Source organism: Arachis hypogaea, chromosome 8, assembly GCF_003086295.3.
Source record: "Arachis hypogaea cultivar Tifrunner chromosome 8, arahy.Tifrunner.gnm2.J5K5, whole genome shotgun sequence".
NCBI classification, from domain to species: Eukaryota; Viridiplantae; Streptophyta; class Magnoliopsida; order Fabales; family Fabaceae; genus Arachis; species Arachis hypogaea.
Window position 1 is genome coordinate 36,710,999 of NC_092043.1, and position 72,089 is coordinate 36,783,087.

The window sequence follows — 72,089 nt, forward strand, 5'->3', positions numbered from 1 at the left end:
TAAAAAAATAGTTGTAATTGCACGACTGTGTAAAACGTTCTATATATATAGTCAGTGTATGAAAATTAAACTCATGTAATAATGTGATAAATTTATGAGCAACACATGGCATGCTAACGTGATTGATAATACTATGTATTAAACTTGTTGAAGAAAGGGAGAAAGAAGACTTATGGTGAAAAACCAAGAAGTGAGAAAACAGAGGCGGAACAGAAAAAGAGTAAGATGAAAAGAATTTTGTTATTAAGAGAATCTCTTTTTTTCTCTATTTTCATATACTTAAACCTTGCTATTTTATAGCCAAAGATAGCTAACTCTATCTAATATATCTCACATCCCCCCTCCCCCCCCCCAAACTTAGGGAGGCTTGTGTGCCAACCGAAGTTTGCTCTTGAACTTGCTGAATAGCAATGGAGATAGAGACTTAGTCATAATGTCTGCTACTTGTTCTAAACCTGGAATATGAGTAATAGCAAGCTATCCTTGAATCACCTTATCCCGTACAAAATACAGATTCAATTCAAAATGTTTTGTTCACTCATGTAAGATGGGATTATAAGCTAATAATACAGTGGACATGTTATCACAAAAGACTGTGGGAGATGAAGTACAAGGATGCTTTAGTTCACTAAGTAGGAATCCATATTAACTCAGAGAAAGTAGTTGCCAATGCCCTAAATTCAGCCTCGGTGGAGCTTCTGTTGACAGTGGGTTGCTTTGAACATTTCCAAAAAATCAAGTTTGCTCCAAAGTACACACAGTATCCAGACACAGATCTTCTATCATTAACATCAGCAGCCCAATCCGAATCTGAAAAGACAGTTAAACGAAGATCATTAGTCTTATAAAATTGAAGAGCAAGATCAATTGTACCTACTAAATATCTTGGCTCGGCTTTGACATGAATTGGCTGAGTTTGTTTACTGCAGGTCTTGTGACAGTGGCATATTGAAGTCCCCCACAATTGATCTAACCAATGTGGGATCTTCAAAAGGAGTACCTGTATTTGCCGATAATTTTTAAGAGCTAATCATAGGAGTGCTAATCGGTTTAGCATCTTGCATACCAGCCCTGCATAATAATTTTTTTATGTATTTACTTTGATTGAGAGAAATTAAATTAGGTGAGTGAGTGACAACTTTGATGCCAAGAAAGAAGTTTAAGTCCCTCAAATCTTTTAGAAGAAAAGTTGAATGAAGCTGCTTTAAGACAGAAGTGATTTCAATGTCATTGTTCCCTGTCACTAACATATCATCAACGCATATGAGTATATAGATAATAGAATTAGAAGAAAATTTCATAAAAAGTGAAGGATCAGACTTAGTACAAGTAAACCCAAATTATTTAAATGCAACAATAATGGTGAGGGACCAAGCCCTAGGGGCTTGTTTTAAGCCATAAATGGCTTTATGCAATTTACATACAAGATGAGGATTTGAGTGTGTAAAACCTGAAAGCTGAGACATATAAATGGTTTCATTGAGGATACCATTTAAAAAGGCATTGTAGAAGTCATATTGTTTAACTCTCCAACCCTTTGATAATGCAAGAGTGAGTATGATTCTTATAGTGACAGGCTTGATTACAAGTGAGAATACTTGATCGAAATCAACCCCAGCAGTTTGAGTATAACCTCTTGCCACAAGATGGGATTTATGTCTCACAACCTGCCCCTGAGCATTTTTCTTCAAGGCAAATATCTATTTGCAACTAACTACCTTTTTATTTGGTGGAAGTTCTACTAAACTCCGAGTCTTGTGATGAACTAATACTCTATATTCTGCTAGCATAGCTTCCTTCCAGTGAGTGGATTGAAGAGCAGCTGTGACCGATTTTGGAAGATATGGTATCGCAGAATTATCATGAGTATCAATGCTGGCATGTAGCACTCTTGGTTTTGTACTTGATGTCTTGGATCTAGTCTGCATTGGATGAATATTATTAGGAACAATGTGATTGAGGGGTAAGGTAGTGTTATCAAAGGGCAAAGCATCCTCAATTGTTGAGATAGGGATTGGGTTAGTGAAAAATGAAGAAGGAATAAGAGAATTTTTATCGAGTACTGTATTAATGTCTTGATGACTCATTGAAGCACTTGGAGAAATAGAAGTAGAAGTAGATGAGCCTGCTATGAGGTCTGATTGGGTTGTTATAGAGATAGAAAAAGGATTCAATTGAGAGGGAGGAAGAGTGACAATAATTGGAAGCATCTCAGGAGTAGTGCCTGTAGTAGTAGTACTATCACAACTAGAATTGTTAGCAATAAAGAAACTATGGGAAGGAAATTTTTTCTCATGAAACACAACATCCCTGGATATAATAATTTTGCCAGTGGAGGTCATACATTTGTATCCTTTTTAGGTACTAGAATATCCAACAAAAATACACGGTTGTGATCGTAGTTCCAATTTATGTTGATTATAAGGTCTCAAGTTAGGAAAATAAAAGCAACCAAATACTCGAAGAAAACTATAGTCTGAAACATGATAAAAAAGAATTTCAAATGGAGATTTATATGAGGTGACATAAGAAGGCATTCTGTTTATTAAATACACAGCAGTAGAGAAAGCTTCACTCCAAAGATGCAACGATAAAGAAGTAGTAGCTAAGAGAGTTAGGCCAGTTTCCACAATGTGTCTATGCTTTTGCTCAACGAGACTATTTTGTTGTGGGGTATATGGACATAATAATCTGTGTTCGATACCTTCCTCTCTTAGATACTATGAAAATGCATTGGATAAATATTCCTTACTATTGTCAGTTTGAAGAGCTTTTAAAGAATAACCAAGTTGCTTTTTCATAAAAGACTTATATTGTTTAAAAACTGAAAACACTTGGGCTTTATTTGTTAAGAGATGAATGTTGGTATGTCTAGAAAAAATATCTACAAATGAAACATAGTACCTAAAATCATGCAAAGATGAAATGGGAGCTGGACCACAAACATCCGAAACAACTAGAGATAGTGGCAAATTATAAATGCGATTAGACAAAGAATAAGGTAAAGAATGAGTCTTAGCCATACAACATAATTCACAATTAAGCTTGCAATCTAAATTTTTATTCTCATGAGCAACAAGTAAATCACATTTAGTAACTATATTCTTTATAATTTGAAGAGTAGGATGGCCAAATCTCCTATGATAGGTATCTAAAGAAGCATGTTTAGCTAAAAAAATAGAACGTGATATCATAGTCTTTGGAATTTCAATTTTCTCAAACTTATACATTCCATTTTCAGCCTTGCCTCGGAGAAGAACCTCCTTGGTAGCTTGCGATTTTACCAAACAAAATCAGGCCAGAAAGAGAAGTATACATGATTATCCTTAGCAAATCTAGATACATTGATCAGATTCTGAGTTATGGATGGAACTAGCAATAAATCATATAATTTATAACATTTTCTTGTTGCACAACATTGGAAAAAGAACTGTCCATCTTTAGAGATATGCATACCTGATTCGTTGCTAACATATACCAGCTCTTGAAGTTGATAGTCTTGAGAATAAAGACGACGATGACTACGACGACAGAGACTACAACCCCAATAGCTCCAAGCAAATCTTTGAGAGGCGACGATGGGAAGGAGAAGCAACGTCTGCAACAACGACGAGATATGGTGCGGAGCAAAGAGACAGCAACGGCAAGACTGATGGGAAGCAGAGAAGAGGTGACAGCCAGAAACGATGAGGAGCAGCGCGAGGAGTGGAGAAGCACCGTCGACCGACGCTAAGGAGTGGATAGCGGTGATAGTGGCTGGGTGGCGGCTACTCTTCGTTGGAGTTGGAGGAAGATTGGAAGAGGAAATTAGGGTAAAGTGTGGTGAGGTGAGGGACTAAACAAAAGGGGCCGGGGTAGGGTTCAGACGTTTAGTAATGGGTTTCATTTTTCTTTTTTTTTCTACGCGTCAAAACGACGCCATTTCAGCCCAAAAGTAAAAAATCGGTGCCATTAAAAACCCGGTCAGTTCGGCTGATTTACCGGTTCAACTTGTTCAACCAGTTTTTTTACTGATTTTTTGTAGCACGGTTTTGAAGGTCAACCGGATCGATTAAGTGACCGGTTTTCGGTTAACTCGGTTGAATTGGCCGATCCGGTCCAATTTTTAGAACCTTGATAATATCTATATGTATATTAAATTTTAATAATTTTATTATATATTTAATTAAAACGGTTTAACCCCAGTTCAACTCCAATGGAACCATTAAACTATTAAACCGGTTACTTGACTAATTCAATGACCGATTCGGTTCTCACAACTTTGATTTAGATGTTAGATAATCATTAGCGTACTAATGTAGCAGTAAATAAGTACACTAACATATGTAAAACTCTTTCAATACTATGTTTAGGGTTTAGGGTTTAGTGCCACACATGTGGTAATATTTCAGTATATTAGGTGCATTAAATTGGTCACTAACTTTGTATTAAATAACTCATTTTAGTTACTGAATTAAATGTCGTGAGCGTAATCAATTTTTATGCCAGATTGTTTTCTTATTTTATTTTATAAATTTAAAATTCTCAATATCTTTAAATATATTAATTTCTCTTCTATTTTTTTACAATGTTACTTAAATACCTTTTATAAATATGTTTAAATTTGTTATTTTAATCTTATAATTTTTTTAAATAATTTAATTATATTAATAAATTTTGTTATATATTGATGAGTTTGGAAAACTCTAAATTAATATTTGTGATGACTAAATATTATTAAAAATAATTAATTACAAAAATTATTAATCTGATTTTCATTTAACATATATTGATTAAATAATTTTGTTGCATGTTTTAATATTGGGCCGAAAAACAAATTTTTGGTGCAAGCCCAATTACATTCAGCCTTTGGTTTTGATAATATATGATGAATATGGCTGAATTGATTCTTTATGTTACTTGGGCCAAATTTAATCTATTAAGGTTACAAGTCCAAGTTGAAAATGCTTTCCTATTTGCTTTATGCATGTTCCAAAAAAATTTATAAGGAAAGCAAATGTTACTATTGGGCCAGAATTAAATGATTGAAACAACTAAGCCCAATCTAATTCCTCATGCATGATCCGAAACAAGTGGAAGAAAGAAAGCAAAATTGCTTTAAACGGATCCAAAAATTCAAACTTGTGTTGGATTTTAAATTACATTCAACTATCATTTATTGCATGAGAACTATGAGAGAGAAATTGACAAATTGATTTGATTGCAAGCACCAAGGCTACACGCTTGTCAACAAAGAGAAAGGGAAATTGTTTCACTTTTATTCTCTATCTTTTGTTTCATTAACCACTATTCATAATTTCTCTTTCCTCTCTCTCATCCATCTCTTTCTCTTCTTCGGTCATTAACCAGGAAACCATGAAAGCAAAATGGAGCTACCGAGGTGGAGGAAGAACACTCTACAAGACCATCACAATGATGTCAAAAATTAATACTAAAATAAAAATGAGCTGTGGCTGAGATTTTCACCAAATATGGTTAGATTTGGTGAGATAATCTTGAGCCCTTCATGCTCAAAAAGGAAGAAGAAGATTCAGCCAGCAAGGTGAGATTCTTGGAGGCATGGCTTGTCTCTGATTCTGCTCAACCACCACAGGAAGTAGCTAGAGTGGCGAAGTGATGGAAGAGGCAGAGATTGGAGCAGATGAAGCCATCATCATCATGAAGCATCAAGGGCCAGAAATCCATCTTGGAGAGCAAGCCAAGGATGGAGCGCTCGGATTGATGTAGGATGATGACCAAGGAAAAACTAGAGGTAATTGCATGTTGGGTTTTATATGGGTTATCTCTTCTCTCTCTGGCCGAACCGGTTTTTGTTCTTGGAGAAGAAGAAGTTGGCTTGGTTTTTTTGGGCTTCAACTGTGGAGGCTTCCCTCTTCTATAAAAAGGGAGAACAACCATGGGTTGAAGTAAGGAGAAAATTTGAGAGTGCAAGGCACAGAGTTCTCAGAGCTACCTGAGCTAACAGTTTTCTCTTCTCCTTCAATGTATTCTGTTTTGTAATTTTTCTGTTTAATTTTGCCATGTCTTGAGTCTCATGGAAAAAGGCAAACAGTGAGGTTTGTATAAAAAAGCCATAGAGCGGAAAAAGGCAGAGAGTGCAAAATTAAAAGAAAAAGCCATAGATGTCTTAGAGTTCCTTTGTTCATCTATGTTGTGTTTCATGATTTTGTGGGAATCCCCTTGTAAGTTGGGTTAGCACTTTACAATTTGTAATCTGGAAGATTATAGTGAAATTCCATCATGTTTGTGATGGAGACTGGATGTAGGCTGCACTGCACTTAGCAGCTGAACTAGGATATATCTGGGTGTACTTTTTTTTCTCTCCTACTCCATTTCTGTTTCTACTGCACAGAAGCAAAAAATAAAAAATGTCTCGTGCCAAGTGACGAGACAAAATGAAAAAGTCTCGTGGCTAGGGACGAGCTAAAAACAGAAAAGTCTCCTCTGAGTTCAGAAAGTGTTAGCAAGCAAAAAAAAGGGGCTAAGATTCAACCCCCCTTCTCTTAGCCACTGAAACCATCATATATAATTATATATGTTATTTTAATAAAAAAATTACTATGATTAATTTAAAAACATGTATTTTCTAATGATAATGTCTCACAATAACATAATAGAAATTAGAACCTGAAAAGCGAAAGAAAGGCTAACCGCAATACCAACCTATCCTTACCAACTATCACAAACCTTTAATAACTACCTGTACTCTTAACAGTAATTACAGTTAAATGGATTTTTTCATATAAGATAAGTTGTTTGAAAATTGAGTTTAAATAATATAAGAATTAATAAATGATTCAATAAGTATATATATTGACCATTATTATACAACATATCTAACCGATGAGCTCTTGAATTTTGATTTGTTTATAGTTTGAGCAACAAAGGGTTCATGTTGCGTCCGCAGTTGAATGTTGAATGTTGCATGAAGCAATATGACATTTTACAAGAAGAGGTCTGCAAACTCGTTCATAAGGAAATTGAACACTTTTGGAAGCATATAAACGAAGTATGCCTCATGACAAAGAATATTCCAAATCCTGTGCTTGATTCTATTCTTAGTTTGGCATGCATAATTGAGTTTATATATGCAAATTTTGAGGATCAATACACACGGAGAATTATTGAAAGATTAATTGCACTTACTTGTATTCTAGTTGTATGTGTAAAAGTTGATTGTAACGTGTTGTTAATCCTGCATTAATTATGCATCGTTACTTTTTCGTTTAGTGGTATGACTTTTAGATAACTATTTTTGATATGCATAGTTTTAGAAAACTATGATTATGATGACTAAAATAGTTATAAAAGACTTTGATAATACTAAAACAATATAACTAAAATTAAGATCATATTTTTTTACTATTTGATATTACTTTTAATTTGAAGAAATAAAAAATGAAGAATTTGATCAAATTAAAAAGTATTGTCAAATAGTAATTTTAAATTGGGCTCCACCCACTCATGAGAGCAAACGCTAGTACTTCTTTGTGCTGTTGCTAGAAAATAGTGAGAATAGAATAACTTGTTTTTGTTGTTCATTAGTAAAAAAATATTCAATTCCAATTCTTTATGTTTTGTGTTATTGGGTCGATTCCAAAAACTATTTATTTAAGTTTTAGCCGCATTATTCTTATCAACTAAGAGGAAAAAGCCTCATTAATTCTAAAATGTCCATTTGATGTAGAATTGATGCTTGGTGAGTTGCTACCACTTACATTAATTAAATTACTCTTCACCAAACAGTGTCCACAACTTTTCAAAAAGTCAATTTTCTCAAAGAGATGTAGGTTATGCCACTAGTCACCATATCACCATATTATATTGTATGGTTTCTTTCAGATTGTAACCAAAATTGGATAAGCTATGGAGATTCGCAGAACATTCTTTTAGAAGAGCCAATAAAGTTGAAAGTTGGAGGCAACCAAACCAAGACTATGACAAAGACGCAACGAAAGCCCCACGGGCTTCTTTATCCACTTAACATTAGCTGGTAGGCAAAAAGCCCCAAACCGCTAAATGTCTCGACAATAAAAAATAAAAATAGTTGCATGACCAAAAAACATAAAATAAAAATAAAAATAAAAACAATCTATATTTGGTTGACTGAAAATATTAAAAACTAAATGTAGGGTTACCGTGGCATTTACTTTTTAAATAAATACAAGAGTTACCTATTAAATAAGTATTCGAAAAATTCAGGCGTTCATAATTTTTTTTTTGAATGTTAATGATAAAAGTGACTAAATGTTAATATATCTTTTAAGTTTGGTTTGATTTACTTTTCAAAAGTAATTTATAAAAATTAATTTAATAAAATAATTTTTAAATTTTAAAAATATTATAATAGATATTAATATAAGAATAAAATTTTGATATCAATTAATATATAAGATTATATTTTACTTTATAATTTTAATAAGTACGAACTATCTTTAAAAAGTTTCACTTCAAGTGCTTTTAAAAATGTTCTCATCTTTTAAAAATTGCAAGCACAAACAAATAGTTTTTCTTTTAATTTATCAAATGTAAAATGAAAAATTTATCCTTTTAAAAAATACAAGCACCTCATTAAAAAATTTTATCAAATTAAGCTTCAGTGTCCTTTTTAATTATTAGCACATAAATTTTCTGGATAGCGATTTAGCAATTAATTCTAAATATAATAGTGTAATAATTACTAATAAATATAAATGAAAGAATATTTATATTTTTACCGCAAATTATGCATTTTGTTTATAATAAAAACGATATAAATATACGCATACGTATTTTGTTTACGATACAAGTCTCATGAAAGGAAAAAGAGAAAGTTTAGGAATCCAACTATATACGTAACCAAGCAGTCAACTTTAAAAAATCTTTTATTTTAAAATTTTAAAATTTAGTTTTACGCTAAAAAAACATGCGTCCTCCCATCTCTTCATGTCTCTTTTTCTCTCTCCGCGACTCTTCTTCTTATTCTTTCCCTATGTGTTTCTCCCTCATGTCACCTCCCATGTCACCTCCTCCTCCGTGCATCTCTCTTAGTGCTGCCTCTCGCATCTCTCTTAGTGTTGCCTCTCTCTCCCTCTGTGTTACAACTTCTTCTTTTTCTCTATGTCTCTCCCTCTACGTCTCTCCCTCCGCATCTTTCCCTTCCTCCATCTCTTTCTCCATGGTAGAGGTGCACATGCGGCCGGGTAAAACCGGGTTCGTCGTGACCCGAACTCGACCCTAAATAATGACTGGGTTTATTTATGAGACCCTTATCTGTCCCTAAATTCGATGAAATCGTGTTACTTTTGGGCCACACTAAAGACGGGTCTAGACCGAGTGAAACCTGAATTTTGATCAACTTTATCACGACATCACCAAAAAATTGGATTCTACATCTTTTGAACCTTTAAATTTTGGAAAATAATTATTTCATAACATTGCAACATTCACATAATAATAATAATTTAGAGTCTAATAATAACAATTTAAAATTTCATAATAATAATTATGTTAATTACACACTAAACATTCAAAATTCAAAAGACAATTAAAGCAAAGTTAACAACCAACACAAGATTAACACAACAACAATAATAATAATAATAATAATAATAATAATAATAATAATTTATAGTGTCATACTAATCAAATAACAACAAAATATTAAGTAGCAAACAACTACAGAACAAAATTCATTTGATTTGTAGCTTGCTCTCAAGGTTATGAATTTGATTTTTGTTGTGTGAATGTGTTAATAACATCTGCAAAACATAAAAATTAGTCTCTCAAGATTATTATATGAATTAAATTAAATAATAAAAAAAGAACAAAGACATCATAAAATAAATATACCATTTACAATCTTGTCACTACTGTCAAATTGATCAAACTCAAATTCTTCTAAAAAACTAAACATACTTAAATAACTGAACATAAATACAATATATCTAAATAAAACTGAGCATACTTAAACAAGTATTCAGTCTCATCATACGTATATTAGTCTTATTCTTATTCTTGTAAGACTTAAGTAAAGTGAAGCATAGATAATAATTGAAGGTTGAAATGCACGTGAAGACAGAGGCAACAGCAGCTAGCATTACTCAATACTCACTAAAGCATTACTCACAATAACATAAAGTGCACAAATCAAGAAATTCGATTTTTAAATAACAATCAAATTTGAAGTGGAAAGAATCAATTATAATTATTGACAGTAAAAATTATAAAAATAAAATTATTGTTCTAATTACAATAATTTGCTAAGACAGCCAATAATTATAATTGCAAATTATTATTCCTATTCCCAATTTCCCTTAATTGTTATTTTTTATCTCTAATCAACAACTTCTTTCTACTTTCGTCTAGCCCGTAACTATTATCATTGAAGTATTCAAAATACAAATAAAAAAATTAAACACAAAAAAATTAATTTTGTTATCTTTTTAATTAAACCAATTATGGCACGAAAAATATCAACAATTTCATTAGTTCTCTCCCAAAAAGTAACAAAACAAATAAAATAGGTGAAATATTTAACACTCAATTGGTGAGTAGTTGCAAGAAAAAAATAAAAATCAATGGTTTTTAGCAAAAATAAATTACATACTTTGTGTCTTGCGATGAACACTGCGTTGGTGAGAACTCTAAGTTTCTGAGAGGTGATTGAAGGCTAGTTACTGGTGCACGCGGTAGTTGATGGTGAGCTGTTATGGTGGTTGATCAGCCTTGGTGGAGAAAGAGAAAAAGGGACAATGAAAAAACTAAAGAAATTTGGTGGTGAAGGAGAGAGTGAGGTAAGATTAAGAAACACAAATGGCATGGAGGTGCGAAGGAGGAGCTCTCCGCTGACCGTTTGGACTGCGACGATGCGCCTTAGGGAAACGAGTTTGAGTGTGAGAGAGTGTGTGTTGTGCCCTAGCCCTTGAATATTATGGGCTGTGAAGTGTGAAGCCTAAAGAGTGAAATTGTGAACATTGAACACAAAGACAAAAAACATAATGCATATTTTTTTTTACTGCACACCTACACGGGTCCAACGGGCCGAAGCCGAATGACCCGAGACTTGGACCGAACCCGATTTAATAAATAACATGGGCCATCAATTGAAACTTCGGGTGTGACTGGGTCATAACAAAGTTGGACCAAATTAGCCTTGAAGTCACCGGACCTGGTCCAGGTCTTCGAGCCGAATCGGGTTTTGTGCACCTCTACTCCACGGTTCTTCTTCCGCCTCTCTCCTCTGCACGGCTCTTCACCTTTAGAAGTTCTTGTAAAATAATTTTAGATGTTTTTTTTTGTTATATTTCGTATATTTCTTTTCCTTAGGTTTTGAATATTTATTTTACAATGATTTTTTATGTTTCTTTTTATTTAGTTTTTTATGTTTCTGTTATTATAGGGTAAAGTACTAAATTGGTCTATTACGTTTGGGTGTAATCCTGTTTTGGTCCTTAAGGTGTAAAGTGCCTATTTAAATCTAAAAAAGTTTCATTTAGTTTTAATATAGTCCCGCCGTGAGATCAAAGTTAAATAATTAATGGAATGTCCTACATGATAGCAATACAAGAACACAGTCGATAATCTGGAGAACAAGTACAAGCTCCAGAGGTACAAAATCAACTATGGATGCATCAATATTTATTTATCATTCTCCTTAGTTCTATAGAAAATATTTCATTTAAATTGTAATAAAAATGATAAATAAATGTATTGATATATCTACGGTTGATTTTGTGCCTCTAGAGCTTGTACTTGTTCTCCAGATTATCGACCTTGTTCTTATACTGCTGTCATGTAGGACATTCCGTTAATTATTTAATTTTAACCTCACAGTGGGACTACATTGAAACTAAATGAAACTTTTTTGGATTCAAATAGGACATTTTAAATATTAAGAACCAAAATAGGATTATGCCCATTTAGTACTTTATCCTTTATTATATTTTGGATGTTTCTTTTTTCCAAATCAAGAAACATCCAAAATATCAAAACATAACAATCATCAAAATCTAAAAGTTTTGAAAAAACATCCAAAATCTCCAAAAAAACAAAATTTTGTCACCGATAATTATGTTGAAGGAAGATGCGCACGGCAGAGAGGCTGACTATATCGAAGAGAGACGGAGAGAAGCAAGGGAGCGGTGGAAAGAAGCATCCATACAGAGGAAGGAAGCACATGCACGGCGAAAGAAAGTATTGCAGAAGGAGTGTTCTTTTTAAAAAAAAAAAAAAAAGATGTGGGAGAAAGAAGTGAATTGATTAAGATTTTAGATGCTTTTTGTCTTTTGCTGTGGTAGCAAAATTAAAAATTTTGAGTGAATTATATTGTTTTTGGTATTCTTTAGACTTTTTGTGACCTAAATAATAATTAATTGTAGTTAGTTGGTTCTCTAATAATATGGAAAAAAAAGATAAATAAAATTACATGAATTGAAATTGAATAAGAAAGATACATTAAAATTGAAATATAAAATAAAAGGAATAGATTGGAATTGAATATAAAGAGAATCATTCTACTTTTTATCCAATTTCTTAATGCAACAAGAAAGAGACTCGTCATCAACGTAACCTAATATGTTCATACCATAATTTGAGAATTGAATCGAAAGGACTTCTCAACCTTCTACCTAATTTTCCGTGCAACAAGTGAGATACTCACTCAACTTCACTTATGCACACCTTGATTTTATCATGAAACCAAAAAAAGATATTTTGGCGCCTCTAATCACTGAATACTACGACTACAATAGTTTATGAGATTTTTATAACTTTTTTATTAGGTTAATTAAAACAAAAAAATCCTAAGTCCATAAATACAAAGTCCAATCTAATAATTAAATAAATAAAATTAAAATACATCAAATTAAAGGAGTATTCTAAAAATATGAATTAATAACTTCTAAATAATATTTAAATTCTTGATATCATAAATATTTAAAGTAAGTATCACCTAATTAATTATCTAACAAGATTAAGAAAAAAAATATTCCCAAAAAAAGTCCTAAAACCGTAACGGAAAAATGTTGGTGTTAGTGAAACCCATGTAGGATTGTGCTTTGAATTAGTCTCTGTATTAGGAGTAATAGACAGATAATTACGAATCCATGAATCTTTTCTTATTCTGATATCTGAACTATTGCCCACCCTCTATAGAATACCTTTTTTCCCGAACTTTTCTGTCCTCTACTACACTCCTCCATCCTTAAGATGGGTTTTTGCCAACTTTTGCGTTGAGAAAATTGGAGTCTTTGAAATATTTACTTCGGTACACCCTAAAGATTATAGAATTTGTTCTTGTAAGCAGTCTCCAATCTTGCTTGGCTAGCATTGCAAGGTTGAAAGCTTTAAGATCTTTGAAATTGAGACCCCCTTGACTCTTGGGCCTACAAGTAATCCGTCACCCAATCAATTGCATTCTCCTTTTCGATCTTTTTTGGACCCACCAAAACTGCAAGATGGCTCTTTTTATATCTTCTATTAGTATTTCCGGGAGTTTAAAGCAACTGAGAGTGTAAAAAGGCACTGATGTGACCACCGCCTTAATAAGAACCTCCCTTCCACTCTATGATAGTAGAATCCGTTTCTAAGAATGTTGCAGTTTCTGTAGTACTTTATCCTTGATGTAATTAAAGGTGAATTTTTTTACCTCTGCACTATAGCCAACAAGCTCAAGTATTTATTATGGTTACCCACGTGTGGAACATGTAGTAATTCAGATAATATATCTCGGATTTAGGTGGGTGTGTTCCTGCTAAAAAAGATTGAAGACTTGTCCAAGTTAACTGTTTGTCCACTAACCTCTTCATAGTTATGTAAGACCCGGAGTAAACTCTGACAATCCTGAACCGTAATCTTACTGAACAAAATTGAGTCATCTGCAAAAAATAAGTGGCTGACTTTAGGACATCTGCAATTAAGTCTCAACTTAGAAAACTCTAGGCTCTGTTCTCTTCTATAGAGTAGATGGGATAGAACCTCTGCACAGAATAAAAAGAGATAGGGGAAAGAGGATCGCCTTGTCGCAATCCTCTACATGGTCTAAAATAACCATGAGGTGCACCGTCCACAGTAACAGAGTAGGAAACTGTAGTCACCAGTTTCTTAATCCAATCCACCCACTTTTTACAAAATTCCAGTTTCTCCATCATGGCTCAGACAAAATTCTATTCAACTTGGTCATACGCTTTGCTCATATCAAGTTTCAAAGAAAATTCATAATCTTCATATCCTTTTTTTTTCAGAGAGTGCAGAAATTTTTGGGCTATCAAAACATTGTCACTAATAAGTCTTCCTTTTGTAAAGGTACTTTGTGAGTCGCTAATAACCCTGTGCATAACTGGTTGCAATCTGTGTACAATTATCTTTAAAATAATTTTATAAGCTATAGTGCTAAGGCTTATAGGTCTAGTCTGTTTCAAAGAATTAGTATCATACACCTTAAGAATTAAGCATATATTGGTATGATTAAAAGCTTTTAGTACTTTACCTCCACCAAAAAAACCTTTAACTACACAGACCACATTTCCTTCGATAGTCTCCCAAAAGTATTGAAAGAATTTAGCTGTGAAATCATCTTCACCCAGGGCTGAAAAAGGATTAATTGAAAACACAGCTGATTGACTTTTTTTTTTAAAATAGGCCTCACCAGAGTTTGGTTTATTGCTGCTGTTATTTTTCTAGGCATTCCTTGTAACTCTTCATAGGATCTTTAGGAAAGCTGGTTGAGAAAAGTTTTTCAAAATACCTTCAAGCGATTTCAACAATGCTCATCGCATTCGATGCCGTCTCCCCATCCTCTTCTCTAAGCTCTTTAATTTTGTTCCTTCTATTCTTAGTTTGAAACTTGGAGTGGAAGAATTTCGTATTTTTATCCTCCCATTTCAACCATTGTACTCTGGATTTTTCTCTCCAGTATCTTTCTTCTTGCTCAAAAGCTTCTTCAAGTTCAACTTCCAAGATACGAATTGTTGCTCCATTTGCGAGCTGCCCCTTGTTTGTTTCATCTGATATCTTCTCCTTAAGGCTCATGATTTTTAAACTTGAATTGAAATTAGAGGTTCTTTGCCACTCCACTAGCTTGTGCCTATAGAATTTTAACTTCCTAACCAATTTAAACATTGTTGACCCCACTACCTCGTGCCTTCAAGCTTGCTTGATTAAATTGACAACCTCTTCATTCTTACACCATCGCTCTTGAAATCGAAATCTTCTTTTATGTCTCCTTTCTTCCTTATGTGAGCATAATAGCAATGCCTTATGGTCCGAGCCTAAGTCATCTAGGTGTTTGACAAAGGCATCAGAAAATTCAGACCTCTGTGCCATTGAAACAAAAGCTCTGTCTAGTCTTTCCTGTATAAAATTACCTCCAAACTACCTATTATTTCAAGTATATTTTTCTCCTTCAAACCCTATGTCCACCAATCCTCCCGCATTAATGAAATCATTGAACTTTTGGATGGAGATATTTGATTTAGCTTTACCACCCTCTTTCTCGTGATGTGCTCTGATAGAGTTGAAATCCCCGATTACTACTACTCAATCTTCCCCATGCGCCATAATTTGCAGTAGCTTTGTGTATTGCTAATCTCTTCCAACCTCATCTGTGTGTAAGTAAACACCAATAACTTCCCATTTCCTACCCTCCTGTTGGCTTTCCATGATAAAGTGAATGAAGAACTTATCATGGATCAAAATTTGCATCTTAACTCCCTCCTTCCATGTCACGACCAAACCTCCCGCCATTCCAATTGGGTTCACTACAAAGCAAGACTGAAAACCTATCCTCCATAGCGCTCCTTCTACAGTCGAGATATTATTTTTTATTTCGGATAAAAATAACACCTCGGAAGAATGGGATTTATTAATCCCTATGATGTTGTGAACTATCAAGGATTTTTCCAAACCTCGACAATTCCACATCACCATCTTCATACCTCATTGGGTGTCAATTGCTGGGTGGCACCCACTCCCTATTTTGATTTAGTCGTTTTCTTCGAGGACTGCTTCTTATAGCTAGCTATATCGCTGCTCCCTTCCGTCCTCCTTTTACTCCCTGAGATTCCACTATACAAATTTTTCCTTTTAGCTATCTGTTTAATTTTTAATTTCTTCGGATTCTCCTTTTCTCCCTTCGCCTCCGCCACCCCAATGAAAAAAGTTATCTCCTCCATTTTGTTTTGATTTACAATTATACTTTTTTCTTCTCCCCCACCCCTTATAACCTTCTCTCCTTTTACTATTTCAATCTCTCTTCCTTCATTTTTCTTACCAGTTAGGACCCAGCAAGAGCTCTGAACCTCATTCTCCTCTTTCCTTTTTTGTGAACTTCTATCTTGGACAGAGATATTTGCGAATTCCAACATTAAATTAACAGGTACTGGCTTCTGTTCTCTGCCTTTTTCAGGTCTGTTGTTGTTATTGCTGTTTGGATTTCAATTTTCTTTTTCATCTTTCACTCATCTATCAAATTAGTCTGCACAGAGCCATCCTCCCCATTTCTTCGCTATTTTCCTTTCAGTCACCATATTCTCCAAGTGTTGTTGACAATTCTCGATTTCATGTCCAATACTCTCACAACAATAACAAAAATTACCAATGCGTTCATATTTGAGTTGAAATTCAGTAATTATGTTAGTTATTGCTACAAGAGATTTTTAGCACTCTTCTCAATGGCTTTGTAATATCGAGCTTGACCTTAATTTTTAGCAGTCTTCCCTCCTTATTCTTTATAGAGAAAATACCAACATCTATCACCTTTTCTAAGGTCTCTCCTATTCTCTTTCCCAGACCTTTTGTTTTGCACTGTTCTGAAAGGCCCCAAATCTGAATCCAGATGGGTACAGTGGTAAATTCTGCATCACTAATCAGAAAATTCTCCCTCCTTTGTTTCAGATTAAGAATATAATTCTTGAACAGCCACGGAGCTCCCTTTTCTATTCGTAGAGCATCAATCTCTTTTTCAAAAAAGAATTAATAAAGGTTACCTCCATACTCTAGAATTTTGAAACCCTCTGGTTGAGACCAAATAATATAGAGGGCCGCCTTTAATGTTTCTCTGTTGAATTGTTTGTCAGCAAGGAGTCTTCCAACTAAATTTTTAGAGTATTTTTCAATTCTTTCTTGAATATTTTTATCAGCGTATAAAATCACTTGATTCTTCTCTGCATCACTCACTTTTTCTTGTGTATTTAGAGAAACAGTATTGGCTGTCATTATAAAATTTAAGACACTTGATGTGAATTGACTAACAATTTTAATATTATTCTAAAATCCTAGCAGAGAGAAGAAGAAAAAATATTCACTTTTAATGGGATAAAAATTGCCCTAATTTTTCTTTTGCATATAAAATTACATTTATGAAACCTTTATCGTTGATGCTCCAATTTCGTCTTTCTGGCGTCGACATTTTTTCTAAGGAAGATTAGTAGTAACAATAAAAGTAATAATTAAAACGATGAAGTTATACCGTGGACAAATATTTTTGTAATTAAATTTAATTAAATTGGCAAAAATCGCATAAAAAGAAATATGCATATGTGTCATACATTTTTTTTACATATTTTTGGCACATAAATTTTTGTATATATCACATAATTTATTGATATAGTACAGAATTTTTTGTATATAACATATAAATTTTTATGTGAATGTATTTTGTTAATTGGATAAGTTAATATTTTAGATATGTTTTTTCAAAAATTTTACACTGTGCACTAAAATTTATGTATTATATATTAAAATTTTTGCATATGTTGTGCATATTTTGTTGGTTAGGTATTAATATTTTGGAGATGTATTTTTTTAAAATTTTGTATTATATACTAAATTTTTTGTTATGTACCAAAATTTATGAATTGTGTGTTTTTATTGGTGGAGTTTTAATATTCTGGTTATATATATGGTGATTTAAAATTTTTATGCTAAATAATTTTGCATAAAATTATTTTTAAAAAAAGATGAAAAAATAAAAGAAAAAAAGAGGAGAAGAAAAAGAAGAAAAAAAAAGATGACATTAAAAAAATGACAAGGATAATGATAAAATCATGAAACAATAGCAAGAGAAAAGATGAAGAAATTTTATTGATTGTTGATCGACTGAATTGTCGATTTAATTATGAAAGTAAAACTAAATATATATAGTGCATTGCCTATGAAAGATAAAAATAAAAATAAAGGTAAGATAAGATAAGATAATAAAGACTAAAATTGTAATTGAATTTATGTATTCTATTGGGTTGAATTTGTGGGTCACAAGACTTCTTTATTGTTATCATGAGCTAAGGTGAAAGAGTAGTTTAATACGCCCCCCGTAAGTTGGTGGATAAAAGATGTTAATAATCCACAGTTTGAATAAATTCCGATGAAATTGTTGAGGAAGACGCGTCTGACGTGGTGACGCAGAGGGATATGCGTGCGGCGGAGATAGAGCTGCCGACGACAAAAATATAAAAAGAGATGCTGTACTTGAAGGAGAGAGAGCAAGCAGCGATTTTAAAAAAAGCGCGTAGAGCGCGATAAGATTGATCTTCAGAGGGCACATAGAGCCAATAATATAAAAAAAAGAGGGCGCGTAGAGCGCAATAAGAGTGCAGATGGAATTGTTGAACTGCTGAAATAGAATGCAGACAGAATTGTTGGAAGAAGGCGCAGACAGGCCATAATGACTATTCAACGAATGATTGTTTTTTCCTGTTATAACAATGGTAACCAAGATTGATATTGGATTTTTACTTGGATGAATGTAATAGAGATTGACTGAATTCTGGGCTAAATTGGATGATTGGTTATTTATTGTAGGAGGAGGTTGAAAAAAAAAAAGAAGTCGGGTAATTTCTCACAGGAAAGATGATAGCTTATGTATCCTCTTCAAGGAGGATACCAAGACTCTGGTACCATGATAAAATCGTGAAAGAATAGGAAAAGAAAAAATGAAAAAATTTTATTGATTGTTGATTGACTGGATTGTCGATTTAATTATGAAAGTAAAACTAAATATATATAGTGCATTGCCCATAAAAGATAAAAGTAAAAATTAGATAAGATAAGAAGATAACATAAAGATAAGATAAGATAAGATAATAAAGATTAAAATTGTAATTGAATTTATGTATTCTGTTAGACTAAATTTGTGTGTCACGAGACTTTTTTATTGTTGTCATGAGATAAAATGAAAGAGTAGTTTAATAGATAATAACCAAAAATATGTACAACATATAAAATTTAATTACATATGGTTGAAAAATCATTTGTCTCTCTAATTTTATTAATTAAAAAGAGACGTTGTAAAGAAATAATAACAATAATAATAATAATAATAATAATAATAATAATATAAAATACAGCATTACTTAGTTACTTTATTAAAAGTCAAAGGTGATCCATATATAGGTGGATTTGGTTTAGTTTTTTTTTTTTTTACAAATTATTTTTAATTTTTATTTTAAATAATTAGGCTGAAATGAATATGATTGTATATTTTATTACCAAATAATCTACCAATCAACTTTCTTTAATTCTTGTGGCTCACTGCCAAGCTATAGACATATTAGGAATGATGATGTAGGCTCATGGGATAAATCCAATGGATAGTGAAGTAGTTTTCTTTCTGGATTGTACGAGGATGATAATGAGGCGATTGTTTATTGTGCTTAAAATTGGAGGTTTAATTTGTCCCAAAAAAAGTTTAAAAAATAATATTTAATTTATAAAATATAAAAATAAGGTTATTTTTATATTATTTGATATTTATTTTAAAAAGTAAGTTCAGCATCAAATTAAAGAAAAAACTAAAATATTAGTTAGACAATTATTATTATATATAAATAAAATTTTATTATTCTAATTCCATTTTTTGATGTCACCAAAAAAAAATTCCATTTTTTGATGGCTATGTCAAAGAAAAAAGATGGTATGACTCCTTCAGGAGTCTCAATAGCTATGCTGGAAAAGTTTTGATTGCGGATGATTTAAAAAAAAATCTTTAATTCTTTATATATTTATGTATAAGGTGTGAATTTTACTCATCTAATAAAATGAACATCCATATATATCTAAATGTATATTAAAGATTTTTCATCATTTGGTCTTTTAATTATTTTTTTTACTAATTCTAAAATTATCATTTTTTATTTTTCAACTTTCTAAACAAATTCTACAATTTATTAATTTTGATTTCAAAATGAAAAATAACTATATAAATCTTAAAAAAAAACGACATTTCTATTTTATATTTAGTTTTTACTATTTAATATCTTCTATTTTAAAATACTTAAAATACATATAAACAAGCACGTTGTTTTACTACTAGTGTTAAAAAAGTGAAAAAAAAAGGAATTAAATTGTCATTAATTACATTATTTAGTGAAATTTAGTACGTATTAGAATCTATTGATATAAAATGAGAAAATGAAAAGAGTGGTATATAATAGAATAAATTCTAAATCCAAATAAAAGCAATTTATTATGATGACCATGGGATAATATAAAAATATTTGGTAATTAAAAATATTTAACTAAAATTAATAAAAACTTACAGTAATTAATAAATATTAAATAAAATATTTTTTTTTCTAATATTACCCGAATAATATAATGGTCCTTCTATGGCCAAAGTTGAAAGAAAATTGAAGTAACGGTCCCCATATATAGCAGCTGTACCTGTTGCCTCACGCATGAACACCGCATAAATTCAATTTTGTAGGGCCGATTCATCTCTGATCTTCATCATATATATCATGGCCGTTAAATGTGCGTTTTGTAATTACGAGAAAATAAAATCGCCGTTTACTCCAAACTATTATATTTTTATGTGCATGAAAGATCCAAGTGTAATTTTTTAATTATATTTGTGTATTCTATATTAAATTTCCTATCCAGTTTGCTTTAACTCTCGAAACTGAAAGCTGTAAACTACAAAATTCATCGCTTGATGCTTGCATCCTTATCTCCACGTTTAAGTGGAGATTGTTTTAGTGTTTTTATTTAATTATTAAAATTAATTTGTTAATAAATAAAATCTCTGTTGCTGATGTAAATACTAATAAAATTGGCAACATGGTTGGACAAACGCCGAGACATAATCTAAAAGTAGGAAAACAAATTAAGATTATCTGTAGTTTATTATTATGTAATTTAGTTATAGGTTTTTTATTGTTTTTATTTGAGATTAGGAGTACCAAAGATTTTTTTTTTGGTTTTAGCTTTATGTCTTTTGAATAGTTTGTGGTAGTTTTCTTTGCAAAACCATTTTAGTTCGTTTCTCACTTTTAAAGATCAAGCATAATAATGTTAATTGTTAAACCAAAATGATACCACACGTAGTTTAATTATTAGAAAAAAAAAAGAGTAAACCACAAACGTGACAAAAATGTTCTAATTTAATTTGAAGCAAGTCTGCATCCATGTATTTACTTCATATTAAAATATTTTTATTATTATTTTTTTAATTTTCATGAATACTTTGTCGTTTCCATTTTTAAGGACACTTTCTCAATAATTTTTTCGAAAAAAAAATTGTGATCTACACTTAAAAAAAAATTGTCGCTACTAAAATTTCAACGGATTTTTAGCTGAATTAAGTTAAGTATATTGTCTAATTTCATTAAATAAAATGAATGTATTAATTACAAAAAAAAATATAAAATAAAATAAAGAATGCATCATAATCAGTTATCTTTATTCTCTACGCAAGTAATTGACTAATTAAATCTCCCTAATTTCTGGTCCAGGGTATAGCTTTCTGTTATATCTTATATCTCACATGGTTAAATTTTGACAAAATGAGTTTATTTCATTAATAATTCCATCTATTTCACGTGGACACAATCAGATTGATTACGTCCCCAATGATTCGGTAACTCTTGTTAGTTATGATAGTTTAATTTTTATGGAATGATGAGATCATACAACTTTCTTTACCTAACTCCTTTTCGCGTCGGGTTTACTTTAGTTTGGTTTAGTTTTATTTATTGGTGTGAAATATTATATGTATATTAGATATTACAAAATAAAAAAAGAAATTATTATCAATTTTAAAAATAGTTTTAATACATTAATAATGTAAAAAAATTATATAATTGTATAATCAAATTTATGTATTTAGATAATGTTCGGTGGTTAGGATACCGGACGGGTCGGAGGAGTCCTAAGATGGACAGGTGTGGTGTAGCCTGAATTGAGTCGCGAAAGTGAAGTTGGGGGAAGCCGACTTCCCGAGCTCTTGGTGCGGAGAGAGGTCACCTGCAAAGACACTACGACGCCCAAGACAGTAGAGTGTGCAGGCGAGAAAGGGGTAGAGTGGTATGTGGCGTACCTTGGGGGAGGGGCAGGACCCTCCCCATATATACTGTGTCAGAAGTGGGTCCCACAAGGGCATAACCCACCTTCCTCGAAACTTTCTTATACAGTTGTAGCGGCTAGCTGTCTTGAACGCGTGTCCGGGTCGACAAATGAACGCCTCACACCCGACCGTTCGGGTCGGGTGGTTAATGGGTCGGGTCGGCCCACGTTTCTTTTGGGCCAGGTCGTAACAGTGTTCCCAACGCGCCAGGAATAGTCGTGTGGGCTGTTGGTGGCGTGTTATCTCTTCTCTCACGCGTTGTCGCCAGGTCAGCCGTCCGTGGAGGGGACGTGCCTCTTGCGCGCGTGTCTGTTCGTTGCTGGGTCGATCCTTCGTCGCCTCGTTTCTCGTGCAGAGCATTAAGTGCTCATAATGGGTTAAAAAACCCGCGCGCAAAGACCATTTTGGCCCTAGTCTTTTCGCGCTTCTTTGAGTGGCAGTTTTAGAACAGTTTTGCATTCATCTCCATATCTTCGCTCTAGCTACATCTATCCTCCTCTTCTCCAAAAATTTCCAGAACGTCGTTATTGCCTTCTTGTGCACTCGCCTTTCTTCATTCTTCTTCAAATCTTCACAACCAATCCAGGTAAGCATTCATTTCTTTATTTTCTGCTTCGTGTTCATTTTGCCTTTGCCTTTGTTCCTTCTTCATGCATGCTGTTTGCTTGATCTTGTATGTTGAATGGTCTTTAGCGTCAAGTAAGTGTGTTGGGGGGGGTTACCATTCCAGGGTAGGCTTTTGTTTGTGTTTAGCTTTAGCCATGCTTGATTCTAGTTACAGAATAGGTTAAGTGTAGTTTCTGGGTTTTTTCGAGCTCCCGACCTCATAGACTAATTGAGTGGTATCCCCACTGTAGGTATGCCTCGCGTTGTCTCCCGAGCTTCTACCTCCGCCGCGGTTACGACCCGTACGCTTGGGTGGCTTCCGACTTGAGGGACTCCCTGAACCAGATGGGTGAGGAGGAGCTTACCGAGTTCCGTCAGGCCGAGTACTTGTGCGGGGGTACTGACGAGGAGGCCAACTACGACATTTTTTGCCCCTGCCCCTCATGAGCAGTTGTACGAGCTCAATTTCCACGCCCCCCGGGTTGCCGACTGGATTTGGTTTTACAAAGCCATGTTCACCCAAGTGGGGGGTTCGCATCCCCTTCTCTGCTTTCCAAATGGGGCTCCTTAGTCGGATTTCCGTGGCGCCGTCACAACTGCATCAGAACAGTTGGGCTTCAATCCGCTGTTTCGAGATGGTATGTGAATATTTGGAGCTGCCGGTGTTTGTCGACGTTTTCCTTTACTTCTTTAGTCTCACGAACCCTTCCAAGGAGGAGAAAGCGAGGAAGGGGTACATGTCATTCCGATCTGCCCAACGACGGAGAATTTTTGGCTTGTTCGAGGACTCTTACCATGGGTTCAAGGATAAGTATTTTAAGGTGCGTTCGGTCAAGGGTCGCCACCCTTTTGGTTGTCGTTGGAAGGAGAACGCCTCATCCCGACGTATTGGAGTTTCGGGGCGAGGTTCAATGCTTTTATTAAAGTGACTTACAAGGGGATGTCGGTTGTGGACCGGAAAATTGCCGACGTACTGTGGGCCGTTTTCGGGAGAAACCATGTGAACCCCCACCTCCTTATGGGTAGCCGGGAGGTCATCAGGGATTATATTTGTGAGTTGTTTTTGTCGTGTCATTTTCTGCATGGTGGCTTCTTTGGTTTGTTATGCTGATTAAAGACTAACTTGTTCTTTTCTGTTGCAGTGGGAATGTCTGCCGAAGTGACAGGACTTGAAAGTTTGTTCAAAACTTTCCTAGCGGAAAGTGACGGGCAGAAGGCCGACGAGCAACCGGCAGCCCCTCCCGGGGACAAGGGGGATCAGGCTGTGCCCTCACCTCACGACGTCGTTATGTTGGATAAACTTGTTGATGCGGCGCGCGTTTCTCCTGTTCTCGAGGAGGCGGCTGGTACCGGTCATTCATCCTCTGCTCAACAGGTCGAGGATGACGACTTGGGGGTCATTCCTACCCCTAAGAGGCAGAGGTCACACTCCAGCCCCAAAGGGGCCCTTACCGTGATGGAGAGGAACTTCGATGTTGGGTCGTTCATAGACTCCCAATTGCTTCCTGGCACGGAGGAGCATTTTCACAGTACCGACCTTGCAGGGCAGGCGCGATGGATGTATCGCACCCTCCTCTGTGGTGCGGCCATAGCTTGGAAGGCAGAGTTCGAGTTGTCGGGTATGCAATCACTACGTCAGAAGCTTGAATCTGCCACCACAGCCAACAATAAATACAAAGCTCAAGTTAGAACACTCCAGGGGCAGTTGTCCGAGGCAAAGGAGAAGCTTAAGACTGTCGAGGAGAAGGCTGCATCTGCCGAGGAAAAGTTGAAGACTGCTGATGCTTCCGTATCCCGTCTGACCGAGCGGGAAATGACTTTGGAAAGCCAGCTTAGCGCCGCGCAAGGTCGGGTGGTTATCTTGGAAAAGAAACGAGACGCGGCCGTCTCGGTTGCTAAGACTGCCCAGGATGAGGTCGAGGGACTCAGGAAGAAACATAAGGAGGTTAGAGAGCAAGGAAAGAGTGCGATCTTTATGATCGAGGAGGCTCTTAAGGCTCAGGTGAAGATCGTGGCTCCCGACTTCGATACCTCGGCAATCGGGGTTTTCAAGACGATCAAAGACGGCAAGATTGTTGATATGCCCAAAAAGTGAACTCTTGTACCTTGTGTTTTTGTGGTTTTGTTGTAGAATTTTTGAAACTGTTTTGTCATACTTTATTAGCCACTTGGTCGGCTTGTGGTTATCATATTTTTCTGCTTATCTGGTAGTGTTTACGGTTTGTTTGGTTCCCGTTTTGTCGCTGTTGCTCGTCATTCGTTTATCGTTACGTTGGTATTTTTGGCGAGGCCATGTCGTGGCTTTATTATTATCGTGGCCATTTTTTATGGCTTTTTAACTTGGTTGGCTCCCGAGGTGATCAGTCCCAGGACGTCGTGTTGTCACACCGTTTACCGTTCGTTATGAGGAACGTATTGTCGCGGGATACATAGTTGAGGAAAAATAGAAAGAGAAATTTGTTAAGTAAACATTAATCGGCAGTTAAACAGGTCTACAGCCATGGTAAGTGTTTTAACAATAGTAAATCACTGAACTCGTCGAACCGCCTATCCAGCGTGCTCGAGTTAGGAATAAAATCTTTTCAAGTTACCTACATTCCATGTTCTCGGGATTTCCTTGCCGTCGACCTTCTCCAATTTGTAAGCGCCTTTGCCGAGCACCTCTTTGACCCTGAGGGGCCTTCCCAATTTGCCGCCATTTTTCCTTCTCCTTGGGTCGGTATCTCTATGTCGTTGTGTCGTAAGACGATGTCATTTTTTTCAAACTCCCTCTTGAGCACCTTGGCGTTGTAGCGCAGGGCCATTCTTTGTTTTAGTGCTACTTCTGTCAAATGGGCCATCTCTTTGGCCTCATCCACCAGGTCTTTCTCCACTGCTTCTTCTACTCCCTTCAAAAGTAGCCACGGGCTTGGCTTGCCGATTTCCATGGGTATCATCACGTCCACCCCGTATGTCAGGAGGAAGGGGGTTTCTCCCGTGGAGGACTGCTCGGTTGTACGGTAAGACCAAAGGACTGAGGCGAGTTTGTTGGTCCATGAACCTTTTTTGTTACCCAGCCGCTTCTTGAGGCCTTGTAAGATGACCTTATTTGCGGACTCGACTTGTCCATTCGTCTGGGGGTGCTCCATTGAGGAGAACTTCTACTTTATATCCAGGCCGTTGAGGAATTCTATGAACTTTTTGTCAGTGAATTGCGTCCTGTTGTCTGAGATGGTGACCTCCGGGATGCCGAATCGAGTTATCACTGCCTCCACATGAACTTTCTACAATTAGATGAGGATATGCTAGCCAATGGTTCGTCCTCTATCCATTTGGTGTAGTAGTCGATGGTAACTATGAGGTATTTGACTTGCCCTGTGCCAACCGGGAAGGGTCCCAAGAGGTCGACTCCCCACTGTGTGAAAGGTCGGGAGGACGTCAGTAGGCTTAGCTCGGAAGCGGGTGTTCTGTGGAAGTTGGCGTTCTCCTGACACTTGACGCATTTCTTCACAAATTCTTTGGAGTCTTCCATTATTGACGGCCAGTAGTATCCAGCTCGGATTAGCTTTCTTGTTGGGGCTTTGCCCCCGATATGGTGGCCGCAGCATCCTTCATGGACTTCTCTGAGTACATAATCCGTCTGCTCGGGGTGTAGGCACTTCAACAGGGGTTGGCTGAGTCTCTTTTTAAACAGTTGTCCCTATATGGTCGTATACTTGGCTACCTCCCTTCTCAACGCTTTAGCTACCTTCTCGTCGTCAGGGAGTTTGCCGCTTTCCAAGAAATTGACGATAGGGTCCAACCAGGAGGGGCATATCTTTGTAAAGTGGAGGGCAACTACTGGTTCCTTGAGCATGCCTTGGATGAGGGATTGGTTGCCCACTCCCGGTTTTGTGCTTGCTAGCTTAGATAGGAGGTCCGCCCGTGTGTTCCTTTCCCTTGGGACCTGTTGGATCGTGACCTCCTCGAACTGGTTGCTCAATTCTCTAACATTTTCCAAGTACTTTTGCAACAGCGAGTCTCTGGTTTGGTAGCTCCCGTTTACTTGAGAGGTGACGACATGTGAGTCGCTACACACCTCCAACCTCGTCGCCCCAACTTCACAAGCTAGGGTCAGGCCTCCCAAGAGGGCTTCGTATTCCGCTTGGTTGTTTGACACCGGGAACTCAAACTTGATCAATTGCTCGTATATGACCCCGGCAGGACTTTCCAAGATGATCCTGGCACCTCTAGACTTTTGGTTGGAGGCCCCGTCTACGTGGAGCCTCCACCGTATGCCCGTTTCCTCGGTTGGGTCCCTCGTTACTTCTACCAAGAAGTCGGCCATTGCTTGTGCCTTAATAGCATGTCGGGGTTCATACCGCAGGTCGTACTGGGAGAGTTCAATGGCTCAAGTCATCATTCTTCCCGCTAAATCAGGTTTTTGGAGTACTTGACGGATTCCATGGTCCGTCCTCACGATGATCTGGTGGCCTTGGAAGTACTGCCTTAGTCTGCGGGAAGAGGTCAAGAGTGTCAGTGCCAGCTTCTCCAGTTTGCTATATCGCGGTTCTGCTCCTTTTAGCGCTCTATTCACAAAGTAAATTGGCTGCTGAGCCTTTCCTTCTTCTCGCACCAAGGCTGCCACAAGCGCCTCCTCCATTATGGCCAGGTACAGGTAGAGTGGTTCTCCGACCTTGGGCTTCCCGAGTACGGGGGGTGCCGCTAGAATCTCTTTGAAGTGATTGAACGCCTCCTCGCATGCAGGGGTCCACTCGAACGATATCCCTTTTCTCATCAGATTGAAAAAAGGTAGAGCTTTTGCTGCCGACGCTCTAAGGAAGCGGGACAGTGCGGTGAGCCTTCTTGCTAGTCTCTGGACGTCTTTGATACAGCCTGGGCTTTTCATTTGGAGTATCGCCTGGCACTTTTCAGGGTTGGCTTCCACCCCCCTTTGGGTGATCATAAATTCTAGGAATTTTCCGGCCTCCATGGCAAAGGCGCACTTAAGAAGGTTGAGCCTCATGCCGTGTTGTCGGAGGGACGCGAACACGTTCCTCAAGTCACTCAGGAGATCATCAGGTCGGACGGTCTTCGCGAGGATGTCGTCTACAGAGACTTCCACCGTCTTGCCTATGAGATCGCTGAATATCTTGTTCATCAATCTCTAGTATGTGGCCCCCGCGTTTTTCAAGCCAAAGGGCATCACCCTGTAGCAATAGATTCCTTTAGGTATTATGAATGCTGTTTTATCCTCGTCAGGCTGGTGCATCGGTATCTAATTGTAGCCGGAGTAGGCGTCCATAAAGCTCATATACCGGTACCTTGCCGCCGCGTCGACAAGCGCATCAATGTTGGGAAGGGGGTAGCAGTCCTTGGGGCATTCTTTGTTAAGATCGGAGTAATCTACACACATCCTCCACCTCCCGTTGTGATTTTTTACCAGAACTACATTCGACAACCAGGTCGAGTAGTTTAGTTCTCGGATAAAACCTGCTTCTAGGAGGCTGGCCGTTTGCTTGGCCACCACCTCTGCTCTCTCTTGTGACATCTTCCTTCTCCTCTGAGCCACTGGTCGGGCTTCAGGCTTGACGGCCAGGTGGTGTGACATGAGATGAGGGTCTATCCCCAGCATGTCGGCTGGCGTCCAGGCAAACAGATCGCCATTGGCCCTGATCATTTCTACCAAAGGCTCTTTCAATTCATGCAGGAGGTTTCTATTTACGAACGTGAACTTTTTCTCCGTGTCCCCGACCCTAAACTTCTCCAGGTCCCCCTCTGGCTCGGGTCTGGGCTTGTCGTCGACCCTAGCGTCCAGGTCGGCGAGGAACACTCCTGATGCTTCCTTGGATTTTTTCCTCAAGGATAGGCTGGCATTGTCGCAAGCGACTGCCGTTTCCAATTCTCCTTTTATGGATCCCACAAATTCGTCTTCCTTGACAAACTTCATCACTAGCAGCTTTGTACTGATCACTGCCCCAACATCGTTAATCGTCTTCTTCCCTAGGATGATGTTGTAGGCCGTGGAATCCCTCAGAACTACGAACTCAGCCATTATCGATCTTCGCCCCTGTCCTTGTCCCACGGAGACCGGCAAGGAGATTATCCCGTCTGGCTTGATGAAGTAATCGCCTAACCCTACAACACCGTGCTGGTGAGTCGTTAGATCGGCATTCCGTAGTCCTAATGCATCGAACACGTTGCGGAACATAATGTTCGAGTCTGCTCTTGTGTCTATAAGGATCCGTTTGACGAGACCGATTCCTACCCTATCCGTGATGACCATGGGGGGCTCTCTAGAACCTCGTCAAACCATTGGTCTTCCGGGTCGAAAGAGATGGATGTGGCCCTTTTGGAGCTTCGCGAAGACGAGGAGGAGACCGCCAGGACTTTGTCACCTTTTTTGTGAGCCGATTTCGACCTTGGAGCCGTATTTGTCACGGTTACTACATTCACTACGGTAAGTCCGTGGTCGTCATCCCTTGGCTCTTGTCGTCGCTTCACCGTTCGAGTCTTGTCTTCCCCATCGTGGTCGTGATTTCATCTCCTCGGCTCCCTGATGAGATGGGAGAATTCGGCTAATTTTCTGTCCCTGATCGCTTGTTCCAGTGCGTCTTTCAGGTCAAAATAGTCCTGTGTTTTGTGTCCATAGCCCTTATGGTAATCACAGTAGAGGCTTTTGTTCCCCCCAGTTCGATCCTTCAGAGGACGGGGCTTTGACAAGATTCTCTTCTCAGCTATCTGTTGGTAAACTTCTATGATGAGGAGGGTGAGGTGAGTGTAATTGGTGAATTTTCCGATACGAGGAAAGAGTCTGGTGCCTTGCTCGGGCCGCCATCTCTGGCGTGCTCCTTCCGTCTTTCTCCATTGCCGTGCTGCCTGGGTTGAGTGTAGGTGGGCTGCCGCTTGTTGGCAGCCACAACTTGACTGACTTTCTCATCGTTAATGTATTCGCGGGCTACAGTTTTGATTTCTTGCATCGTCCAAACTGGTTTTGGGGTGAGGTATTTTCTGAAGTCCTCGTTAAGGAGCCCGTTCGTGAGGCAGAGACTGGCCACCGAATCGGTTAACCCCTCAATCTCCAAGCATTCGTCGTTGAAACGATCTAGGTACTTTCTGGTCGTCTTGCCAGTTTTTTGAGTGACGCCGAGCAGATTGATCGGGTGTTTTGCCTTCGCGATTCTGGTGGTGAATTGTGCTAAGAAGGTGCGACTGATATCCGAGAAGCCAGCCACGGAGCCTTGCGGGAGGCTATTGAACCACCGTATCGCAGGGCCTGCTAAGGTGACCGGAAAGGCGCGGCACCTTACTTTGTCTCCCACTCCCTCCAGGTTCATTCTGGCCTCAAAGGCCATGAGGTGCTCCTGCGGGTATTGGGTTCCGTCATACCTCATGTTCGTTGGTTTGTCAAAGTGCTTTGCCAACCGGACTTCGAGGATGGAACAATGGAATGGGGTAGCGCCCATGATCACGGGTCGCCGTGTTCCCCTATATCTCTCTTCTCCGCTTTCGCGGTCTCGCCTCATGGTGCACGCCCGCTTACATTGGGCGTAGATGATTGTGTCATTTCGCCTCCTAGGGTGTTCCCGGTCCTCCCGGCTACTTCCCGATTCCAATCTTGAGACGGGAGTACGTCGGAAACGACTACTTCGGTGGGAGGTTCTTCCCTGACTCTCGGGAGATTGGGAGTAGTCGGGGTCGGAAGGATGCTGATGATGCTCCTGATCTGCTAATTGGCGCTCCAGGTTTTGCACCCTATGGCGCAGTTACTGCATTATTCTCGCGCTGTCGCTACCAGTTCCCCCAAAGGGGCGTCTTTCTTGGGCTCTCGAGTGCGACTCGGTTCGTCGCGAAGTGGACCTCAGCCGCTCGCAGGGAGAGGCAACGGAGGCTGCCCCCTCGAGGCCCGCTGCGTGGCCATGGTCCCCTGGACCTTGCACGATCTCCATTTAGGCGTTTGTCCCCACAGACGGTGCCAATGTTCGGTGGTTCGGGTACCGGACGGGTCGGAGGAGTCCTCGGATGGACATGTGGGGTGTAGCTTGAATTGAGTCGCGAATGTGAAGTTGGGGGTAGCCGACTTCCCGAGCTCTTGGTGCGGAGAGAGGGGGTGTCACCTGCAAAGACACTCCGACGCCCAAGTCAGTAGAGTGTGCAGGCGAGAAAGGGATAGAGTGGTATGTAGCGTACCTTGGGGGAGGGGTAGGACCCTCCCCGTATATACTGTGTCAGAAGTGGGTCCCACAAGGACAGAACCCACCTTCCTCGAAATTTCCTTATACAGCTGTAGCGGTTAGCTGTCCTGAACGCGTGTCCGGGTCGGCAAATGAACGCCTCACACCCGACCGTTCGAGTCGGGTGGTTAATTGGTCGGGTCGGACCACGTTTTCTTTGGGCCATGCCATAACAAATAACTTTTAAAATAATAGGTTAAAAATTGATAAGTTTTAGTAATGTGATGATATATATATACAATTAATTGTTTATATAAAGAGTTACTCACATAAAAATGTCTTCGAATAAAAACGATAAAAAAATCGTTAAAATTTAATATATTTGATTAAATTATTATATAATTATTATTATTTTCATGTAATAATCACTCTCTATTAAAATTCTTACATGGACAAAACTTTAAAAATACACAAACCCTAGTGTATGAAGGAACCAGTAGCCGCACCATGTTATGTATATTTGTGATTGAACTTGTGTATTTCATATACTCCAAAATTAACGTAGTACCTCTTCTGATGTCTTTGCCAATAATGATTTTATTTTTTAAATTGTTTTAAATTATACTACAAAATATAGCCTTATATTGACGGTAGAAATAAGATCATTATAAATTTATTTTATTTATACCGTCAATAAAATATGTTTTAATAAAAATATGTATAAAATTTTTTAGTATTTATCATATTAATAGTGTAAATAAAATAAATTTATAATTATGTCATTTGTTTGCCAACAAAATAAGTAATAATAAAAAAACTAATTTTTTGGGAGTGTAATTATATTATATTATAGGTTTAATTATTTTACAGTTTATATAGTTTTACTAAATTTTTAATTAGGTCCTTATACATTTTTTTTAATTAGGTCCCTATACGTTAAAATTTTTTTCAATTAAGTCCCTGTTAACGTTAAACATAAAAAAATGTTAGTAAATTGTGAAATTACTTGTATAATCTTAGGGACCCAATTGAAAAGAAAAAAAAGTATAGGGACCTAATTAAAAATTCGATGAAACTATAAATATTCAATAAAAGATATTCCTATAATCCCTATTCAATGATTCTACAATATAAAAAATATTCATGTAATCTCTTTTATTTTGTCACTATCATTCTTTTACTTATTTAGTTATTTATATACAAATTGTACCAGAAATACTTTTTTTTTGCTTTCAAAATACCTTATCTTAAGAACATATGGAAAAAAAGAATTAATAACATAAAACAAAAATAGTAGTCATAAGTATATATCAAATTCAGTTTTTATCATTTAAGTATTCATTATGATCATATAACATTTTACATTTGTATGGATTCATGGAATAATTTGTGCCTTTATCATATCATAGTACACCATAAAAAATCACAAGATTATGTAATTTGTGAAATCTAAAAACAAAAACTATAGTAAACATAATTTCAGTGTAATACAGATAATTTACAAATCAGTTCTTGTGTTGCAGCCTTCCACTCTCTAAACCAGCATAAGGATTGATCAATAATAACATTGATAACGACCGGTTTCCGCCGAAAAAGATTCTAAAAGAGTAGAATTGAGTTCATCAGGTGTCTCAACAAGATAGTCCTTTTCACCAAAAGTTTTAATCAAAGCATGATAGTCTACTTTTGGAACAAAGAAAATCGGAACAAGATCATCTTTGTGAGGTCCATTATTGTAACCATAATAATTAGAAAAAAGAAATGTATGCAAGAGCAATTTATTCCATATAAAAGAACTTTCATATGGTATATGGCAACAAGAATCATTGATAGAATAATAACTAAAATTATTTACAAAAACTGACAGTAAAAACTATATATATATAATTTTGGCACAGACACCTTCAGACTGCAAGAGCATGGTGGCCTGTTGTGTACAATTTACTACTAAATAGACTAAGTTTCATCTCACCTGAACAGTATTGAAGCATTACCTTTTAATTTTTACATCTTATATTCAATTAGGATTTATATCCAAATAAAATTGTAACCATACATATTTTACATGTAAATTCTCAAATTACAGAAAATTCTAAAATTCGGTTACATCCAAATAGTCACTACTATTATTGCTACTACTACAATAACAAAAAAGTCTTATCTCACTTAATAAAATCAACTAAATAGACCAAATGACAATAAAATGTCTTTCATAGATCATAACTATGTTAAACCTGTCTATATTTAAATAGTTAAATCTCTTTGAATAGAACAACAATACATATTCTAAACAATCAATAACTTATTGAATGTTACATGCAATTACAGACATCCTAATAATTAGAACATTTACACTATTGTTCATCCATTTCCATTCTTATAAAAAAAAGTCATGATTAATTTAAAAATTAATAAATTAAAAGGGAAAGAACATAAAAGTACCTCAAAGAGTTTATTTATGTTGTTCGTTGTCTTTGCAAATATCTCTATAAAGAACATTCTGTTCTTCTCTGCATAGTCAATGACATCCTTCACAGAAACAATGAAGTATATTCTATGAGAAAACAAGAGACTCGAGTCTCTAATGAAAAATAGAAATATATTGAGGAGTATTGCAAAATCTGAACAGCCACCTCTTGCTTCTCATGAAGATAAGCTTTATTATCAATCAATGCTAGAACTATTTCAGGACTTCTGTGCTTTTATAGCTCTTACAAAATTAACAATACTTCAGATCCTGAAACAAATTGACAGAAAATGTAAAAATTCAAGCTAGTTTAATATCATAACCCTAATAAGCAAAACTAATTCATATGTCAATTCACCGTATATATTTATATATTTTTTGTTTCTTAAATAAAATTTTTCAAAACTAAATGTGGAATGGCATACAAAAAAGTAACTTAAGATTAGTGAACAAATAAACTAAATTAAAGGAGTTGTCAATTTTTTAGAATTGGACAACTGTAATAAAATTTTTGTGTATTGATCTGTATTTGAGAATAGCGATAAAGCTTATCTTTGGCAAACTTTAAAATTATCCATTGAATATGACAGTTTGTAATTCATTTCTCTCTAATAGTAAAATAAAATTGTTGTTGTGTGTGCGTTTGTGGTAAAAAATATATGGTTCATGATGAAGGGCACAAAGCGTACAACCTTAATATATGGTACAACTAGAAACTAACTCACCTATTCTGGCAGATCGAGTGTACAGACAGCAAGGCGAGGTGAGACGCAGTGCGGCGCGGCAACGTGAAGCGAGCCGCAACGAGTGACGGACAAGGCTTCGACGGATCAATCAGTACAGATCTTCAGAGACTGACGGAAGCTTTGGAGGAAGACGACGCACCGACAACGGCTATAGACGAAAACGATGGGTCGACGAAAGAGAAACGCACTTTACATGATTTTCAAAGAGAAAATTAGGAGTTGGGTAGGTTTTTTTTCCTTTGTGCCAAAATGTTAAGAGTTTTTTAGGTATTTAAAAAAATAGAGATATGTCCAATAAGAATATCTAATCTAAACAGGAGAATATTTGTTTTTTAAATAGAATATTTTGTTATCTTAAATGTTATTCTTACGACAATGATTTAATTCAAAAAAAATTACATATAGAAACTCAGTTGAAAATTAAAAAAAAAGTGTAGAGATTTAATTAAAAATTCGATAAAACTATAAGGATCCGCAAAATAATTAAATCTATATTATATTATATTATATTATATTTGAATAAAAAATCCCTTTCCCTCCTTGTACCATTTATTTGGAGTTCGACAAGCCACATGCGAGTCCCGTCCTTATCCAAGTTACAAAATAATAATAGCAAGAGCTGAAAAATTCAAAGCCGAGAGATAGCACACTTGTTATAGAAATATAATGTGGATGTAGATTTTACATCCACTTTATATAGATAATATGATTTATGAAGATGGATACTATATATTTTATAATAAGTTTTTAGTTTTAAATTATTTAATCAATTAAATTTAATTAAGTTGTTATAATTTAATTCAACTTTATGCGTTATTATTTCTTATAACCTTTTAACTTAATGTACGACTATATATAACTGCTTTTTTTATGCAGATTTTATTTTTTTTTAGAGTTTTTTACATTTTTTGTGTTCTCTTTTTTTTTTTACATTTTCTTCTTTTTTTATGTTCTCTTCGTTCACGATCAATGTTCTTTGAGTTATTATTTTCAAATGAATCAAATAGCTGAGATTTGGCTCGAATTTCGTTAATATACTTCATTAGTAATTGATGTTGGTGTAGTTACTTTGTCTACAAGTTGAATATTTTTGTTTTTCTTTGTAAAAATTAGTGTTCATAGTTGAAAATTTGAATTTAAATGGAATATTGAAAATTTGAATTATTTTTTTTATTAATCTATTTATGTTACGTTTAATAGTAGTTTTAATGCATTTTGAAGCACAATTTAGTGTAATATAGAATTATTTTTGATGCCGTACTTATAAGTTTTCGGTGTATTTTGTATTCATTTGTCTCAAAAGTTGCACTGAAGTTCAAATTCAAAATGATGACGACACACAAACTCAATTCAAAATAAGCACAAACTAAAAGTTCACCTTATTTAAATCTAAAATGCACCAAAATTATTTAATGATAACTCAAAATTCCTCCTCTTCCTCCGCCTTCTTCATCATCATCATCTTCTTGTTTTCTTGTTCATTTTTTTTTTATTTTACCATCTCATTTACTCTATTAATAAGAATACAAATAAGAAAAAATCAAATAAAAAAGATGCATAATGATGTAAAATTACTAGGAAGAGAATGAGAAAAAGAAAAAATGCAGCAACAACAATAAAATAGTGACGATGAGAAAGAAACACGCACGTGAAGAAGAAGAAGGAGGCGAAATGCGAATAAAGAGAAGAAGGAGGAGGAGGAACGTGAGAATCGTTTCACGTAGTTGGAGCGTGTATTCAAACTCTATTAATGTACAACATAACTATATATTTTATTCATATTAAAATATTTCACGTAGTCGGACTTAAACCAATTTTTAATTAGATTTGGTTACTAAAAAGATTTTGGTGTACAACATAACTATATATTTTATTCATATTAAAATATAAAATATTTTTAAATAAATTATAATAATATTTTATTTATATTAAAATATATTATTTATTTTAATTATTTTTAATTATATAAAAATTTAAAATAGTTTTTTACATACATAAATAATAATATATAATATTTCTAAATTTATTTTAAAAATATAAGTTAATAATAAAGTTGGACATAATTGATATATGAATATTTAAAAATGTGCAAATGTATCTAAAAAAGTATTTTATATTTTTATTAAAATACAGTTGAAGAGAAAAAACACTTATTTGATTTCGATCTCATCCTCCTTCTACCATCCCTCTTAATTGTTAGCAGTCTAGCATCTATTGCAGAGGCATTTACAATAAAAAAAATTTTAAAATAAAAAAAATTATTTTCACAAAATAATTATTTTACAATTATATTCTAGAATTTAATTTTTTTGTGAGATTCCAGCAAATTTTATAAAATTTATAAAGTCTATTTTCTTTTAAAATATACAGAAGTATACAAAAATACATAAGAGTATGTCGTATTTAATAACGTAAATTTTTTGTATTTTTACATTAATTTTTTAAAATATGTATTTTTAATAATTTATAAAAAAATTATATGTTCAAATTATTATTTATTCAATTATATGCATATATATACAACAATAATGTAATAAGAACAATGTTCTCCAATAAAAAAAAATCTAAGAATTTAAAGTTGGCCAGAAACAATAAAGTTCGCCATAGCTATGATGAATTTGCCCCTACCAAAAAAAATAAATTCCAAAATATAATCCAAAAATAATTTTCAATAATTTTTTTATTTTATTTCAAAAAAATTCCTCTGCAAATTATGATACAATTTTATTTTTTATGTTATAAATCCAAATCTATTTTCTCGGCCAAAAACCTTGAACAGACCAACATCACAGATTCCCACTAAATTCCAAGCACACGCGTCCATCATAATAGTTATTCCCTGTCACGCACATGACACAACGTTATTAGTATTACCACCACATACCCATGTTCGATATGATGAAGTGAAACTCATCTATCCACTCTCATCCACCAGGCTTCTTCAATCATATCCTCACTTTTTGCCAGCAAATAAAAATTTAAAACCTGCTAGGTGTTAAAGGTTTTTAATCACACTGGTAAAATCAATCAATTTGATTATTAATCACACTTTGATTCCAAGATAAGTAAGTAAGTAATTCTAGCAAAAATTAGTACTTAGGTCTTGGAATTTTGACCAATAACTACTACTCCATTATGTTTTTGTCATACATGTTTTGTTTCAAATCATTGTCGTTTGTCTGCTCAAAATTGACTAATCACACTGTATATAGACCATTACCTAATATTTTGGTCAAAATTATTTGTGTATTCAAACATTTAAATTGATAGAATCATGCATGTATCTAAGTTTAGTTATTATCAAAGAAGATTTTGCTAAAGAAAGGTTGGAACCAAAAATTGCTCCTAATTATTTGGAAAAGGTCAACTGAAAAAAAAAAATATTCAGAAAAGATTTAGCAACAGTAGTTGAACATAAATTCCATATTCCAAGCTTAAATTAATGGTCAGAAGTAAACTATTAAATTATAAGTTCAAATAAGAAATACATAAAATTTAAACTCAGTTAGTAAACAATCCATAGAATAAAAAGTAGATAATTGAATTAGATCAGCCAATTCAATTGCAAGTGAATTGATCAATGGTAAATCGGTTTAATAAGTGGAATATATCTTTTATATAGAAAATCACTTCAAATATAAAATGAAAATATATTATTATATTTCGTACATAAATATATTATTTTATTATACTTTATCATTGATTAAACCTTTAATATATTTTTTGATAAATAACGGGGATATAAATGCCCGAAAAAGAAACGATTGAATTGAATTATTCTAGGAAGAGCAGTACTAACAAAATCAGCTAGGAAACAAAGAAAAATAAACTTGATATCCATATTAGAAACTATGTTTAAGAAAGACTAATTAACTTGTGATGAAGAGATCACCTATTCGGCTATTCAGGCTCGAACAACGTCTCCTTAGTTGTGCTTCTAATTCCATCTCTGATTTTTCAGAATTTTTATATTAAATTAACCAATCTGGCATTGCAAATTTTAAAATTTCTCTTTTGTTAGGAACAAATAACTAAAAAAATTTCTTAAAATAAAGCGAGTTAAATAAAAAAAATTAAAAAAATACATAGAACAAAGCAAGAAATTATAATAACAAGGATTTAACTAAAGTGCATGTTAAAATTATTATTTTGTATTTTTAATACAAATTTCTAATTAACAATCTTGACTTATTATGTTGATAATTTGATATGTTCTGTAAACATAATCATTAAATAAATCCAAATAAAACTATTAATTTTTAACTAGGACTATCATAAAAAGAATAATATTAAAAAATTTAATATTTTCAGTTAATACTAAATTTTTTAAAAATTATTTTATTTATTTTAAATTTTAAATTAAAATTCTTAATTATAAATTTAAATTTTAAAATTAATTAATATTAACTAACTTAAAAATTTGTTGATTTCTCTTTCAAGGATAATTCTTTCCCCAAATAAAATAAGATTTAAAAAACAGAAAATACATGTAACGAATTGAAAAAAGAAAGAAACAAAATTTAAATAAAACCCAAAACGAAAAAAACAATTCTAGGAATATTCTCAAGCTAAGTCTCAAGTCTCAACCTAGCAACAAGATTGAGACTATAAATAAGCCAACCACACACTCTCTCTCTCTCTCTCGTTCTCTCTCCCAAACACACTCTATCAGCAAAGAATACACAGAGAAAAAGAAGAAAGAATCAGACAACACAAGAAAAAATATCTGAAATGCCAAGGACACCGTTCTCGGACTCCGATGAGCTCCGTACGCCGCTGGTGGCGACGGCAGCAAAGGAGGCGGAGACGGAAAAGCTCTGCATCGACGAAATGCTTCGAAAGTACTGCGGCGAGTTCGGAAAGTGGCAGTTGAGACACTTCATCTTCACAAGTCTCGCGTGGGCGTTGGAGGCATTCCACACCATGGTCATGATCTTTGCCGATCGTGAACCGGAGTGGCGATGTACCGCTGCCACCTCCGCCACCTGCGGAATGGCTAGGAGCACCTGCGAGATCCGGCCGGACGACTGGGAATGGGTTAGTGGACGCGGCGTCGCCACCGTATCAGAATGGGGACTTATTTGCCGCGATAAATTTAAAGTTGGGCTCGTCCAATCCTTATTCTTTACTGGATGTATGATTGGTTAGTTATTTTCACTTTCACCTTTTTTTTTTCGTAATTCATGGTTCTGGTAAGATCCTTTTAACTGCTATTTTCTAGATTCATCGTTCAAAATTTTTAAAAAACACATTAAATATAAATACGTATATATTTTTCAATTTTATAATCTCATAAAAACAGAAATAATGCGATAATATATGTACAATTAAGCTTGTTATATAATAATATATAAATAATAATAATTTAATTTCTAACTTTTTGATAAGTATCTGAATAATTATTTGTTAAAATTTCAATTTAAAATTTTAAATCATAGTAATTTAATGAAACAGTAATATGAACTGAATGTATCAGTATAAATTATTAAAGATAAAATAAAATTCGCTGACAGTTGGGTAGAACCGTAGAAACAAATTAATGAGGGAGCGATGAGAGTTACTGTCGTTAGGAAGTATAGCTCTTCGCCTCTTCGTATGTAGCAGGTCTATTATTATTATTATTAGGATATTGGATTTTTGCCATCGGATACCCTAAAGATATAGATTAAATATATTATAAAAAATATTTTAGTATTATTTATTATAAAAATATTTTTTTATATTTTTAATACATAAAAAATAATAAATAATATTAAATTTTTTTATAATATATTTAACTTATATCCTTAAAACACACTATAGCAAAATCTTTATTATTATTCTTATTATTATTAAGGTTCCAGTTGTAGTTAAGACAGCTGTTTATGTTGAATTTTAAGCGAGAGAACTATTTATTTATGTTGAACTTCCGTGCTTCGGATAAGATCAGGATATTTGTTAATTGGGGAAATGGGAAATTATAGCAAGGAATGTGGTTATTTCAATTAATTAATTGGATGATCATTTTAATTCTATAAATGGTATTTGATACATCAGAGTATCATACATAGTAGTTAATATTTTGTACTTATATAAATCAACAGCACACACAATTTTTCTATTGAGAATTACATAGAATCATAGATAACAATCACACTTCTTGTTTAGATAGCGAGAGAAATAATAATTTAAACACAATCATAATAATTGAAGAAATTTCATTAACAATATATATTATTAGTCCAGTTTTTTAGTGCCGAAGTATTTTAGTGTTGAATCTGTCAAATTTTTATTTAAAATAAATATCAAATATTTAAAAATTATTTATTTTTGTATCATTTAAATTACATATTAATTTTTAACTTTTTCTCTAAATTAGATACGAAATTTTAGGTACTATAACAATTATCATATTATTATTTCTCTATGTGGGTTTTGACCTTTGAAAGAAGCCATATATGCGTTGAGACTTGAGAATTACTTTGGGGGATAAATGATAATAGTTTAAAAAAATAGATAAATGCAAACTCTTTCTCGAAAGAATGGAGACGATGAAAGTATGAACCTCTAGATAGGCATGAGGGCACATTATATTCTGGAAAACAAAGATAAAGATTACACAAAATAGTAGTTTATTACTGACTAATTTACCGGTGACGAGGTAAAGGATCACAACATGAACATGGCGTGCTAACTTTGAAACAGAAAAGTCTTAAATGGGGGCTTGGCCCGAGACACCAACAGGCTTTTTTGTGTTTGTCGTTTTCTGAGTAGATTTATTTGACTGTTACATGTATAAATTTGCTTTTAGTTTGTCGTTTCGGTGGTGTTTTCACGTTGAATATTAAACAGACCCAAGTGGATGAATGATAACCCTTTTTAATTTTTCCCCTTTTAAATTATTTATGCGTTGGTTTCGTCAACACCAACTTGTGCGACAGATGTTATATGGTGGCTAGAATTTTGATTTAATTTTTAAAAATTTTTAATATTATAATTTTAAAATTTGTATTAGATTTAATAATTTTATAATTTAAATTTTATTAAAATTTTAATTTTATATATTTAATTTATTTTTTTAATTTTAAATAAAATTTCAATTTTTCTACCTCAGCCATTCATTATTCCTCATAAATAAAACTAAAACACAACAAATTTCAATAGAAGGCCACGCGTTATTCAAGCTAGGGAACTTTTTTCGAGAGATATTAATAATGATAATAGGAACAAAAGATGTACTCTTGAGTATAGTGTTGCTCCCCTATAAACTCTTTAGTGCTTAAAGTGAAGGCTCAGGTATGGTTTTCGTATTAATTTGAGAGTCGAAAATTGCAAAAAATTAAAATAATAAGTGGTGTTTCTTTTCAATGGACTTGAAGTTGGCTTTACTCTTATTTAGTTTCTAGTTGAATTGAATATTTATCGATTCTTGACTAGATCATGATATTAAATAATTAAAGAATTTATACAAAGGATTCAAAATTATGAATAATTTAATTAAATATATGAAATGAAATGATGTAAAGAATTTTGTATTGGCAGGTGCTGGAATATTTGGTCACCTCTCAGACTCTTTTCTTGGAAGGAAAGGTTCATTGATGGTCGTTTGTGCTTTAAACGCCATTTTTGGTTGCCTCACAGCATTTTCGCCAAACTATTGGATCTACGTCATTTTCCGCCTCCTCACTGGTTTCAGTACTGGCGGCGTTGGCCTATGCGCATTCGTCCTTGCCACCGAGCCAATCGGCCCAGCAAAACGTGGCATCGCCGGAATGTCTACCTTCTACTTCTTCTCCATCGGCATTGCAATCCTCTCTGCCGTTGCTTACGTCTTCCAAACATGGCGCGCGCTTTACATTGCGTCCTCCATCCCTTCCATTCTTTTCGTCTTCCTCGTCATCCCTTTCCTCTCAGAGTCACCAAGATGGTACCTCGTTCGTGGAAGAGTAACTGAAGCCATGAAGATCATGTCTATCATTGCTTCTACCAATGGGAAGCACCTCCCTAGTGGTGTTCTTCTTGCACTTGACGAAGAAGTCGAAGTAGAAGCAGAAGCAAAAACAGAAGCACTAACCTTGACTTATAAGAACAACAACAATAAGTCTTTGAAAAACAAAAATGCAGTTGGTGGTTCTATCGTTGACGTGCTTCGCTCCCCAGTCACTAGAATAAGGTTGATTCTAATGGTGGCAATCAACTTCTTTTGCTCTGTTGTTTACTATGGTCTGAGTTTGAACGTGGTAAATCTTGATACCAACCTTTACATGAACGTGGCGTTGAATGCGGTGGCAGAGATGCCGGCGTTTGGGATAACGGCGATTTTGTTGGACAAGTTTGGGAGGAAGCCATTGGCAATAGGGACAATGTGGTTCAGCGGATTATTTTGTTTGTTAGGTAGTTTAATGGGTAATGTTGGAGTGTGGAAGTTAGTTAGAATGGTGTGTGGTATTTTGGGAATATTTGGGATGGCCGGAACTTATAATTTGTTGTTTATTTACGCGGCGGAGTTGTTTCCTACAGTGGTCAGGAACGCGGCACTTGGGTGCGCCACGCAAGCGGTGCAAATGGGGGCGATATTGTCGCCGGTGGTGGTGGTTTTGGGTGGCTGGTTGCCGTTCGCAGTGTTTGCTGTATGTGGAATAGTGGGTGGCATGTTTGCATTTTATTTGCCGGAAACTTTGAATCAGCCTTTGTATGATACATTCTCTGGGTTGGAAGCTGGGCTTGTTTGATGTTTCTGAAATTATTAATCTACTAACATTAGTTAACATCATCTCTATTGATATTGTTTTCTAGTGATCAAATTTTGGTAGAGTCCAAGATTATCGAGCAATTCTAAATTTCTAATTTTAGACATTTGTAATTGACAAATTTTTTTTGTTTTATTTTCTAATCTAATAAGTTAAAAATTAATTTATTATAAATTTAAAAATCATTTAAAAATTTATTATTGGATAATAAATTATTATATATATAAAATAAAATTTAAATTTTGACATTTATTTAACTAAATTAATATATTAATTATTAAACCAACTCAATTTAATTGAAAATGGTGTATTTTTGACTGAACCTTTACCTGATTATTTTTTTTCCGGTAATACCTATTAAAAGTCACAGTTTTTTGTCACGTATATTGTTCTTGATCAATAACTGTATAAGTTTCTGACTAATTTAAAAATAACATTACAGAACATATTTGAAGTCTCTATTTTCTCTCTTTTATTATTTTGTCATACAGACTCACCCATACACTCACATTAACATATACTAAAACTCTCTCTGTTCGTTGTATATCGTCAGCCAGCATTGTTAAAGCCCAATCCATGAGATATTTGCCATTGAATAAACACAACCACCGTTCTTAAGAGGCCCAGATAATTTCCACTGAACAAAACAAACTCATACTGACCCAATAAAAACTGAAAGAAAAACATTCTCAGTCCTTGGGGGAAAATAATAGAAAAACCTTAATAATAATAGAGAATGGCCAACACTTTTTATTGTTATTTTTCAGTTGTTAGAAAATAATCGACTCTAGAGTTAGTTCCAGATCCAAAAATAAATAAATAAATAAATAAAAAACAAGAGAAACTCTAGAGTTAGTTCCACACCACGATTCTCTCTTCAATACTAAATTGCTAACTTTTCAACTTCACTAATTATGGGTAAACGCTAACGTGTTTTCGAAGAAGTAAGATATTTGCCGTTTTTTAAACTCTAAAGCATAAATCTTAAATTTTAAATTTTGAGTTTAAATTCTAAATCATAAAATTTTGAACCGTAAATTTAAAATTATAGACTCTAAATTTAAATAATTGATATAAAGTATAATAAATAAAAGTTAAAATTTATTTAATTAATAAGAAATGTAGCATTTGTACTTAATAAGAAGCATTTAAAAATGTATCCTAATCATGCATCACTGTTTTCAATATTATTGTTACCAATTATATATTGCAGGTTTTCTCAAAGTAATTTGAGACTGTTGTTACCTGCTGCAGTTGGAGACCAGAAAGGAACAAATGAAATTAGGTGTATGTTATCGTGAAAAGAAAAAATGATGAATAGATGAAAATTTACTTTTATAGATAATTAAATATTTTTAAAAAATATTTTTGTATTAATATTTTAAAATAGATTATACACACTTCTTTTTATTTTTTTCACACAAAGACCTTTTTATTATAGAATTATTCATGAAATTAATCATTGGAAGAAGAACGAGAAATTAAAATAGCTTAGCAGATGTTATGTCGCAATTATTAAGATTAATTGTTTTGCGTAGCTTGATGATGCACGCATACTCAATTTGATAATTTAAAGTCTCGGACCAATTAAGGAGCCACCTGTAAAACCCATCCTAATTAAAGTAAGTAATTATCTATAACTCTAACATCTATTACGAATTATATATATTATTAACAATTTTTTACGTAGCATTATTTAAAATTATTTTATTTAATTTAATATATATAATTTTATAAATATGATATTTATAATTATATATTATTAATTATATTTAATAAAATATATAGAGAATTAATTTTAGTTAGTTAATATTAATTAATTTTAGAATTTATGTTTTTAATTAAGAATTTAAATTTAAAAATTTATAATTTAAAATTTAAAAATAATAAAATAATTTTTAAAAATTGATTGAAATTGAATAAAATAAATTAATTTTTTAATATTATTCTATTTAATATTATGCATTTATTTTTATGATAATTAATAAAAATAAAATAACTTTAGACTGATTTAAATTAATTTTTATTGTTCTCATAATTTTTTATTATATATATAATATATACTATACACAAGAAGAATATCTTAAATATATAACAGTGTAGCAAACTAGCAATCATCATATAAAATATAAAAACTTTATGCAAGTTTGACGTAGAGATAATGAGCTCAATTAATTCTTTTACTCCAATCTGATCTTATTATATCAATCAACGAACGCCACTGAAAATTGAGAACATACAACAGTTTATTTGGATACAATTATTAAATTTAGATTTCGTGTAGTTTATTCAGGTTGATTACAATATATTAAATTTGTTGAATCACTTACGTAGTCCATTTTGGACGTACACGACCAAATGAACTTCACATTCTCGATTAGTACCGTTCCATTCACGATTAAGTTGACTTATTTTTCACTAAAGTCTCTATTAGAATTGATGATTTATTGGAGAACATTACTAGATTCGGACTAAATCACATGATTAAAATTACTTTTTGTTTTATATTTAGCTATTTGATTGGTTATTTTATTGTTTTTCTAGTTATTCAATCGACTTGAATATATCAAAATCTTGATAAAAGTTTTTGAATTTTGTGAATTAAATCAACAATTTCACACGTGTAACTATCATCAGAGTCATGCAAAAGGTGCAGAATGTCCAAACAATCTGTTTCATGTAACGACCCAACTTCTAGCCTGTCATAAGCAAGGCTAGTAGCCAGGCGCTACTATTTAGTTGACTTTAGAGACTCTAGACCATATATTAAGTGGATACATATAAGCCTGTAACACTAGTCGAGAATCGTGTATCTAGTCGTGCATATTGGAATAATAGTAAGTTAAGCAGTTAATACAAGAAACAGAAAAGTATAGCATAGTATAATCATATCATACATGAAACGCCCGTAGGTTTAATTCATCACAAAATCCAAATTCATACTTAATTACATACTTCTTTTTTATGGTTATAGGCCCCGACTCACAAGAGCCACTCTAGTTTGAGACCCGATCTACTTATTAAATAAATAAAAACAGTTAGACCTCTAAAAAGACTATCAAATGCGAGGGCAAGGACTACTACTACTACTCTGGTGATACTGGATATCCGGAAACTGCTGTCACAATATGCTGAAACGAGAAAATTACTCTGACGTGCTTGTGATGTTGCTGCTGCTCGCATCCTCTGTGGAGTCCTCTTTTCCGGTCTCAAAAGAACTAGAGTACAGATCTGTCATCATTAGATCAATCCACGCCTCTGAGCTATACTCTGTTGAAGGTGCGGAACCAAAGCTTTTGAGAACCCCTGACCCATCGAATCTTGGCTCCACTACAAGGGATGGTGGTGGAGCGTCAAGCATAGATATATCGGGAACCACTTGATCCTTTTCGAGGTTGAACCATGGTGGATATTCGGGTATGTCAATGATCGGGGACTCCAGTATTGGCTTTACCATGTTCAGAGGATAAGGCAAAAAAGGATACTGGCGTTTGCAAGGGTGAAGCACGGATAGCAGGGTATCATAGGGCATGTCAGGGTCAAACTCTTGGCTGAGCAGAGGGTGAGAGAAAGGATGGTCGGAAAGATAGTAGGTGCATGTACGCATACTTCCCCCAAACACCGTGTTCCCCATCGCGGGATCTACGTAGCTGTCGTACACTGGGTACTCAAAGAAGATCACGCCGGTCCCATCTGCGAACAAGGAAAAAAGAGGTGAGAACTTAAGATTTCCAGTAGGGTACTATACGAAAAACTTAAGGGGTTCCCCTAAGTTTAATCGTTTATAAAGTACATCAGTAATCAATCATATAAACAAAAGCAATCACAAGTATATAAATCAGTATAATAGTCACATATACAAGTAAGCAGACACAAGGAAGAAAATACAGCAATCAAGTATGATGCATGTCTGGTCCTATGCAGGTCATGAGCTCATGTGTCAATTGGCTATCCGCAACCTGACGTTACCTGGCTCAAGTCCGGATATGACTACTCCATTGGGTCGGTTGCACACCGGTGCCCGAAATACAGTCACGACACTAATAAAGTATGGCCCAAAAATACAAGGTGCTCCCAGTGAGTAACAATCCATATGACGGACGTCGCCACGTTCATATAGTCTTTGGCCAGGCAGGATGGAAGTCTGCTCTGCCAAGTATCTCTTAGCACCTTGGGGTCTACAGTTTCTTCTTCCGCGACACATCTCAACAAAATTTATTTCTAAAGAACTTCTCCTCCCTTCTTTTATGAAAATGTGTGCCTGATTTTTTCTCAAAATATCTTAGTCTTATCACATTCTACCATTTTGTCCTTTTTATTTAACTTCAATTTTACCATTTTTAATGACGCTTTCATCACTAATGTTATTATTTTATCATTGTATCTTCATGTTTTTTCTAATAGACATTTTCTCCTTCATTGAGTTAATTAATCATTTTTAATTTGACTTTAAGCCTAAAATTACTAATATGCCCCTAAGTATTCTAGTTTTACCGTTTAACGTTATTTAGCGTCAAAATTTTACCGAATTAATCCTAATAGTTGCCTATGATAAAAATTACTCCCAATATTTTTATTAAATACCAATTTTTACCACAAGGGACCTAAAACTAATTTATCCCTTATTAATTTATTTACTTATTCTAGTTACCGCTTTTTACCGTTTTACTTTTAATTTTTACTAAAACTTTTATTTAGGTCCAAAATTTTATTGTAATTATAATTTTGACCCAATTAATTTATATCATTACTATTTTATTCCTAATGGCACTAAATTCATAATTTTACTTATTTTTTATTTAAATTATATTTTTAACTCTTGTTTTACCTAAAATGACCATAACACCCTTTTTACTTTTACACTTTTGTTCTAGGATTAAAACTAATTTTTTAACTACTTTTTAACTGTTTTTCAATCATAACTTTTGTGCTCTTAGTGACTGAAAATTTCAGAAGTGCAATTTTTATATATATTTTTTTCATTTTTTGTGATATTTAAAGCTTGAAACATAAACCTCAAGTACTTCCATATTTTCGGCTGTTGCCACACAAAATTCAGAGGTAATATAACAATATATTATACATATTTAGCAAGTCAAAATAGTGATAGCTCATAGAATTTTTAGAATTTTAAAACAAGCACAAATTCACCACAAAATGGCTCATACAAGCATTGAAAACAAGCACAAACATTCTCTAACTAATCCTAACCCTTACCTCTTATGTAATTTAGTTAGTAAACCTTTTTCACACTAGAAAATGTACACACAAGGTAGAAACACAACTGGTGGTGCTGGGTGTTGTTTTTGGCCTAAAGTATTGCAAAACGTCAAAATTCAATCACTTTGAGCTCGAATCCCTCTAACTTTTTAGGCGTACTCCATGGGTGCTTCAAGAGAATTTCTCTATACATGAAAAAGAGTAAGAATTCATCATGACTACTATTTTAAATAAATAAAGGAAAGGAGAAAGAACAAGAGTTTACCTAGCCAAAATTTCAGTATAAACGGAAAGATTGACGAAAATAGACAAGAGTTTGTACTTGTATGGTTTGATCCCTTGAAGAACACTTGAAGAATAGTATATGAACAGTGAGATAAGAGGCTGAAGTCTCAGGTAATAGATGCAGAAGTCCTCTGTTTCTCCTCTCTCATTCAGTTTTTATCTTTCTTTTTATGGAAAAATGTTATTGAATTTTTGGTTGGTAATTGTCTTAAATAAAATATGAAGTCTAACCTAATTAAATGTGGTAAAAGAGGGTTAGAAAAATTATAGAGGAATAGGCTGATAGTAAGAGAGAAGGAGCGTGACTTCGAGAAAACACAGTCAGCGTCATAACGACGTGTTTATCCGCAGTTAATCGCGGTTAATTACTTGTGGTTAAAAATATAGCAAAGATGGGGTGAGAGGCTAAGATAATCTCAGCCTAGAGGCTGAGAGAAGGGAGCCGAGTTACTTGGGTAGCAAGCAAGAGGATTCGAGACCTTTAGGAGTCGTTTGCGGAATACTAGACGAAAATTCAGTTTGGATAACTTTTACCAGGCGGTAAAATAATTAATGGCTAATATTTATTCTTAAAAATGTAAATCATGAAGGGATGACTAATATAAATCTAGAGACATATTTACTTGGATAGAAATTACTTTTACCACTGGTTCTGAGATTTTCAGACAATCGTTACTAAAAGTGTTTTTGTGACTCAAAAGTTTCTGGTGTGGTAACTAAGCCAATGGTAAGATAGTATCTAATATACATTAGTCAAGTTTGACTTAGAGGGATTAATTACCCTCATAAAGTCATGTTTGACATCATCCTTTTTTTTAATTTTATTTTTTTTAAATAGTTAAAAATGTTTGTTTACCAAAAATCTAGTTCTTACATTTCACATATAATGTCTCTCAAACTGTAGTCTCAGGCTAAGAGAAGTCTCTACAGACTGCAAAAAGCTCACATCTTGTGAAAGATCAGAGAAAAGAACTACCAGAACAGTCCGAGATTCAACCCCCATTAGAGTCTCTAATAATACAGTCAAACCCAAATCAAGAAATAAACTTGCATTACAATTAACTTTAAAGCTATTACCTATAGGAGGCTCCCAGCACCAGCGATTCTTGAAGGTGTTGAAGGAAGAACACTGGTGCATATAAAGTCTCAGGTCTATGACAATGATTTTGATAAAGACAACCACCTTGTGATCCGTCCAAAGATTTTTAAGATTGAGAATATCATTACACCTATATCTCCACAACCACCACACTTCGGCCACAAAAAAAACCTCATTACCAGGCACGACCTTTCTAAACCATGCCTCAACAGAGATGCCTTCAAATGAGTCAATAAAGTAAGAGTCTAATATTTGCCAAAGCCTATTGGATTTAACACAATCCTGCAGGCAATATTCAATTGTCTCCTGAGCCACATTGCATCTCTTGCACAAATCCGAACTAGCTAGATGTCGCCTGAATCGGAAAGCCTCCATCGAGAGAGCGTTATGAATTACAAGCCACATAGTGAATTTGATCTTCTCCGAAAGATTTAAATGCCAAAGTTAGCTCCAATCACTATTTTCATTCTAATTCACTTTATGCTTCAATAACCAACTGTAACCTCTTGCATTGTACCCTTTTGCCTTTGCAGGCCACCAACTCCACCCCGGATCCAGGTTCGAAATTTGGGTAGGAAAGACCGCAAATGAATTACTTAATTGTAAGAGGAATTGTCGTAGCAAGCATCTCTATCACCCAAGATTCATTACGCCACAAATCTGCCACTACAAATTCTGACTCAGATATGTGAACATAGGGAATAAGATCACAAAGTCTTTCAAACAGGGTTCATTCATCATACCATGTAACAACCCACAATTTTAAAAATATAAATATAAATAAGTTATAATTCATTTCATAAATTGGAGTTCCTTATTTTATAAATTATCTTATTTTAAGTAATTAAATTAATTTTATAACTATTTAAGTTCAATTAAATTCATATTCCTATATATATTTTTATTATGATAAAATATTTTATATAATCAAAACTATAATTTTATTCATTTATAAATAATTAAAATTATATATATTTAATTTAAGTAATTAATATTTTTAATTTTAAAATAAAATTTAGTTAGTAATATTATTATCGAGTTCGATATCTGCCGATATGAGTACATATCGATATTTTTCGGTGAACGTAGCTTTGCTAATGTTTCATCGTATATTTTTTTATTGTTATATTACTAATGTCATTTATATTAGTAACTCATATATATTATTACTCGTGTTTTAATATATCCATTTTTCATAATTATCCATTTAAAATATTTATAATTTGAATCGCTGAATCAACAGTTTAAAATCACCACACCCAACCCCCTTAACGACACGTAGCCTATTAATTCACTGTATAATCATCATAACCAGCCCTTAATTTTTCTTTTGCATCACCGAAAAAAAGAAAATGTGAGAGAGAACGTAAACTCCATGGAAGCCACAAACCTTCGGTGTTCGATTTCTTGCGATCTGTAACTCCAATAAAAAATCTAATTCGATAAAAGTGTTCGTATCGTATCCTCCTCTTCTACACGTTGGCACCACTTTTGTTCAGTGGAAGTTGACGGTGACATGGCTCTACTTCTCCTTGAGTTCGGCAAATTGGAGTTCTAGAAGGCACAGACGATTTCTGACGTTTTCTTCTTCAGCAACTCGGTTAGAAAGCTTCTCCAAAGCTTCCATTGTTTTAATTTCTTATGGGAGGCAGGGTTTGATAATTTTATAATAATTGAATGTGAACTTGATAAGTGAATGTTTGTTTGATTGATTATTGATTGAATTTGACTGAATTTATGTTAAATTTTTGTGATATATTGATATTTGTGACTAGTTAGGGGTTTGATCAGTTTAAATGCAGCCAAGAATCTAATTATTTTGATGAATTCAGGACTAAAATGTTGCTGGTAATCAAGTAAAATTGGTGAGATTTGACGATGATATTGAGATTTAATAAGAAATGAATTGATAAATTAATGACATGATTCGAGATATGAAAATGGTTTAATTTTGGAAACGGTCAGATTTTTAATTGGGTTGGTTTTATATAGGAAAAGTATATGGAACCAACTAATAATCAGCCAAGAATGGAACAACATAATTAATTATAATTAGTTTTATTAATTTATAATTTAATTTATTTTTTAAATTATTGTTGACCACGTTCAAAACATGAGAGAAGATACGCTAGTGTTAGGAGAGAATCACGAAACAGATGCTTTGATCAATCATTAGTTGGTTCCATATAATTAATTATGTTTTATTAATGCGTAACACATGAAACATAGAAATCATATCCAAAACCATCCAATTTACAAAAAGAAAAATCCGTGTGCCTATCAGTAGCAACATCCGGTTAAAGTCACCAGTGCCTCTGGTCAGTTGGCTGATTCTTGGCTTATATAGAGTTGGTTCCCTAGCATTGTTGTTTTATAAATATTTTGATATTAGAAATAATTTTGATTTAATGGAAACAATCTGAAAGAGTTTGAGAAATTGTTTAGATGAGATCCGAAAAGGGTGGCAAAGTCTGAATTTTAGGGGAGATGCTGCCAAAATTTGTTATAAAATTTAAGACTTGGTTTGAAATGTCATTTAAAAAAAGATTGGATTTAAGAAGTTGTATTATTTAATTTTTGATTTATTAAGAAAATAGTTATGTTTCAAGTTTAATTCATTTAAGAAAAGTATATGTTTGAGTTCGATTTTTTTAGAAAAAAAATTATTTTATGATTTTAAGTTATTTAAGAGAAGTATTATGTTTTAACGCTAGTTTAAATAAGAAAAGGGCTTATGTTTTGAATTTGACTTAATAATTTCATTCGGAGGAGTTTTAGTAAACTTTATTTGATTAATTCAACTTAAGAAAACAATGATTGTTAAGGATTTCTAATGAATTTAACAAAATGAGATTGGTTGTCGTTACCTAAAGTTTAGAGGCTTTGTTGAGGGATTTAACTAATAAATGGTTTCCTTTGTCTTTTGAAAGAATAATTGGTTTAATGAAATTATTTTAAAGGTTTTGGAGAATGTCATAAAGAGGTGGTTTTGGTTTTAAAAGAAAAAGAGAAGATAAATTGGCAAGTGTGACTATGGGAAGGTGACGAGAGGGTGACATGTAAGGTCCCACATCGGTTGGGGAGGAAAACGAAGCATGCCTTGTAAGGGTGATGATACCTCTCCCTAGCATGACGCGTTTTGACGAATGAGTGTGGGGGGCTTCGGCTAGCATCCCTGTCGTCAAAGGCAAAACCGTGAGGCCTTGTGTGCCAAAGCGGACAATATCGTGCTAGCGGGTGGTCTGGGCTGTTACAGATAGTATCAGAGCCAGAGCCCGGATCGCTCGCAATCCCTGTAAAAAAAAAGGACACTTCGATCCTCAATCTTTTTATTTTGGGACAATACGATCCTTCTGTTAAAAAAATTATTTAAATAATAGTAAAAATTAATTTTTGTGAGAGTTTTATTTGTATTTTGTGGGATTTTAAACCTCCACAAACTATTAATAAGTTTGTTTTTGAAAAATTCCTTCACCAATCGGTGGTTGAGTGAAGAAAAATTATCGATGAAAATGATGCCACAAAAAAATAATAATTGTAGTACAAATACTTTTTTTAAAAAAAATAATATCGAATAAGAAATGAAAAAAGAGAACTTTAATGTTGATAATATTGGTATTAGTGATGATGACGGTAGAAGAGATAATAATGATGATAAATCAATAAAAATAATAGAAATAGGAGCCATAATAATGAGGATGAAAAAACTAGTGGTAATAGTAGTAGTAATTAGCTATATTATTGAAAATAATTTTGTGAAAGTTTAAAATCCCTCACAAAATACAAATAAAATTTCCCACAAAATTTTCGTAAAAATAGACAAGAACTGAATTAGATGTTTACTCTAATATTATTGTATTATTGTAAAACACAACGCAAAACTTAGAAGTCGTTTTTGGAACTTTCCTTGAAGACATACATTTTCAATTTTATTTTTGAGTAATGTCATCTTATATTCTAAATTCTAACCCTTAAAATTCTCTTAGGTATATTTAGTTTAGCGCTTGAAGTATTAAACACATATTTAATTTTTTTTTAAAATTTTTATTTTTTATTCAATTTATGTTTATCTAAAATTAAAAATTCTAGTTTTGCGTTTATTTTTTTCCGTTAAATTAAAATTTATTTTTTATCTATCAATTTTACCTATCATTAATCATATCATGAATTTTGTTACATTTTTTATAATGTTTTTTTTAAATATTTTCTCATATATATTATTATTTTTTATAAAACTTTTATTTTTTTGTTTATATAAATTTTTTTATTGTTATTGTTATTTTTTTTGTATTTTTTACTTTATATTATGATTCTATTAATTTTATTAAAATATTAAAAAATATTAAAAATACTAAAAAAATATTAAAATTTATTTAAATATTAAAATAATTATTTAAATTTATATTCTTTTCGATAATTTTTTATTTAAAAATAATTTTAAATAATATAATTCAAACATCATTTAATTTATTATATATAATTTATTTTAATATAAAAATTATCAAATATAAATCACATTAATACTAGCTCACTTTTGATCAAAATCAATTTTATAAAATTAATTTTATACAAATTTTTATTTACAAACTTTAATCCAGACACACATTAAATTTCAAATTTTAAATTTTAAATTATAAATTTTAATAGTTAAAAAAATAAAGTGTTGACTTTAAATATTAACTAACATTAATAAAATATATTAGTCTCTTAATATTTTTCTTTTTTAATTTAAAGGTGACACATATTTAATTATTATCACCGTTATTTATATATATTGAATAATGAACTGACATTCATTCTTTATAATTTTTTAATTAATTATATAAAGTAGACTTATTATGACTATGAAAAATAAAGTTTGATCTATATAATATAGGTATATAAGACGCAAGAAATAAACAGAAGAGGAACTTGTTCTTTTTTTTTTTCGTAATAAATTTTTCCTTGTTGTTGTTGTTTTTTTTTTACTTAAACAAAAAATGTCTGGTTTTTTCTAGTGGCTTTACTAAACCTCTAATTTGATTATTAACAATTTCACCCTGAATAATTGCTTTTTTCTTTTTGTTTATTATAATTATAATCACTAGTTATAATCACTAATCATGTAAATTGTGGAACTAAATTGTGTCACTTAAAAGTTTTTTTATTTTTTAACGATTATTACAATACCTTACAGAATTATAGGATATAGATAATTTTATGATATATGTAACTAAGAACAATCTTAATAGAGTATTTTTAGAATTTTAAATCTGATTCGTATAATTGTATATGAAGTGAAATGATTTAAAATTTATTTTATATTAAAAATGATTGATAAAAAAATGAGGTCTCATTTTTTTTAAATTTTTGTGGATAATTTTAAGTTTTGCTAGAAAACCAATTAAAAATGTAGGCAAATAGAATCAATTAATTAAAAAATAAATTCGTTACAAAAAAAATACTATCTTAATTTTTAACATTTTAAAATTAAAAAAAATTAACTTGAGTACATAAGTAATAGAGATTTTATTTATTAACAAAAAATCTTAATAATTAAATAAAAAACACTAAAACAATCTCCACTTAAATGTGGGAGCCACTTAGATAAAGATATCAAAAATGTCTTTTTTTTTAAAGATGTTTTTTAAAAATTAAAATTTAATATATATAATTAATTAAATTATATTTTTTATTAAAATTAGATCAGACAAATTAATTTAGCAAAAAAATTAATAAATAAAATTTTGAATTGGTATAAATTAATATTTCTTATAAAAAATTACTACAATATCTCTATTATAAAATACAACTAAAATATTTTATATATATATATATATTAATTGTAAAAACTTTAAATTCTAATCCTATAACAACAGAGAAGAAAATGACTAGAATTTATAATTCTCAAAATTAATATATATAATAAAAATATTTTAGTAATCATTTAAAAAATAATATTAATTTAAACTAATTCAAAATTTAATTCACTATTTTTCGATCAAATTAATTTATTTGATCTAATTTTAATAAAAATAACATAATTTAAATAATTATATATATTAAATTTTAATTATTAAAACATATCTTTAAAAAAATATATTTTATACGTATTTATGAGAGCATTCTCTTTAAACGTATGTACAAAAGACTAGCTGAATAGGGCCGATTTTTTAAGGGTGCATGCATCAAGCCATGAGTTTTGTAGTTACAACTTTCAGTTTCTAGAGTCAAAGCAAACTGAATAAGGAATTTAATATATAATACATAAATATGATTAAAAAATTGCATTTGAGTCTTTCATGCACATAAGAATATAATAGTTTGGAGTAAACGGCGATTTTATTTTATTCGTAATTACAAAATGATTACACGGCCATGATGTATATGATGAAGATGAGAGATGAATCGGTCCTACAAAATTGAATTTATGCAGTATTGATGCATGAGGCAACAGGTACGACTGCTATATATGGGGACCGTTACTTTAATTTTCTTTTAACTTTGGCCATAAAAAAGACTATTATATTATTCGCTAATATTAATTAAAAGAAAAAAAAAGACAAAAATTTACTTTATTTAATATTTATTAATTATTATTATAATAATTAATAAATATTAAATAAAGTAAATTTTGATTGATTTTGATTAAATATTTTTAGTTTTCAAATATTTTTTATATCATCCCATGGTCATCATAATAAATTGCTTTTATTTGGATTCAGAGTTTGTTCTATTTTTTTTTCTTTTGGTAGAGAAGGGGTCATAGACCCAGTAACAGCAAGAAAAACACAAATTAAAATAAAATGAAAAAGTATAGGGTACCAATATATTATTCGCCAACTTCTGCCAACTCTTATTTATATTTGTGTTTCATGAAAGTGTGTTTGTAGATGTATCTAATAATTAATATATTTTAAATACATATATAAAAAGACACATCCAGAAAATATATCTATAAAGACACTTCTATTAAACACAGTTATAAAAAAGATATTTTTATTAGACACATCTACGAACACACTTCCATGAAACACAATTTAAATAAGAGTTGGCAGAAATTGATAAATATGCTGTTGGTAACGTAGCAGAACCGAAATAAAATACTAATAAAAAATATTACTTGCAACCTTTTAATCTGAAGATACTCATGGTCGGAGAAGAGTGCATGTATACTATCTGAAGAGGGAGCATAAAAAATATAGAACTTATGAAAAAGATTTTCTTTTTTTTTTTGTTAAAATATTCTGCCACTAAATTTGCTTTTCAAAAGATGTGGTTTTAATACATTTAAAACTTTTTTTTATGAAAATTACAATATCTTTGAGAGGAGTTGCACATGGATGCTGGACAGGGCTTTATATTTAACTAAATTAATGGTCATAATAGAATCTGATTCAATAATTATATAATGAAACTCATTAACGATAACAATCTGTAATTTTTTAATTATTTTTTATAATTCAGTTTGCATGATCGAACCAAAGCGATTACGGACAACACTTTCACAAATTACATGACCTATTTGATTGAAGAAAGAACCATCCACACTAATATTAATGGATGATTCAAGGGACACCACAGAATTTGTTCTATTATATACCACTTTTTTCATTTTTCTCATTTTATCTCAACAGATTCTAATACTAATACGTACTAAATTTCATTAAATAATGTAATTAATGACAATTTAATTCTTTTTTTTTTAATTTTTTTTAACACTAGTAGTAAATCAACGTGCTTGTTTATTTGTATTTTAATTAAAGTATTTTAAAATAAAAGATATTAAATACTAAAAACTAAATATAAAAGAAAAATGTGATTTTTTTAGATAAAAAATATTAGGAGTCAGTAATTTTTGTGATTTGTAGCCATCAAGTAATCATCAATAATATTTTTAATAGTGTGAGATTTCATTCAGTAGTGTGAGATTATTCACTTTTCTTTTGCTAGTTACATGGTAATACATGCTAGCCAAAATTTAATAAAATTGCTGGCCTCTAGACTTTTTCTTTTTAGATTTATATAGTTATTTTTTATTTTGAAATCAAAATTAATAAATTGTAGAACTTGTTTAGAAAGTTGAAAAATAGAAAATGATAATTTTGGAATTAGTAAAAAAATAATTAAAAGATCAAATGATGAAAAATCTTCAATATACATATATGTTGTTACGGCCTGGTCCAAAGGGAACTTGGGCCGACCCGACTCACTAACCACCCGACCTGAACGGTCGGATGACGCACTCATATCCGGCCCGAACACGCGTCCGGGACAGCTGGCCGCCACAGTTGTACAGGGAAACTTCGAGGAAGGTGGGTTCTGCCCTCGTGGGACCCACATCTGACATAGTATATAAGGGAAGGGTCCTACCCCTCCCTCAAGGTACGTCACACATTCCACCTAACCTATTTCTCGCCTGCACACTAACTGACTAGAGCGTCGGGGTGTCTTTGTAGGTGACACCCCCTCCTTTCACAATGAGAGCTCGGCTAACCGGCAAATCCGATCCCAGCACAATCTCTCCGGACGAAGTGTTCCTGCCACCTCAAATCTCCACCCGAACCGTCCGGCGCCGTCTGTGGGGACGCCTAAATGGATGTCGTGTCGGGCATTGGAGACCAAGGCCGAGCAGCCAGTGCAGAGGGGGCAGCCTCTGTCGCCTCACCGAGAGGGCCACGGAGGTCCCCCGACAACGCACTGAACCACACACAGGGACGCGACCCTTCGGAGGAACTGGCGGTGACAGCGCCAGAATAATGCAGGAGCTACGCCATAGGGTCCAGAACCTGGAACGACAACTAGCCGATCAGGAGCATGATCGACGAACCACCGATCCTAGCTACTCCCCGTCTCCTGAAAGCCGAGAGAGAGATTCCCACCAGAGTCGCTCCCGACACGCCTCCGCTTTCAGAACGGAAGCGGAAAGCACCCGAGAAGATTCGCCTATCCCGAGAAGACGAAACGACACAATCATCTACTCCTGAGGCAAGGAAACGCGCCTCACGGGACGAGATCGCGAAGACGGAGAAGGGAGGCCTGTGAGGACACGGCGACCCGTGATAATGGGCGCCACCCCTTTCCATCGATCCATCCTCGAGGTTCGGTTGCCGAAGCACTTCGACAAACCAACGGACATGAGGTACGACAGAACCCAAGACCCTCTGGAACACCTCACGGCCTTCGAGGCTAGAATGAATCTGGAGGGAGTAGGGGACGAGATGAGGTGCCGAGCCTTCCCGGTGACCCTGGCAGGACCTGCGATCAGATGGTTTAACGGCCTCCCGCAGGGATCCATCTATGGGTTTTCGGACATCAGCCGTGCCTTCTTAGCTCAATTCACAACATGAATAGCAAAGGCAAAGCACCCGATCAACCTGCTTGGGATAACCCAAAGGCCCGGGGTGCCGACCAGAAAATACCTGGACCGGTTCAACGACGAATGCTTAGAAATTGACGGCTTAACCAACTCGGTGGCCAGCCTCTGTCTGACGAACGGCCTCCTCAACCAGGACTTCCGAAAACACCTCACCACGAAACCGGTTTGGACGATGCACGAGATCCAAACGGTAGCTAAGGAATACATAAATGACGAGGAATACAATCAACCTAGGCAACAAGGTAACGGAGAAAGACAGAAAGAGCAAGCCAGAGAGGGAGCGCCGAGCAAGGCACCCAGACCATTTCCCCGGATCGGAAAATTCACCAACTATACTCCGCTCACTCTTCCCATCATGGAAGTTTATCAGCAAATAGCCGAGAAAGAAATCCTGTCGAAGCCCCGACCACTCAAGGACCGTACGGGGGGAAACAAGAACTTTTACTGTGACTACCACAAGGGTTATGGGCACCAAATACAGGACTGCTTTGACTTGAAGGATGCACTAGAACAAGCGATAAGGGACGGTAAACTAACAGAATTCTCCCATCTTATAAGGGAGCCGAGGAGGCGTCATCGCGACCAAGACGAGGAAGGCAAGACCCGGTCGGCAAAGCGGCGACAAGAGCCAGAAGACAAAAACCACGGTCTCACCGTGATAAACGTAGTAACCGCCAAAAACACCGCGCCAAGGTCGCAATCGGCGCACAAGAAAGACGCCAAGGTCCTGGCGGTCTCCTCCTCGCTGGTGCGAAGCTCTAAGAAGCCCCCATCTATCTCTTTCGGCCCGGAAGACGAATGGTTCGACGAGGCCCCTGAAAATCCACCCATGGTCATCACGGCCAGAGTGGGAACCGGCCTCGTCAAACGAATCCTTGTCGACACGGGGGCAGACTCGAACATTATGTTCCGCAACGTGTTCGACGCACTGGGGTTAAGGGACGCCGACCTATCGACTCACCAGCACGGGGTCATTGGGTTAGGCGACCACTTCATCAAGCCCGATGGAGTGATATCCCTGCCGATTTTCGTGGGACAGGCTCAAGGCCGAAGATCGGCAATGGCTGAGTTCGTGGTCCTCCGAGATTCCACGGCCTACATCATCATCTTGGGGAGGAAGACGATTAACGATGTTGAAGCGATAATCAACACAAAGCTACTAGTCATGAAGTTTGTTACCGACGACGGATCTATAGGGTCCATAAGGGGAGATCTAGAAACGGCGGTCGCTTACGACAACGCCAGCCTCTCCCTAAGGAAGAAATCTAAAGAGGCGTCGGGGGTGTTCCTGGCTGACCTAGATGCCAGGGTTGACGACAAGCGCAGACCGGAACCAAAGAGGGACCTGGAAAAGTTCAGGGTCGGTGACACGGAGGAAAAGTTCACGTTTGTCGATAGAAACCTTCCACATGAATTGAAGGAGCCTCTGGTAGAAATGATCAGGGCCAATGGGGATTTGTTCACCTGGACACCGGCCGACATGCCGGGCATAGACCCCGAAGTCATGTCACACCACCTGGCCGTTAAATCGGAAGCACGCCCGGTAGCCCAACGGAGGAGAAAGATGTCACGGGAGAGGGCGGAGGAGGTGGCCAGGCAGACGGCCAGCCTCCTAGAAGCAGGTTTCATACGGAAACTAGACTACTCGACCTGGCTTTTGAATGTAGTTCTGGTAAAAAAGTACAGCGGTAAATGGAGAATTTGTGTAGACTACTCCGACCTCAACAAGACATGCCCTAAAGATTGTTTTCCCCTCCACAACATAGACCCACTCGTCGACGCGGCGGCGAGCTACCGGTATCTGAGCTTCATGGATGTCTACTCCGGCTACAATCAGATACCGATGCACCGACCCGACGAGGACAAGATAGCATTTATAACTCCTGGGGGAACCTTCTATTACAAGGTGATGCTGTTCGGCCTAAAAAACGCAGGGGCAACATACCAAAGGCTGATGAACAAAATATTTCGCAACCTCATAGGCAAGACAGTGGAAGTCTATGTAGACGACATCCTCGCGTAGACTGCGCGACCCGACGACCTCCTGAATGACCTGGCAAATGTATTCGCGTCTCTCCGACAACACGGTATGAGGCTCAATCCCCTCAAATGTGCCTTCGCCATGGAAGCTGGAAAGTTCCTAGGGTTCATGATAACCCAAAGGGGGGTAGAAGATAACCCTGAGAAATGCCAAGCGATACTCCAGATGAAGAGTCCGGGTTGTATCAAGGACGTCTAGAGATTGGCAGGACAACTCACCTCGTTATCCCGTTTTCTCGGAGCTTCGGCAACAAAAGCCCTACCCTTCTTTAACCTCATGAGGAAAGGGATAGCATTTGAATGGACGCCCGCATGTGAGGAAGCTTTTAGACACTTCAAGGAAATCCTGGCGACACCCCCTGTGCTCGGGAAGCTAAAGGTCGGGGAGCCGTTGTACCTATACCTCGCCATAACAGGAGAAGCCCTGGCCGCGGTTTTGGTACGAGAAGAAGGAAGGGCTCAACAGCCAGTCTATTTCGTGAGCAGAGTCCTACAAGGGGCAGAACTAAGGTACATCAAACTAGAAAAGCTAGCTCTGGCACTCTTAACCTCTTCGCGGAGGTTAAAACAATACTTCCATGGTCACCAGATTGTCGTAAGGACGGACCAAGAAATCCGACAAGTACTCCAAAAACCCGATTTGGCGGGAAGGATGATGACTTGGTCCATCGAACTTTCCCAATATGACATACGGTACGAACCCTGGCAAGCAATCAAGGCGCAAGCGATGGTTGACTTCCTGGTAGAAGTGACGGGAGATCCAACCGAAGAGACGGGCACATGGTGGAAGCTCCACGTGGACGGAGCCTCCAATCAGACGTCCAGGGGTGCCGGGATCATCCTGGAAAGCCCAGCCGGGGTCGTATACGAGCAGTCGATCAAGTTCAAATTTCCGTCTCGAACAACCAAGCAGAATACGAAGCCCTCATAGGGGCTTAGCCCTAGCAACGGAAGTTGGTGCGACAAAGTTGGAAATATGCAGCGATTCACAAGTCGTCACCTCCCAAGTAAACGGGAGCTACCAAGCCAGAGACTCGCTATTACAAAAGTACTTGGAGAAAGTCAAGGATTTGAGCCAGAAGTTTGAGGAGGTCACGATCCACCCCGTTCTAAGAGAAAGGAACATACGGGCAGATCTCCTATCAAAACTGGCTAGCACAAAACCGGGAGAAGGTAAGCGATCTCTCATCCAAGGTATGATGAGGGAGCCGGCGGTCACTCTGCACCTGTCAAGGCTAAGCCCCTCATGGTTAGACCCCCCATCACCGGCTTCTTAGAAAACGACAAACTCCCCGACAACGAAAAAGATGCTAAGAAACTGAGAAGGGAAGCAGCCAAGTACGCGATCATCCAGGGTCAGCTGTTCAGAAAAGGACTCAACCAGCCCTATTGAAATGCCTACACCCCGACCAAACGGACTACGTCCTTAGGGAAGTCCATGAAGGGTGTTGTGGCCATCACATAGGGGGCAAAGCCCTAGCAAGAAAATTAATCCGAGCTGGATACTATTAGCCATTAATGATGGCAGACTCTAAAGAATTCGTTAGAAAGTGCGTCAAGTGTCAAGAGAACGCCAATTTTCACAAAGCACCGGCCTCCGAGCTAAGCTTGTTAATGTCTTCCCGGTCATTCTCACAATGGGGAGTCGACCTCTTGGGGCCCTTCCCGGTTGGTCCTGGACAAGTCAAGTACCTCATAGTCGCCATTGACTACTACACCAAATGGATAGAGGCCGAGCTGCTGGCCAGCATATCCTCATCCAATTGCAGGAAGTTCATGTGGAGGCAAGTGATAACACGGTTCTGCATCCCGGAGATCGTTATCTCGGACAACGAACACAATTTACCGACAAGAAGTTCACGGAGTTCCTTACCGGCCTGGGTATAAGACAGAAGTTCTCCTCAGTAGAACACCCCCAAACAAACGGACAGGTTGAGTCCGCAAACAAGATCATCCTGTTAGGACTTAAGAAGCGACTGGATGATAAAAAAGGTGCTTGGGCCGACGAGCTCGCCTCGGTCCTCTGGTCCTACCGTACAACCGAACAGTCATCTACCGAAAAAACCCCCTCTCGACTAACATATGGGCTAGACGCGGTAATACCTGTGGAAATCAGGGAACCGAGCCCACGACTACTTTTGAAGGGAGTGGGGGAAGCTGTGGAGAAGGACCTAATAGACGAAGTCAGAGAGATGGCCCACCTGACGGAAATAGCGCTGAAGCAAAGAATGGCCCTGCGCTATAACACCAAAGTACTCAGAAGAGAGTTTGGACCAAACGACCTCGTCTTAAGGCGCAACGACATCGGCTTACCGACCCCGGGAGAGGGCAAATTGACGGCAAACTGGGAAGGTCCCTACAGAGTTAAAGAGGTGATTGGCAAAGGTGCTTTCAAGTTGGAAAGGCTCAATGGCAAAGAGATCCCAAGAACGTGGAACGCGAGCAACTTGAGAAGGTTCTACTCCTAGCACGCGTGACGATTTACCGACCAAACGAGCTAAGTAGTAAATCCATGAAATTGTACTTTTCGCTATGGCTTATAGACCTTTTGTGCAATTACCGACTAAAATATACTTGTCAAAAGTTTTGTTTGTTTACCTTTTTTTTTGGACAACCCATTGCGCAAATGAACTCTGCACAACGCGATGATAATACGCGGCCCCAGGACTGATCACCCTGGGAGCCCGTCAACTACCACAACAACAAACGGCTACACTAAAGAGCCACGACCTGGCTCAGCTAGAATACCATCAATACGGTAAAACTAGTGCGAATAACAACGGTGAATATAAATGGCGACACAACCAGACGAACAAGAAAGTGTTAACTACAATAAGACGGGCAAACGACCCAAAAAATTGTTCACGAAAGTTAAACAAAATAGCTTACGAAAAGTTTCACGAAGTTACACAAAACATAAGAAATCATTTCCTAGGCATGTCAACAATCTTGCCGTCTTTGATCATCTTGAAGACACCAATTGCCGACGTGTCGAAGTCAGGGGCAACGATTTTGACCTGAGCCTTAAGGGCTTCCTCCGTCGCCAGTATTGCGCCTTTTCCCTGCTTAACGACCTCCTTGTACTTTGTTTTCCACCCCGTGAGCTCAGTCTCGACAGCCTCCTTTGCCAAAACAGCCTCGTCGCGTTCTTTCTCTAGTGCAGTCACCCGCCCTTGAGCCACGCCGACTTGACCCTCCAAAGCCATTTCCCGCTCGACAAGTCATGAAACGGTGGCATCAGACTCCTCCAGTTTTTTCTCAGCAGCAGAGGCCTTATTTTCGGCAGCCTGGAGCTTCTCATTAGCTTGGGTAAGTTGCTCCCGAAGAGTTTCAACTTCACGTTTAAAAGTATTGTTGGCCTTCCCGGCAGATTCCAACCTCTTGCAGAGAGATTCCATCCCAGACAGCTCAAACTCGGCCTTCCGAGCTATCACTACGCCGCGCAGGAGGGTACGATACATCCACCTCGCTTGCCTGGCAAGAGATGACTTGTGGAAATGCTCTTCAGTGTCGGGAATCAACTGAGCGTCTATGAAAGTCCCGGCGTCAAAATTTTTCTCCATCACAGTAAGAACCCCCTTAGGACTGCTGGACGTTTTCCTCCTTTTGAGGCTGGGCACCTCTTCCACATCATCGTTGGCCACTGGGTTGGACGTTGAGCCCCCAGTGCCGACCACTTCGCGGAAAGGGGAAACGCACACCTCTTTGGTCCCGACCTCATCTGCCACAGCCCCCTGCTCGGAAGTGGCCTTGCTCTTGTCCTCCGGGGGAGCAGTCGACTTCTCATTGGCCGTCTCATCGTCACTTCCACACAAAAAGGTCTGGAACAAGTCTGGGAGACCCATCACCTCGGGAGACATCCCCACTGAAATAGGAAAGGAAAATTGTTTAGTCGCAATGGAATATTGAAAAAAGCAAGAAACTAAAAGCAAAGCAAGTTAAAACTTCTCATAAATATAGTTCCGACCGACTTCCCGATCACCCATGAGGAGGTGAGGATTCACATGATTCCTCCCGAAGACTGCCAATAACACATCGGCAATCCTCCTATCCACGGCGGACATACCCTTGTAGGATACTTTAATAAAGGCATTGGACCCCGCCTCGAAGCTCCAATATGGCGGGATGAGGCGTGCCCCCTCTAACGACAGCCAGAAAGGCTGACGACCTATGACGGGGCGCACCTTGAAGTACTTATCTTTGAACCCGTGGTAGGAGTCCTCAAACAAGCCAAAAATCCTCCGACCTTGGGCAGACCAGAAGGATATGAACCCCTTCTTATGTTTCCCTTACTTCGAAGGGTTTGTAAGGTTGAAAAAGAAAAGAAAAACATCCACAGACACCGGCAGCTCGAGATATTCACAAACCATCTCGAAGCAGCGGATTGAAACCCAACTGTTCGGATGCAGCTGCGACGGTGCCACGGAAACCCGGCCCAGAAGCGCCATTTGGAAGGCGGAGAAAGGAATACGAACCCCTACTTGAGTAAACATGGATTTATAGAACCAAATCCAATCGGCAACTCGGGGAGCGCTGAAGTTGATCTCGTATAAACGCTCGTGGGGAGCCGGGACGAAGACGTCGTAGTTAGACTCCTCGTCGGTTCCGCCGCATAAGTACTCGTTCTGACGGAACTCGGTGAGCTCCTCCTCGCCCATTTGATTGGGGGAGTCCCTTAGATCGGAAACAACACAGGCGTAGGGGTCGTATGCTGCGGGAGAAGGGGAAGCCCGGGAGGCGATGCGAGCCATACCTACATGGGGGCACCACCCAGTTAGTCTAAAAGGTCGGTTGCTCGGAGTGAACGCAGAAACTACACCCAACCTATTCTGCAACTAAAACTAAACACGGCCAAAAGGTGAAACCCAAACAAACCCATCCTAAAATGGCCACCTCCCCCTAACGCGCCTACTTAAGATCAAGGATCAACCACCATGCAAAGTTAAAACAAACAACATGCAAAGGAAGCAACGGCAGAAGCAAAAGAACAACGAAAGAAGGTAAAAAGGATGCATAATTACCTGTATTAACTGCAAAAATCCGAAAGGAAGACAAGAACAATGCCCTGGAATCGCTGAAGGAGAAGAAGATAGGGATAGCTGAATTGGAAACGAAGAGATAAACGCCAGATGAATACCAAAGGCATCACAAAAGTGTTTTAAAACTACCACCAAAAGGAGCGCGAAAGGCGAGGGGCATATTAGTCTTTGCACGAAGGGTTTTAAACCCATTATGAGCATTTAATGCTCGACACGAAGAACGAGGCAATGAATGATCGCCCCAGCAACAAACAGGCACGCGCGCAAGAGGCACGTCCCCCCATGGACGGCCGACTTGGCGACAACGCATGAGATCAGAGATAACACGCCACCAACAGCCCACGCGACTACTGCTGATGGGTTGGGGGAACTGTTACGGCCTGGCCCAAAGGGAACTTGGGCCGACCCGACACACTAACCACCCGACCTGAACGGTCGGATGACGCACTCATATCCGGCCCGAACACGCGTCTGGGACAGCTGGCCGCCACAACTGTACAGGAAAACTTCGAGGAAGTGGGTTCTGCCCTCGTGGGACTCACATCTGACATAGTATATAAAGGGAGGGTCCTACTCCTCCCCCAAAGTACGTCACACATTCCACCTAATCTATTTCTCGCCTGCACACTAACTGACTAGAGCGTCGGGGTGTCTTTGCAGGTGACACCCCCTCCTTTCACAACGAGAGCTCGACTAACCGGCAGATCCGATCCCAGCACAATCTCTCCGGACGAAGCGTTCCCGCCACCTCAAATCTCCACCCGAACCGTCCGGTAACCGACCAACCGAACATATGTATATGGTAAATGCTATGGTGCCTATTATATTGTACCTAAGTTACTAAAAAGAGTAAACAAATAATATTTAATAAATTTTATATAATTTACTTTTTACTTTAAACATTTTATCTTTTACTTTAAAAAGTAAGTTAAATAATTTAGACACCATAACAAAGGCACCGTAGAAGTCACCTAGGTATATATGGATGTTCACTTTATTAGATTAGCAAAATTCATATCTTATACATAAATATAAGGGTTAAGTATGATTTTGATCTCTAACATATAAGTCGAAAATTTCTTTCGTCTCTAATCTTTTTTTTTTGTACACAAAATCGTCCCTAAGATTTAAAACCAAGTTTTAAAACCGTCATTTTTATTTAAATCTTAAAAGTTTGGACCAAATTATCCATAACAAAAAAAAATATAAAATAAAAAAACAAAGAAAAGTTAGAGAAGGAAAGTGTTTCTACTCCTGTGTAAGGAGCAGGGAAGAAGAAGAAGAAAAAAGGAAAGAAGAAGAAGTTGTCCACGATCCACCTTTGCCACCGCTTTCGCCACAAAAAATTTAAAATCAAGTTAAACCTTAAAAACTATTTTAAAGACCATTTTGTATGTAAAAAAAGGTTAGGGACCAAAAAATTTTTAGACCTATACTTTAAAAATCAAAATCATACTTAACCCTAAATATAAAAAATTAAAGATTTTTTTAAAATCATCCGTGCGTAATCAAAACTTTTTCAGTATTAGAAATGGCAACACTATTTAAATCTGTGGGTATCTACCCCACCCTTATCTGTTTGGGGTGGATAATTACCCGCTCCTGCACTAGAATAAATTTTTGATGGGGACAGATTCTTGGGTGAGGTGGGGTCGGATTTAGGTTAAACCCTCCCGAGTGTAATATATATATATATATATATATATATATATATATATATATATATATATATATATATATATATATATATATATTAATAGAATAATTAATAATATTATATTTAATTTTTTACTTTAATTATATTATGTATGTAATGATGTGTTATACATTTTAAAATTTAATTTTATTTGTTGAATTTTAATAATTATAAGGGCGGTAAAGATAAGGCGGGTATCCGGAAAAATGGGTTAAGATCTGTTTTTTACTATTCGCAGATAGAAACGGTAAAGGTTCAATGCGAATTATTGTAGGGAGGGACCGGGTCAGGTAGGGCGAAAATTCACCCCTGCCCCATTTATTTGATGCGAGTTGTTGTTAGTTCATTTATTCTATGCGAGTTAATTTTTTTTTATATTTTTTACTTTGTATTACGATTCTATTAATTTTATTAGAATACTAAAGAGTACTAAAAATATTAAAAAAATATTAAAATTTATTTAAATATTTAAAATAATTATTTAAATTTATATTTTTTTAGTAATTTTTTATTTAAAAATAATTTAAAATAATATAATTCAAACAATATTTAGTTTATTATAATCTATTTTAATATAAAAATTATCAAATATAAATCACATTAATACTAACTCACTTTTGACTAAAATCAATTTTGTAAAATTAATTTTATACAAATTTTTGTTTATAAACTTTAATGCAAACGCATATTAAATTTTAAATTTTAAATTATAAATTATAAATTTTAATAATTAAAAATAATAGAGTGTTGACTTTAAATATTAACTAATGTTAATAAAATATATTAGTGTCCTAATATTTTTCTTTTTTAATTTAAAGGTGACACATATTTAATTATTATCACCGTTATTTATATACATTGAATAAATGAACTGACATTCATTCTTTATATTTTTTAATTGATTAATATAAAATAGACTTATTATGACTATGAAAAATAAAGTTTGATCTATATATATATATATAAGACGCAAGAAATAAACAGAAGAGGAAAGGCACATATTACAAGCTACTGCAAAAATGTCGGCGGAGAAGAATAGTGAGGCGGTGGTGGAAAAGCTGAGCATCGACGAGATGCTTCAGAAGCACTGTGGCGAGTTCGGGAAGTGGCAGCTGAAGCACTTCGTTCTCACAAACCTTGCTTGGACCTTCTACGCCTTCCACATAATGGTGATGCCGTTCGCCGACCGCATTCCGGAGTGGCGGTGTGTTGGCAGAGATTGCGAGGGCGGTGGAAGTGTGTGCGAACTGAGTCCGGGGGAGTGGGAATGGGTTGGAGGACGCAGCGGCTCCACCGTGTCGGAGTGGGGACTGATTTGCGGTGATAAGTTCAAGGTTGGTCTTGTCCAGTCCATTTTCTTTGCTGGCTGCATGATAGGTTTGTTCTCTCTCTTATTATTCTTTTAAGCTTTTTCTAAAGCGTGAAAATTTTATGATAATATAATATTTATAATTTTATATACATAATATCTATAATTACATATTTATTATATTTAAAATTATATTATTATTTTAATAACAATTAAAAAATATTAAATAAAATAACTTTAAACTTTTTAGGTGATTTATTATTATCTTTTAAATATTATTAATTTTGTTTGGAAGTAATCCGTAAAAATTTTTGTAAAGACAACTAATTTAATTTGATATTGTTATTTTAATAAAAATAACTAATGTTTAAACAAAACTACTACTTAAAAAATTTATTTAGACGAAGTTGATTGAATTATCCTACAAAACAATTATAATTTGTTTATGATTTTTTATAAGTTTAATTTTAATATATTATTAATAAAAATTATTTTATAAAATTGTTTAATCAAGTTTATTTATTTTGATCATAATTTACATATTGATTGATGAAAGTAATTATTTTATTGATATAATAATATAATTAAATATATGTATAATTTTTTTTTATATTATCAATACATTAAAAATAAATTTTTTAATAAAAAATTATATGTCATCAAATATATATATATATATATATATATATATATATATATATATATATATATATATATATATATATATATAAATTGATGTTCAACTTTTTGGCCATTATATTGTGACTTGACAAGTCGTACCTACTAAATAATTCTAATTTAAATTTAGGTGAAAACTCAGGTGAAGTTGACGCCTGAGAGTCGTTGGATGAAAATTTAGTCAAATCAGTCAAATCATTTAACGACTCTCAGGTATCAACTTCACGTGAAGTCGACTTCACTTGAGTTTTCATCTTAAATTTATCAGTACCACATGACATGTGGGGTTATATAATTCTGAATATTGTTAAATTAAATTCATCAATAATATTATTAAAATTAATTATTAGTATATAATATAAAAAAATTTAAGTGTATCAGTATATTAGTATTTTAGTAATTTTTAATTATTGATTTTAGTTATAAAAAAATATAATATACTTAAGATTAATTGTTAAAATTTATTAAAATATCGGTATATTAGTATATTTAAATTTTTTTATAATATATATTAAAATATAAAATATATTAAAAATAAATTAAATAATTTACATATAAATATATTCAGAGAGATTTTAATATAAATATAGTATTTTTTTAAAATTCATATAGGATAATGAGTAGGTGGTGTTTGGTTTGATAAGGTTATTTATTTAATCACTATATGTAGATTGCATTGACGCCACATGTAACATGTTCTGATGAATCTATATATCTTCAAAAAGGAAATTTTGACTAACGCAAGAATAGGAGTGAACCACGAGATTGGCATGGAAGGCGAGGCCCCAAGCTTATAAAATATATATAATTAATTTTAATGTATAAATAATATTTTTAAAATTCAAAATAAAGGTAACGATGAAGGAGATGATTATGGTGAATTGGTGATAGCGATGGTATAAGCTAAAAAGTGAAACTGTATGGACAAAAACATGAGAAAATAGGCCCTAAGCATATTTAGATATTTTGTGTTTATTGGTTTTGTCACTAATTCTTCTATTTGGATATCAGAAATTTTAATAGTAACTGTGGTTGGAGGTTTTGTTTTATAGTGGGCTTTGTCTTAGGTGGCGAAAGGTATATTAAGGATTTTAGTGGTCTAAATAAAAAAATTAAAAAATAACATGGTAAATTACTTAAGTACCATCATCTTCTTACTCTTGTTTTTCTTCATAATAATAACCACCATCAAGCCACTTGCTGTATCTTTATCTTTCTTTCTAACAATAGCAATCACCACAATACTTATAAGTTACAACCAACATTATTAACAATATTATTAATAATTATTGTTTTTTCCTTTTCATGTTGTTAGGACAAGGTTCCTTGGCTCCGATCTAAGGCTCCACAATCATAGATTTCATAAACTGGTTTGGGATAAAATAGTGGTAAAAAGTAATAATTAATCTTTATACCATTTTTAACACCAAACTGAACTAATCTTTGATGACTGGGTTGTATGCCTTGTTAAATGGTAACTAATATACAACTTCAATGTCTTGCCGCCAGTTGCACTTCACAGATCCAATATGTTGTGTTTTAGACTAAACTTCAATAAACGACGAGTTCACTTGGTCAAAAATGCTATGAATGCTTCATACTCATGATAGGTAGCAGGCAGTGGCGGAGCTTGAAACGAAATTTTGGGGGGCCAGATAGAAGATAATTGTCAAGATGCTTTTGATATGAATCTCATTTAAGATAAGCTCGTCTAACCTCATCTTTCTGATTTGGGTAATATTGCCAAATTTAAAACCATTTTTCAGGGTATCGTTCTAAAGAATTAAGGTCAAACTCATTAGACGTAACTCTTTAAACTTTTGAAGGTTGTATCTTACTTTCTTCGTGATTCATTAAAGTAGAAGAACTATCTACAAATGTTGATATTATAAAAGTTATATTTTTCCTTTTTGAATATTAGCCTTCCTCTTAAAAAATGCATCATCAACTCTTTGATTTTTTATGACTATTTTATATAAAAATTTGAATATATATCCAGTAAAATATGTAAAAAAGAAATTAGAAGAACAAATATTAAAATTTATAATATTTATTGAATTTTTTTATCAATTTATACGCATACAATAATATCAATACTTATTGAATATTCTAATATTTTTTATCATATAAAAAATTATATTAAATTACATAAATAAAAAATACCTAATTTTTTATATTTGAACTCAAAGGTAAAGGGAGTGTTGCTTATTGAATAGAGAGCTGCGAAATGCGAATACACTCAATTCATTCCAAATCCAATATATTTTGAATGTTTAAAACTAAAAATTATTGTGCAATAAAAGCAAGAGATGAAGATTAAACTTTGGTATTTTAAGTCATAATAAAATATTTGAGCCAATTGAACTA

General features: G+C 34.9%; 4 protein-coding genes and 1 long non-coding RNA gene across 5 annotated transcripts in view; 2 read left to right on the forward strand and 3 right to left on the reverse strand.

Moving 5' to 3' along the window:
* Positions 1 to 25,515: 25,515 nt before the first annotated feature.
* On the reverse strand, positions 25,516 to 26,052 carry LOC140174721 (uncharacterized). The gene has a single exon (XM_072200222.1). The coding sequence runs from the start codon at positions 26,050 to 26,052 to the stop codon at positions 25,516 to 25,518; it is 537 nt and encodes a 178-aa protein (XP_072056323.1).
* A 3,585-nt stretch (positions 26,053 to 29,637) lies between these two features.
* On the reverse strand, positions 29,638 to 30,348 carry LOC112705332 (uncharacterized). The gene has a single exon (XM_025756163.1). It carries the CDS (start codon positions 30,346 to 30,348, stop codon positions 29,638 to 29,640), a length of 711 nt encoding a protein of 236 aa, XP_025611948.1.
* A 2,014-nt stretch (positions 30,349 to 32,362) lies between these two features.
* On the reverse strand, positions 32,363 to 33,860 carry LOC140174606 (uncharacterized). The gene is made up of 3 exons (XR_011864341.1): positions 33,690 to 33,860; positions 33,499 to 33,585; positions 32,363 to 32,655 (listed from the first exon to the last, which is right to left on the reverse strand). It is a non-coding gene; the product is annotated as an uncharacterized lncRNA (long non-coding RNA).
* A 5,034-nt stretch (positions 33,861 to 38,894) lies between these two features.
* Positions 38,895 to 43,021, forward strand: LOC112707280 (organic cation/carnitine transporter 4). The gene is made up of 2 exons (XM_025758957.3): positions 38,895 to 39,412; positions 41,791 to 43,021. Exons 1-2 carry the CDS (start codon positions 39,001 to 39,003, stop codon positions 42,978 to 42,980), a joined length of 1,602 nt encoding a protein of 533 aa, XP_025614742.1. The 5' UTR covers positions 38,895 to 39,000; the 3' UTR covers positions 42,981 to 43,021.
* A 25,613-nt stretch (positions 43,022 to 68,634) lies between these two features.
* The window catches only part of LOC112707281 (organic cation/carnitine transporter 4), a 5,387-nt gene continuing 1,932 nt past the window's right edge, over positions 68,635 to 72,089 (forward strand). Inside the window, exon 1 of the mRNA XM_025758958.3 lies at positions 68,635 to 69,112. Coding sequence (XP_025614743.1) covers positions 68,755 to 69,112 — 358 coding nt within the window. The 5' untranslated portion in view covers positions 68,635 to 68,754. The remainder of the gene's footprint in view (positions 69,113 to 72,089) is intronic.

What these genes read in the sequence shown, in the direction of transcription:
- LOC140174721 (XM_072200222.1), bottom strand. Translation starts at nt 26,052, where the DNA reads ATGGAGCACCCCCAGACGAATGGACAAGTCGAGTCCGCAAATAAGGTC.
- LOC112705332 (XM_025756163.1), bottom strand. Translation starts at nt 30,348, where the DNA reads ATGGGCGCTACCCCATTCCATTGTTCCATCCTCGAAGTCCGGTTGGCA.
- LOC112707280 (XM_025758957.3), top strand. Translation starts at nt 39,001, where the DNA reads ATGCCAAGGACACCGTTCTCGGACTCCGATGAGCTCCGTACGCCGCTG. An exon ending in CTTTACTGGATGTATGATTG is followed by an intron (nt 39,413 to 41,790) that starts GTTAGTTATTTT and finishes TTGTATTGGCAG; the next exon opens with GTGCTGGAATATTTGGTCAC.